Source organism: Oncorhynchus mykiss, chromosome 17 (genome assembly GCF_013265735.2).
Source record: "Oncorhynchus mykiss isolate Arlee chromosome 17, USDA_OmykA_1.1, whole genome shotgun sequence".
NCBI lineage: Eukaryota > Metazoa > Chordata > Actinopteri > Salmoniformes > Salmonidae > Oncorhynchus > Oncorhynchus mykiss.
The window spans coordinates 60,566,248-60,638,336 of NC_048581.1; the positions used below are offsets into that span (position 1 = coordinate 60,566,248).

At 41.6% G+C, this 72,089-nt stretch overlaps 4 protein-coding genes across 4 annotated transcripts; 1 reads left to right on the top strand and 3 right to left on the bottom strand.

Annotated features, from left to right (window-relative positions):
- Window positions 1–9,430: 9,430 nt before the first annotated feature.
- Window positions 9,431–33,367, top strand: LOC110494264 (isotocin receptor). Its single transcript, XM_021569203.2, has 3 exons — window positions 9,431–9,564; window positions 10,064–11,233; window positions 31,557–33,367. Exons 2-3 carry the CDS (start codon window positions 10,312–10,314, stop codon window positions 31,808–31,810), a joined length of 1,176 nt encoding a protein of 391 aa, XP_021424878.1. The 5' UTR covers window positions 9,431–9,564; window positions 10,064–10,311; the 3' UTR covers window positions 31,811–33,367.
- Window positions 33,368–33,840: 473 nt separating this feature from the next.
- Window positions 33,841–36,675, bottom strand: LOC110494265 (caveolin-3). The gene is made up of 2 exons (XM_021569204.2): window positions 36,326–36,675; window positions 33,841–34,860 (listed from the first exon to the last, which is right to left on the bottom strand). Exons 1-2 carry the CDS (start codon window positions 36,440–36,442, stop codon window positions 34,519–34,521), a joined length of 459 nt encoding a protein of 152 aa, XP_021424879.1. The 5' UTR covers window positions 36,443–36,675; the 3' UTR covers window positions 33,841–34,518.
- Window positions 36,676–50,000: 13,325 nt separating this feature from the next.
- Window positions 50,001–52,466, bottom strand: LOC110494266. Its single transcript, XM_021569206.2, has 6 exons — window positions 52,334–52,466; window positions 52,017–52,119; window positions 51,672–51,844; window positions 51,350–51,463; window positions 51,148–51,238; window positions 50,001–50,580 (listed from the first exon to the last, which is right to left on the bottom strand). The coding sequence occupies exons 2-6, from the start codon at window positions 52,081–52,083 to the stop codon at window positions 50,501–50,503; spliced, it is 525 nt and encodes a 174-aa protein (XP_021424881.2). The 5' UTR covers window positions 52,084–52,119; window positions 52,334–52,466; the 3' UTR covers window positions 50,001–50,500.
- Window positions 52,467–59,936: 7,470 nt separating this feature from the next.
- LOC110495180 (caveolin-2) lies at window positions 59,937–64,929 on the bottom strand. Its single transcript, XM_021570499.2, has 3 exons — window positions 64,586–64,929; window positions 61,747–61,934; window positions 59,937–61,370 (listed from the first exon to the last, which is right to left on the bottom strand). The coding sequence occupies exons 1-3, from the start codon at window positions 64,799–64,801 to the stop codon at window positions 61,220–61,222; spliced, it is 555 nt and encodes a 184-aa protein (XP_021426174.1). The 5' UTR covers window positions 64,802–64,929; the 3' UTR covers window positions 59,937–61,219.
- Window positions 64,930–72,089: the final 7,160 nt, after the last annotated feature.

Sequence of the window (72,089 nt, forward strand, 5' to 3'; positions counted from 1 at the left end):
TTTTTTTCAACTGTGGATTGCCCCTTTAAATATAATATAACAAAGTTAGTAAAATACCTATAAAGAAGCTGAAGCACTGCTGCAAGAAGAAAGGGACTGGCCTACATGTGCTGTTTCTGTGTATTCTCTGGTCACACTAATGGGGGGCAGAAAAAAACAATCGTTAGATTTGTGAATTCAGATTTTTTTTTTATTCCGGTCTGACATTGTCTCGACTTATAATGTAAAGTGGATGATAATAACACATCTTTAATCACTGTGTTTTAACTGCTTCCAATCTTTACTCTTCCTAAAAAAGGGAGAAGCATGCATGACTCATCCACCTATTATGATAATGGTTTGTTTTCATCAAGAAGACAGACAAAAGGTGAATTACCAGTTGTTCAGTTAACACTGGATCCAACTACAGTACAGCAGCACTCTTTCTTGTATTGTGTTCCGAACAGGACATATCCTCTTGAATGAGAGACGGATATTGTTGGACATACTTTGTTTCATTTTCCTCTGAGGACTTACCAGGGTTGACCACCCTTGCCCAAGCCGTGACCCTCAGACTGGGCTAGCCCAAATAAACACCTCTGCCAGAGGCACCGCACAGACACTGTGGGAGGCCCAATCCTGCTATTGTTTAGGAGAGAGAGGGCTGGGGTCCTGACTTTACAAACAGACTGAGTCATGAGGAAGCTCTGGGAAAGGAGCCTGGTCAGAGTGGGATACTCTCTGAAAGGACCAGCTAAACCTCTGCAGGATGGGAGGTCAGGCAGGTCAGTAGCCACTAAGCCTTAGTTCTGCTATCCAGGTGTCTGGATGTTACATGTCCCAACAACCCGCCCTAGACACTTGTAATTTATAGCTCTTTGAGGCCTGGGTGGGATATGTCCCGGACTGATGTGACTGTTACTTCACTTCGCTTGCTAACCCACTGCTAAATCAGTGGGCTGGCAGACCTCTGACACCCACAGCCTTCATCAGAGAATCAACTGATACCAGCCCTTACTTTGAGCTAAATGGGCTGGTTGGTTTGTGCCCAAGGCCAAATGCATGTACCTGCATAAATAATTGGGGAAACGGAAGGTGTCCCAGTGTGGTTCAAAAGGGTAGAATCACAGTACACTCCCTGTTAGAGTGTAACCTGTGTCTAATGGCCATGTGCCTCATATTACCCCAGCTGCCTCCACTAGAACAGAGTGGAGGAGGAGAAGAGAATAGTCTGAGCCTCAGGGTGTGCTTATGCAACCGGTGATCCTTTTGTCTGTGATTTGTCATATACTTCGTAAACAACAGGTGTAGACTAACAGTGAAATCATTACTTATGGTTCGTTTTCAACAATGCAGAATTAAAGATAAACAATTAAATAATAATTGAAATACTGAGATGAGGAATAAATACACAGTGAATAATGAATAACAATAACAAAAACGAGTAAAATATAACATAACTATATACAGGGAGTGCCAGCTCTAAGAAGAGTCTTGGTGGTTACAAACTTCTTACATTTAAGAATGATGGAGGCCACTGTGTTCTTGGGAACCTTCAATGCTGCCGAAATGTTTTGGTACCCTACCTCAGATCTGTGCCTCGACACAATTCTGTCTCGGAGCTCTACGGACAATTCCTTTTACCTCATGGCTTGGTTTTTGCTCAGACATGCACTGTCACCTGTGGGACCTTATATAGACAGGTATCTGCATTTCCAAATCATGTCCAATCAATTGATTTTACGCCAGGTGGACTCCAATCAAGTTGTAAAAACATTTCAAGGATGATCAATGGAAACAGAATGCATCTGAGCTAAATTTCGAGCCTCATAGCAAAGGGTCTGAATACTTATGTAAATAAGGTATTTCTCTTTTTTATGTTTAATAAATTCGCAAAACATTCTAAAAATCTGTTTTTGCTTTGTCATTATGAGGTGTTGTGTAGAGAATCATGAGGAAAAAATGAATTTAATCCATTTCAGAATAAGGCTGTAACATAACAAAATATGGAAAAAGTGAAGTGGTCTGAATACTTTCCGAATGCACTGTACATATAGCCTATAGATACATATATCACTATCCTCATCATCAGGGCCAGTGGGAATTCCACAGCCCCTGGAATCTGTGGGAGAATGGAGAAGTGACTGGAGTGAGGATCAGCTTTGGATGGGTTAGGGGGATGTGGGATGTAGATGTTGGGAGTGATTTACAGTGCCTTCAGAAAGTAGTCCACATTTTGATGTGTTGCAAATTGGAATTAAAATGGATTCAATTGTAATTTTTTTGTCAACGATTTACACAAAATACTCTGTAATGTCAAAGGAAAAGAAAAATGCTAATTTTTTTTTTATGGAAAAAAACAATAATCTTGATTAGTTAATACATGTTAGAGTATTTCAAGGTAAGTCTCTAAAAGCTTTGCACACCTGAATTGTACAATATTTGCACATTATTCTTTAAAAAAGTATTAAATTGGTTGTTAATCATTGTTAGTCTTGTCATAGATTTTGTCATAGATTTTCAAGCAGATTTAATTCAAAACTGTAACTAGGCAATCAGGAACATTCAATGTCTTCTTGGTAAGCAACTCCGGTGTAAATTTGGCCTTGTGTTTTAGGTAATTCTCCTGCTGAAAGGTGCATTTATCTCCCACTGTCTGTTGAAAAGCAGACTGAAACACGTTTCCTCTAGAATTTTGTCTGTGCTTAGCTCTATTCTGTTTCTTTTTATCCTAAAATCTCCCCAGTCCTTGCCGATGACAAGCATACCCATAACAAGTGCACCCATCAACGTTCTTTAAAATATGAAGAGTGGTACTCAGTGACGTGTTGTGCTGGATTTACTTCGCAAACCATGTTTTTTTTTTTTTTTACCCATCTACCAATAGCTGCCCATCTTTGTGAACCATTGGAAAACCTCCCTGGTCTTTGTGGTTGAATCTGTGCTTGAAATGTATTGCTCGACTGAGGGACCTTACAGATAATTGTATGTGTGGGGTACAGAGGTGTGGTAGTAATTTAAAAATAGTGTTAAACACTATTATTACACAGAGTGAGTCCATGCAACTTATTATGTGACTTGTTAAGCACATTTTTACTCCTGAACTTAATTAGGCTTGCCATTACAAAAGGGTTGAATACTTATCAACTCAAGACATTTCAGCTTTTCATTTTTTATGAATTCCACTTTGGCATTATAGGGTATTGTGTGTAAATCAGTGACACAAAATCTAAAATACATTTTAAATGCAGGTTGTAACACAACAAAATGAGGAAAAAGGGAAGGGGTGTGAATACTTTCTGAAGGCACTGTATGTCACAGTCAAGTGTTCTTGAAGTCTACCTTCTGACGCCTGGAGACTCAATGAGGATTCTACAGTGGGGTGTGAGGTCGGGAGATCCAAGTAGAGGGTTTATGTAAGGTCCACCATAATTCATTACCACTATACTATTATTACTATAATAAACATTTGAACATTTACATTTTAGTCATTTAGCAGATGCTCTTATCCAGAGCTACTTACAGGAGCAATTAGGGTTAAGTGCCTTGCTCAAGGACACATTGACAGATTTGTCACCGAGGTGGCTCTGTGATTCGAACGAGCAACCTTTTGGTTACTGGTCCAACGCTCTAAACCGGTAGGTTAAGAATCTTAAAAAATGTGAGCTATATGGAGTTAATGAAAAAATGTATGTTTGAGGGGTGGAAAACATGATTACTTTACAGAAAAATAATTGTTTTAAGAGTCAACTTAAATGTGCGAACTACAAAGGGGATCTCCTAATTTTGTTCTGTTCTACAATTTACACCATTAATTGTCTATTTAGGAAAACAAGCCCTTGAACCTTTGACATGTTTCAAACTGACGTGAGTGACATGAAATGCAAAACTTGTTGTCTTTCAGAATTCAGACGTCAGTCCTCCAGTCCGGGGGACTCGGATGCAGACGGGCCCATTCCGTTGAGTGGCTGACCCTTCATGTACACTAGTACGAGGTGCGGCGCAGTGAAACACCGCTTCCCATTCATTTTCAATGGAAGGAAAGCGATGAGAACTGGAGTGGGCGGGGAGAGCGTTGGGCGGTGCAAACTTGGCTTGGGAGGCGGTGAAAAAGTTTAGCGTTTTCCAACTTTATACAAATCACCAGCGGCGACCGCTGGGCGATGACCAATCATATCGAGTGGTTCCCATGACGAATTTGACACTATCCTACCCAACGCTGGAGACATTCTTCAGCAAAGATGGTTGACAAAAATACTAGGATGGAAGCAAATGTAAGAAATTATAAAATCAGAACGAATCATGCAAAAAAAATGTACAGTTGAGAGGAATATGTTAGTTAATGTAGAGGCAAGCGATTATGCATAGTTTTTGTCATCATGTACATTTACGAAAATTGCTATTTAGCAAGTTAGCTTTATGAGTGTTGTGACATGAGTATGACATTGTAATTTGTGTTGTTTAATGCCGTCGTGTGAAACAGTGGATGTACAGAATCTAGCTAGCTAAAGCATTTACTGCAAAATTCATGTACAATTTTATAAGCGTGCCTTGCTGATATTTGCCATGCAATGCAGCTGAAGTAATGTAGCTAGCTAACTATATTTTTGCTTATTGTGTAGTGGAGGATAAAAATACCTGTATGCCTATGGATGTAGCCAATATGTGTTTGGACCCTAAAACGTTTGACCCTAAAACGTTTGATATAAATATTGTTTTATTAAGTCATTTTTTTAAGGGGTGGATCAGCTTTAATATTGCAGAAAGATTATTTTTTTCAATCAATGTAATTGCATCATTTCCAATCCCCCATATATTAAATATATATGTACATACATACATGCGCGTACATACCCATTTATATATATATATATATATATATATATATATATATATATATATACATAAACATTCATACATATATACATGTACATACTTATTTTAGAATATACCTTTATTATTCCCCGCAAACCCTACCACAGTTCCCCCAATTGGAGTAAACTAATAAACAATAACACTTAGGCTTCTACCTTCAGTTTATACATATCATACACATTTTACAGACACAATCTATTTTACAATAGTTGTTTGTTTTTAGTCCTTCCTCTATCTCTGATGTCCATCCAGTTTGATTTCTATTTGTAACTGTGCTATTTCACAACATTTCTGAACCTATATACATTTTGCAGATCCCGTATGTTTTACATTGGTTATCTTGGTATTAGTCCCACCCTTCAGCTCCATTCAACCACTCCCATCTATCTCTTAAAACCACCCATTTTGGATTTCTATTTGCTATATATTTTTCAACTGTGCTGTGATGCTTCACAAAAGTACTGAACCTTTATATTCTCATAGCTTCTACAGATTGTAAATTAAAGATAAATATTTTTGCTCAAATAATTATATTATTGATTATGACTTTTCAAATCACCCAGTTTTGCTGTCTGCGGCGTTAGTTTGAGGCGAATGTTGCAATTCTTCAGCCATTCCTGGACCTGTGACCAAAAACATTCAGAAGCTAGCTATGATTTTTTTATTCATATATTCAGAAACAGAACTTAAAAACCAGTACACTACACTTCCTATGAATCACGTAAATACTCTAAAACCTGTTCATCTCAATATCTAACACTGATCTGAGGACCCAGGATGCGTATAGTATTTCATCAAGTGAGAGAATTTCAACCAGTAGAGAATGTGAAACACTTTATTGAAAAGGTTCATTATCCAAGTGTTCTAAATACATAATACAATACATGCATTATATTATAATTGTAATATTATATTATAAACACAAGTTCAATCTGTACTTCAATGCACATCTGGTGTGCATTATAAAACACAGTGAGGAAGAAAAAAGAGGTGTGAGAGTAAGGGAGAGAAACAGAAATAGGTAAGTGGAGCAGGGAAGACAGCATAAGATTAATCAATTACAGTGCTATTCTAATATTCTCTCAGTTCATCACAATTACATAATAGTGTATCTAGCGGTGTCTCCTAACCAGCCTTGGGCCACCAGTTGGCCCGAAGGTTATCTTAAGAGCGGGTGAGGTGGCAATGACGGGACTGGACGTTGGCTTCCTCTCTCATCAAAACATATCTGCAGACGAGACACAGATGGATAGAAAGATAGAATAAAAAAAACACAAGGCCTAATCATGCAAACACTGTCAGTCATCATAATCAGCATGTGAAATACAAAACTGACCTTGGATCATTAACTCTGGGACTACTACATCTCTATCTGTATTTCAATGTAAAGCATATCTTTAATAATACTTCCTGTTGATCCGACCAATTCTCACCTCTGATCATGCTGTGCCCTCTATGTAGACAGTTCAGATGCGGGAGGGGTTTACCGACACAGCTGATATAACCTAGAGGATTTAGGGAGAAGAAGTCTGAAGTGAAGGAGAGAGACTGATATTGAGAAAAGGTCATTAAAAAGACCGTGTTCAACAGGAATCTGTGTGTCCTGGTGTCCACACTATGTGGCAGCAGAGTTATGTATACTTAAAAACACAGACACATGAGGACAAACTATAACATAGAGTAGTTATATAAATAATGAAGTGTCTTACTATTCTCCATGGTTGGTCATCTTTCCTATTCTTTGAAGATGGAAGGAGCCACAGTTATACACCTGAGCCTGCTTGCTGCATAACACAATCCATCAATCAGATTGATACACAAGTGTGTAGGTGTGGGTTGTAGGGTGTCTAATTGTATTTTTATTTTTTTTATCAATGGGTGACTCTTAAAAGATCCTGTTTTGATTTTGTACAGACAAACAGAGCCCTTACCTGAGAAGTAGAAATCAAAGGGAGATAAACTGGGAATTGAATAACTGCAGTAGACATAGCTAAGTAAATGGAAGAATACTCTTATATCAATGTGGATGGCTCTTAAAAGAGCCTTTGGTTGTGCATAGTGTAGTCTATGGTGTTGCCAGGGAACAGCACCCTCTTCAAAGAAGTAGGAGATGAAGATCTCCCGCACATGGATTACCTCCCGTGATGCGTTGTTGGCCCCCATCCTTGAAACAATCTGCAGAGAGCAGACTTCTCCTCTGGCACACGGCGACGAGCTGCAGATCCCCTCCTGGTCCTCGTGTCCATCCTCATGAAGTTATGCAGGAAACAGGTAGCCCTCACATGCTAAATTCCCCTAGGAGGCAGTTCCAGATGGCCCTGGTCACCCAACCTTGCAGTGCCTTGCATGGCAACTGTAGGGTAGTTATATACATTTGTTTTGAAGGAATCTTCAATTGCAAGGTATCTGTAGGAATATGGAAGATGGTATTATTAGACACCAGGTAATTGTGGATTACTAAAGTATAATTAAGCAATAAGGCCTGAGGGGGTGTGGTATATGGCCAATATACCACGGCTAAGGGCTGTTCTTAGGCACAACGCAATGTATGGTGTCTGGATATAGGCCTTAGCTGTGGTATATTGGCCATATACCACAAACCCCCAAGATGCTTTATTGCTATTATAAACTGGTTACCAACGTAATTAGAGCAGTAAAAATAATTGTTGTCATTCCCGTGGTATACGGTCTGATATACTATGGCTGTCAGCCAATCAGCATTCAGGGCTCGATCCACACAGTTTATAATATCTCTAATAACAAATCATGATAACATAGATGCATATGCACAAACATGTGCACGTGTAGCATGTGACAACAGCAGGATCATAACATGGATAGCATCACAAATGAATACATAAATACCACTTGAAGCTTGAAGAAGAGTTGGTCATTTGAATCAGCTGTGTACAATACTGCCCTACCAAGCAAAAAGGCAGTAACTGCTAATTTGGTCTAAAATTTGTCGTTTTTACTACATTAAATACATGCTTAATCATGTGGACAAGTATCCTGCCTCTATTGTATTGTGTTTTGGTGAAAATGGGGGTCATGTTAGCAGTAACTGCATAAAATGACTGTGAAACCAAGGTAAATAAAAACAGTTTCTCAGTTCCACGCTATGAACAGTTACTGCCTTTTTGCTTGGTAGGGCAGAATAGTGCAAAGGAGAAAACAAAAACGTGCACCCCTTTGAGTCCCCAGGACCAGGACTGAGAACCACTGCTCTTCATTGGGACCTCTTCATCTGCAGACAGGCCTTAGCAGCTCTCTGTATCTGAGGACAGAAAACATCACAATAAACAGACTTCATTATACTCAAAATAGACAGCACTGAATATTATGTTACTATTATCTCTGTACTCACTTCTAGGGACTGGAATTACACAAAAGTATTTGCCCTATCCAGAATAGCCTACAGTTGGGACTGCTATCCTTTACCCTCCTGAATGGCTGTTAGCTAGCTACCTACATAAATGCATTTGGAGTTCGTTTTTTACAATGATAAATACATCAATATGGCTAGCTAATATGAAGTTAGGTACCTGGTGATATTTAATTAACTTAACTAGCTAGCTATACAGTATGTAAAGTTGGCTAGATAGCTACGTTGGCAGCTCATTTGAGGCAGCCTGCACTGTAGCTAGTTGGCTAATAACACATAGTTTTTATTACGTTTTCGAAATATATTTACTTCCTTGAATAAGTTATCCGAGCCATGTGGACGATTGGAAACAGGGAAGCAAAGTGTGTTTGTCACCAGAGCGGTTTAGAGAATATTAGTGTAACGACCCTGGGTTTATAAGCGCGGAAATCGACCCTGTTTCATTACATTACTATTTACCTGTGAATAAATTCATGAAATAGAGATTTACCAATGTAAGAACCAAACCTTCATACAAACTTGCTATCTTGAATTGACGCACAATCAAAAAGCTGCTATATGCTGCCAGCACACCCACAAGCGAGCCACTATGTGCGGCTAAGCAGCACGCCGCCATTTATCGCGTACTAGTATACACGTACTCTGGTGCAGTTCATCACAGGCATACAAAATAGGTTTCTCTATAAAACATGTCACTGCACAGTAGCAGTCAGTGAGGCAAATATGCCATTTTAAGGTTAAATATGGATCTAGTCGACATTTGTAACAACATAACTTGCCTAAATTCGGTTAATGATTCACATTGGCAACCTTGAGCAGCAGGCTGGCGAGGAAAGGTAACATTTTAGTGTTTCAGAGGCATTGATGGAATATAATTAAATGCTGCACTAGTCTAGCCTTGTTGTAGCCGAATCAACTAATGCTGTCAACTAGTGTCCATATATTTAGGAACCTATATAGTGCAATTACCCATTTACTTGTGAATATTTCATTATGATCCCTTTATTTGCATATCGTTGACTAGGGTAGCCTACATGATGATGACCACTTAATTTTTTTAAAAACAGATCATCTGTATATTGATGTAGTGAATGGTTAGACATTAGGCCTTCATCTATTAGAGTGCGCACATGGACACCTAGTGGAAATAATGTGGAAATCAATTTCTCATGCATAATCTTGGCCAGGGATATACAAGTGGTATAAACATCATGATGCTGGCCAATCCGATCCCTACTAGTGAGGGAGGCTGGATGCTTCACTCTCAGGTCTCACTGCGTTTAGTTCCAGTACTCAATTTACAAGACGGTAAAGCAGATGCACATGTAAGTAGGCCTAGATTTACATTCGGAAAACCCATCATGCTATTACTTGTAGGCAATGTTAAAATATTATTTAGATGGCTGGAGACTATCCATAGACCATGTGCTGCTGAATTTTTAGTTAGTTTCAATAGTTTTTTAAATTATATGTTGTGGTTCTGTTTATGTTTTTCATTCAAAGGGGCAATCTGCCGTTCAAACAATAAAAATGATCAGAAAAAATCTGGTTTTAACCGTTTTGAGACTATACAATGTTTGTTTACAATTACATTGTTTACAAACAATTGAGTAAAATAAGCTTATATTTTGGGTTCTGATGGGGTATGAGGCATTTACTGTATAATGTATATTCTTTTAAAATCAATGGTTAGGTCTATATATAATTAATTTAAAATTAAATACATTTAATCGCAGATTTCCCATTTAATGTAGTATTATATAATTGAATTGTTTTTAATTGAAACAAGACGTTAATGTGTTTTCTATATTTCCTGCTCACCAGTGTCTGGTCCTATTTGGCTATGAATAAGAAATAAAGCTTCAGCGCAAAATTGGGATTCCGTTTTCCCATCGTGTGTAAATGATAACGACCCAGCTCCACACACGGATGCTTTGTCTTGTCTTGACACCTGTTAGATGAAGAGCCAAAGAAGACGTTTAAAACAACTGTCCAATGTAGGGTGGCTGAACGTTGCTGTGATTGCATGATTTTTCGTCGCGGTTGGACTGAGAGAGAATACGGTCAACACAATGGAAAGTAGTACACTAAATGAGCAGAACTTTTGGCCATTTAACGAATCATTGGGGAACTCAACCCTTGGCAACGGGACCATCGGGGGAAATCAAACAAACCCCCTGAAACGGAATGAGGAGGTGGCTAAAGTGGAGGTGACTGTGCTCGCCCTGGTCCTGCTCCTGGCGCTGGCGGGGAATCTGTGCGTCCTGGTGGCCATTCACACCACCAAGCACACACAGTCCCGAATGTACTACTTCATGAAACACCTCAGCATCGCGGATCTCGTTGTGGCTATATTTCAGGTCTTGCCACAACTTATCTGGGACATTACTTTCCGTTTCTATGGACCCGATATCCTGTGCAGGTTGGTGAAATACTTCCAGATCGTCGGGATGTTCGCATCTACCTATATGCTTGTTTTGATGTCTATAGACAGGTGCTTGGCGATTTGTCAGCCGCTTCGGTCTCTGCACAAGCGAAAAGACCGTTTCTACGTGATTATCTCCTGGGTCCTCAGCCTAGTGTTCAGCAGCCCACAAATGTACATTTTTTCCCTGAAGGACGTTGGCTCTGGAGTGTATGATTGTTGGGGTGACTTCGTGGAGCCCTGGGGTGCCAAAGCGTATATAACTTGGATTAGCCTTACCATCTACATCATACCAGTGGCCATCCTGAGCCTATGCTATGGACTAATAAGCTTTAAAATATGGCAAAACTTTAGAATGAAAACCAAGAGGGACCAGTGCATGAGCCTCACCCCAAAGACTTCGAAAGGTCTTGCGCTCGCCCGGGTGAGCAGTGTAAAGCTCATCTCCAAAGCGAAGATAACTACAGTTAAAATGACATTTGTCATAGTTCTGGCGTATATCGTTTGCTGGACTCCTTTCTTCACCGTGCAGATGTGGACGGCTTGGGATCCAACGGCGCCTCGAGAAGGTGAGTTCGAACTCCATCTCGAAAATAACCATGCAAATTAGTTCTTCAGTTTGAGATTCCGTGCGTAATATGAAATACTTTAACCAGGTAGCTTCGCAATTCTAGACTGTCGCCATTAATATATCCATCTTGAAATGAAATGTCCATGTTTACTTTAAAACGCTCGGAAGGTATTCTGCCTCGGGACTTATAATGCGGTGTGCGTAATGTTAGGTGCATTTTCACCAAATAGCCATGATAATACAAATATATTTCAACAGCCTTTATCATTGACAGTCAATTGAAATTCGCAGAGGTTGGACATTGCACTTTTACGCATTACATTTTGGCCAACCTGAGGAACATCAAAGGATGTATGCCATTGTACCGGAAAATTAGACGCATCATATAAAGTAATATCCTACCCACATGCAGTGGATGAAATGACCAAATGAACTTAAATAAATCCGCAGCCCTTCATAGGCTATGGTGTGCTTCCAGCCAACAAAAATACTATGATGCAAATGAAGCTCTGACCACCTATATAGAATGTTATGGTGACTTGTGGAGATACGGGTGGAGCGATCCGAACAAATATGTATGAAAAATATTATCTCGTTATATTCGTTTCATATAGGTCTATATAGGGCATACGCCGTCAAAATGTTCCTTAATTTTAGAAGTGGCCTGAATATTACAATGGTTGTCCAGAATTGTTACAGACTTTTTATGAAAACTAAAAACACCACCTCCACCTCCATTTGACTCACTCGCCATAACGAACAGCAACAACATTGAGAGGGTCGTTTAATTGCAATACCCCTCCACTGAAGCGAAGCAAAGTAGGCATAGGCTACCGCCGCAAATGTCCATGCAACTAAAAATAACTTTAGTCACTGAAAGCAGTCTTTCCGGACTGTCACCTCCATGGTTTGTGCACACCTCTGCATGGATGTGTTTTTGAGGCCCAACCATCTGAGCCTTCCTGCAGTGAATCATTAATCAGATTATGCGTGTGGGCTGCATGCTGAGATCTTCTGTTGTTACCTGGGAGGCACGTCGGAGTGCAAGAGTGACAGGTAATATTGGGGCCACGCGTGTCATCTCCTCAGTCAAGCCCACGAGGGTACCACGTGCTTCAATGGAGCAGACAGCCCACCGGTGCAATTCATTTCTTAATGACCCGCCTTATGACCACACCCTATATAGTATGGCCAGGGTTCGATACCCGGTCAATCACACTTTACATACTTAGCCAGGCCTATTTACATTAGGCTATATACTGGCTTGGACTGGAGGGGGATTGAGCAATCTATGCTAAACCAAATACAGTAGATGGCCTTCTGGTTGGGGTTGGCATTTTGTTTATGTTCTATCCTTTGAAGAAGATTCATATATTACTGAAGCTGTAAACAGATTAAATGAGAGTGGTAAATCAAAGTGAGAGTATCCATACATTTGAAAGACACCAGAGTTACACCACAGCACTATGTATCCTGAGTGGCGCAGTGGTCTAAGGCACAGCATCTCAGTGCTAGAGGTAGCACTACAGACCCTGGTTTGATCCCAGGCTGTATCACAACCGGCTGTGATTGGGAGTCCCATAGGGGCACAATTGGCCCACCGTCGTCCAGGTTAGGGGAGGGTTTGGCCGGAGTAGGCCGTCATTGAATATAAGAATTTGTTCTTACCTAGTTAAACGCAACTGTTCTGTGCTGTCCCCTTCTGATCCCCATAGCAGCTCTATCACATATTAGTTATATTTCCCAACATCCCAAGACAAACACCAGGAAATTGAACAAGTTGGTAAACAGTCATTATATTCCCCAAACAATTTTGCATTACACGTGTATGGAAAAGTATGGAAAATAATATTCTCAGCCAAAGTTCCCATGAAGTTTGCAGGATGATCCAAGATGAGTAACTATACTTATTAAGCAATAAGGCACGAGGAGGTGTGGTATATGGCTAATATACCATGGCTAAGGGCTGTTCTTACCTACGATCCAACGCGGAGTGCCTGGATACAGCACTTAGCCGTGGTATATTGGCCATATACCATGAACCCCCAAGGTGCCTTATTGCTATTATAAACTGGTTACCAACTAAATTAGAGCAGTAAAAATACATATTTTGTCATACCTGTGGTATACGGTCTGATATACCATGGCTGTCAGCCAATCAGCATTCAGGGCTCGAACCACCCAGTTTATAATGTAGGCTTTGTCCCTGTAAGCCTGTTGGGGTGTGCCAGGTTCAAGCAGGCAGGCTGTTGTTCCCTGCTAGAAAATTGTGTTTATTTACAGTGCTTTTATTATCATCCTTGAACAGACATACACAGCCTGTGATCTCCCAAAGACAACCTCTTAGGGGTGCAGCATCCACTGGAGACTTTTTAACCCTTCTGAGGACAAAACACAATCAGTGGATTTGCCCAATTAAACAGCTTTTTTTACTACATAGGTGTTGCTTTTGTCCAGGTGGGAAAGGCGGCCCATCTATAAACTGTGTCCATACCTATGTCCATTCCTGAGTGCACAGCCTCCATTTTCCCTACGCTGACTCACCCTCTGCTCTGTGTGACGCTGACTGGCACTGACTATATTAATTGGCAGTCTGCCCAGTCCCCATGGAATCCTTTTGTCTATGGCCACTGTATGTTCTTCTCTGCATTTTACAGGATGTTTATTAAACAGACACCAAGCCTCATTGTTGTTACAGTCATGTTAAAGTACAGCATTATACATAATGATAGATGCATCTTTTATTAAAACAGGGAAGCCCTTTTCAGCTGTGCCGACTCAGAGAGAGCTAAAAGAGAGCTATTGTACCAGCTTCCATTGAAATAATAGTATGGAGCATCTGATAGCCAGGTCAGTGGTTGGCTGAGAGCCAAAATAAAATGTGAGAAAAGCAAGGCCCCTCTCTTGTACAGTCTCATTTAGGAATTCTACTACTCAGCTGCTTTGGCATAGTAAATCCTCTGAAATAGTGTTGATATTAAACTCAGATGATCGTGCCAGTCAGGCTGTGGTCATTAGTCAGTACAGAACCTGATAGTTGAGCAGATTTACCAATGAGGGGAAGCATTTTCTGCATTCAAATTTGTGAGTTTGTGTGATTTATCATCTCCTGTGAACGACACCATGAGCTAATTGTTATTTTGATCATAATTCCTTCCTTCAAATCACATATTGGCCCCATTCTCACCCACGCTCCTTCCTTTTACAAAGCCATAAGAATGTTTAATAGTCATGATATGTGATTTGGCTATGCTGTGTGAAGACATTTAGCATATGTATTGAATGCACCGTAGCCTACACAGAACAATAATTTACATTTTGACTTCCGTTTAGTGGAACCATTATTTGCTGGTAAATACAGTGCCTTGCGAAAGTATTCGGCCCCCTTGAACTTTGCGACCTTTTGCCACATTTCAGGCTTCAAACATAAAGATATAAAACTGTATTTTTTTGTGAAGAATCAACAACAAGTGGGACACAATCATGAAGTGGAACGACATTTATTGGATATTTTAAACTTTTTTAACAAATCAAAAACTGAAAAATTGGGCGTGCAAAATTATTCAGCCCCCTTAAGTTAATACTTTGTAGCGCCACCTTTTGCTGCGATTACAGCTGTAAGTCGCTTGGGGTATGTCTCTATCAGTTTTGCACATCGAGAGACTGACATTTTTTCCCATTCCTCCTTGCAAAACAGCTCGAGCTCAGTGAGGTTGGATGGAGAGCATTTGTGAACAGCAGTTTTCAGTTCTTTCCACAGATTCTCGATTGGATTCATGTCTGAACTTTGACTTGGCCATTCTAACACCTGGATATGTTTATTTTTGAACCATTCCATTGTAGATTTTGCTTTATGTTTTGGATCATAGTCTTGTTGGAAGACAAATCTCCGTCCCAGTCTCAGGTCTTTTGCAGACTCCATCAGGTTTTCTTCCAGAATGGTCCTGTATTTGGCTCCATCCATCTTCCCATAAATTTTAACCATCGTCCCTGTCCCTGCTGAAGAAAATCAGGCCCAAACCATGATGCTGCCACCACCATGTTTGACAGTGGGGATGGTGTGTTCAGCTGTGTTGCTTTTACACCAAACATAACGTTTTGCATTGTTGCCAAAAAGTTCAATTTTGGTTTCATCTGACCAGAGCACCTTCTTCCACATGTTTGGTGTGTCTCCCAGGTGGCTTGTGGCAAACATTAAACAACACTTTTTATGGATATCTTTTAGAAATGGCTTTCTTCTTGCCACTCTTCCATAAAGGCCAGATTTGTGCAATATACGACTGATTGTTGTCCTATGGCCAGAGTCTCCCACCTCAGCTGTAGATCTCTGCAGTTCATCCAGAGTGATCATGGGCCTCTTGGCTGCATCTCTGATCAGTCTTCTCCTTGTATGAGCTGAAAGTTTAGAGGGACGGCCAGGTCTTGGTAGATTTGCAGTGGTCTGATACTCCTTCCATTTCAATATTATCGCTTGCACAGTGCTCCTTGGGATGTTTAAAGCTTGAGAAATATTTTTGTATCCAAATCCGGCTTTAAACTTCTTCACAACAGTATCTCGGACCTGCCTGGTGTGTTCCTTGTTCTTCATGATGCTCTCTGCGCTTTTAACGGACCTCTGAGACTATCACAGTGCAGGTGCATTTATACGGAGACTTGATTACACACAGGTGGATTGTATTTATCATCATTAGTCATTTAGGTCAACATTGGATCATTCAGAGATCCTCACTGAACTTCTGGAGAGAGTTTGCTGCACTGAAAGTAAAGGGGCTGAATCATTTTGCACGCCCAATTTTTCAGTTTTTGATTTGTTAAAAAAGTTTGAAATATCCAATAAATGTCGTTCCACTTCATGTCCCACTTGTTGTTGATTCTTCACAAAAAAATACAGTTTTATATATTTATGTTTGAAGCCTGAAATGTGGCAAAAGGTCGCAAAGTTCAGGGGGGCCGAATACTTTCGCAAGGCACTGTAATATCCAAACAAGGAAGCTCTGCATGGCACTGCCTAACAGAGTTAGATCAAATACATTTTGTGTCAGTGTTAGTCTGTGTATGTCCGTTTGACTGCTGCTTAGTACCCCTTGTGGTTTGTTAAGATCTCACTAACCACCTTTCATGCCTCAGTGAAAAGATAAATGATCTAATGCCAAGCTGCATTAATTCAAATTCCTCCCTCCCTCACAAGAGCAAGGTTATACATTTTACAGCAAAATGTATTGAGTTATTCATTCATCTATCATACTGCCTTGTGTTCCTTTGAGATTGAAGTTGTGTAACTTTGTGGCTGAAAGTTATAAAGCAATGGTATTACAGTGTAACTACTTTATAGCTGCAGGACATCCATAATGACTTGTCATATGGTGGAGTTTACTCTTTTCTATATTACATTTTCATTTGAGTTATCTAGTAGATCAATTCCGCTTTACTTTTGCATCACTGCAAGCTCCCCCCCCACACACACACACACATTAATTAGAGTTAGGAATCTGCGTAGGCCCTAGGCCTATCCCCGGTCCAGACTAAGCATGTGTCCTCCCTGCTCTGACACTGTAAAAGCCAGACAATAGAATGATTTACATTGTTCACATCCGGACACTTGTGCACCTATAACTCACAGCCTTAATGACTGATGAATCAATTAGCTCCAAATTACTTGGCGAGGCTGCTGTAACATTCCGCAGATTGTTCCCAGTGATTTCAATTTGAGCAACCTTCATATCAGAGCTGGAGGGCCAGCCATTAAAGATGATGCAAGCGGAACACGGGGTGGAGAGAGACGAAGGGAGAGAGATTAGCAATCAGAATAGGTTAATTGAATACAGGACATGGGCCCATTCCATTAATCTCAAACTAATTTACCATATGTCAATTCGCCGGTGTACATACAGATGGAGGATCTTCATTTGATCACCCTGTTTCAGGAGAACTCTACTGCAATGCAGGAATTGAACTTACAGTGTGTTTGAGGCTTAAAAAGGCTTATGAAGTGTGTAATTTCCATTTTGAAATGTCAGATTTGATTTTCCCTGATGAAAAATGTATCAACCCCTACAAAAATGTCCATTAATTATAATCCACATAATAATCCACATTTCCTGTTGCTGCAGGATTATTTTCCTGCAGTAGCCAACTGGCTCAAATTAAGATCCTACATCTGTGGCATAAATGTCAACCTACGCATCACTGCTGTCTGTCTCCCCCGGTAGCTTTATTACCATTTCGGTTGTGAATGCTATCTGGGTGTGCCTATTGTGTTGGTGTGTATGTGTTTATGTGTGTGTCTATTTGTGTGTTTGTGTTTGTGTCAAGAACAATCCAATCAGGAATGTCATTCATGAGTAGTAGAGATAGAACAGGGGTCATTAATTAGGATGAAAGTGGTTTCCTCAAATAAGATGATTTAGTAAAATAAATAATAGAATGACAAAGCTGTAAAACAATATCCTAAATATACAGTGCTTTCAGAAAGTATTCAGACCCGTGGACTTTTTCCACATTTTGTTATGTAACAGCCTTATTCTAAAATTGATTAAATAAATAAAAATCCTCATCAATCTACACACAATACCCCGTAATGAAAAAGCGAAGTCAGGTTTTTAGAAATGTTTGCAAATGTATTTGAAATAAAAAAACAGAAATACCATATTTACATAAGTATTCAGAACCTTGGTGTGACGATCGTTGTTGGTGGAATTAGACCAAGATGCAGCGTGGGGTAGGTTAATCATATTCTTTAATGATAACCCGCAAAACAAGAAAGAGAGAACCAACGAAACGTACAGCCTTGTAGGGCTCAACAACAACAATACAAGGACAAGATCCCACAACATAGGTGGGAAAACAAAGAAATACAACACATAGAATGCCCACCCAAATCACACCCTGACCAAACCAAATAGAGACATAAAAAGGCTCTCTAAGCTCAGGATGTGAAACTTGGCTATGAGACTCGAGCTCAGGTGCATCCTGTTTCAGTTCATCATCCTTGAGATACTTCTACAACTTGATTGGAGTCCACCCGTGGTAAATTCAATTGACTGGACAGGATTTGGAAAGGAACACAACTGTCTATAAAAGGTCCCACAGGGGCACCAAAACATTTCTCCAGAATTGAAGTTCCCCAAGAACACATTGGCCTACATCATTCTTAAATGGAATAAGTTTGGAACAACAAAGACTCTTCCGCTCGCCACGATCGAACATACCTGGAGAGACCTTAAAATAGCTGTGCAGTGATGCTCCCCATCCAATTTGACAGAGCTTGAGAGGATCTACAGAGATGAATGGGAGAAACTCCCCAAATAGGTGTGCCAAGCTTATAGCGTCATACCCAAGCAGACTCAATGCTGTAATCGGTGCTTCAACAAAGTAATAAATGTGCAAAAAAACACATTTAAACCTGTTTTTGCTTTGTCATTATGGGGTATTGTATGTCGATTGATGAGGGAAAAACACACTTTTAACCATTTTAGTACAAGGCTGTATTGTAACAAAATGTGAAAAAATGAAACAGTTCTAAATACTTTCCAAATGCACTGTAACCCTGGATCCACAATATGGCAGAGGTTGAAAAGCACTGTAACCCTGGATCCACAATATGGCAGAGGTTGAAAAGCACTGTAACCCTGGATCCACAATATGGCAGAGGTTGAAAAGCACTGTAACCCTGGATCCACAATATGGCAGAGGTTGAAAAGCACTGTAACCCTGGATCCACAATATGGCAGAGGTTGAAAAGCACTGTAACCCTGGATCCACAATATGGCAGAGGTTGAAAAGCACTTGTAACCCTGGATCCACAATATGGCAGAGGTTGAAAAGCACTGTAACCCTGGATCCACAATATGGCAGAGGTTGAAAAGCACTGTAACCCTGGATCCACAATATGGCAGAGGTTGAAAAGCACTGTAACCCTGGATCCACAATATGGCAGAGGTTGAAAAGCCATAACACATACGTTTCCTTAACAGCAGGTTATGGTCAATAATGTCAACGGCTGCACTGAAATCCAGCGGTATAGCTCCCACAATCTTCTTATTATCAATTTCTCCAGACATTTGTGTCAGTGCAGTACATGTTGAGTGCCCTTCTGTATAAGCATGCGGAAAGTCTGTTGTTAATTTGTTGACAGAGAAATAGCATTGTATTTGGGCTTTTTCCCTACAGTTTGCTAAGAGCTGGTAGCAAGCTGATAGGTCTGCTGTTACAACCAGTAAAGGACACTTTACCACTCTTGGGTAGTGGAATTACTTTGTCTTCCCTCCAGGCCTGAGGACAAGGACTTTCCTCTTGGCTCAGATTAAATATACCATCCATCTTGTTATTGCCAGGAGGTTTGTTATTATTCATCGATAACAATAACTTTACAGAATTCAAACTTGCAATGCTTTTCTTTCGCTATTAGTTTATTTTATGCATGAGTACGACGCTTCACTATTTTAGGCCCAGTTTTCGGAAACTTTGGCTTTCCTGGATATAGCCACAATATTGTGATCACTGCATCCAATGGGTTCAGATACAGCTTCAGAACAAAGTTCTACAGTAATAGTACAAATGTGATCAATACATGTGGATGTTCTTGTTCCTGTAGTGTTTGTAAACACCCTGGTAGGTTGATTAATAACCTGAACAGATTACAGGCACTGGTTACAGTGAGAAGCTTCCTCTTGAGTCGACAGCTTAATGAAAACCAGTTGACAATCAGATCCCCAAGAAAGTAGAACTCTCTGTTAACATCACATACACTATCAAGCATTTCACACATATTAGTTAGGTACTAACCATTAGCACTTGGTGGCCTATAGCAATAACCCAAAAGAAAAGGCTTTAGATGTGCAAAGTGAACACACAACCACAACACTTCAATAACACTTCAATAACCTTCAATAACCCTCAATAACTTCAATAGTCATCAAAGTAGTTGTCAGTGAATCTCAGAAATGGCTAATATATTAATATTATCTAATGATAGCAAGTTATTGATTTCATGAACCTTATTTCTAAGGCTACATGTCACATTCTGACCTTAGTTCCTTTTTTATGTCTCTATTTTGGTTTGGTCAGGGGGTGGGCATTCTATGTTTTGTTCTGTGTGTTGTATTTCTGTTGGTTTGGCCTGGTATGGTTCCCAATCAGAGGCAGCTGTCAATCGTTGTCTTTGATTGAGAACCATACTTAGGTAGCCTGTTCCCACCTGGTGTTTCTGGGTAGTTATTTTCTGTTTAGTGTGTGTTGCACCTGACGGAGCTGTTTCGGTTGTCGCTTTGTTGTTTGCATTTTTAGTGTTCAGTTTCTGATAAACATGACGAACGCATACCACGCTGCGCTTTGGTCCTCACCTTCTTCCACCAACGGCCGTTACACTACATAGATTCATATGGGCTATTTTCAGCCCTTTCCTGGATAGACTATCAGAGATAGACATAATATGGAAAAAAAAGCTAAATAAAACAATATATAAAGTACGTTCCTCTCAAGCTCTTGGCTCTTTCCAGAACAGCTACCTTGTCCTTGAACCTCAGGAACTTGACCTCAATCTTCATGTGGTCCATCCTCAGTTTCTCCGAGATCATTTCCCTCAACATTGTATTCAGCCTCCGTCCAGGTCTCATGTGGAGATTCTGTAGTTCCGTCCACAACCATGTTGTTTCGCCTTGATTGTCCCTCGATAATCTGATTTCAAACCAAATGTTATTTGTCGCATACACATATTTACCAGATGCTTTTGCAGGTGTAGCAAAATGCCTGTGTTCCTAGCTCAAACAGTGCAGTAGCATCTGACAATTCAAATCAATACACCCAAATCTAAATGTAAAATAATGGAATTAAGACAAGCAATGTCAGAGTGGTATTGACTACAATTGTCACGCCTTGTCACGCCTTGACCTTAGAGCCTTATGTCTCTATTTGGTTTGGTCAGGGTGTGATTTGGGGGGGCATTCTATGTTCTGATTTCTATGTTTTGGCTGGGTATGGTTCTCAATCAGGGACAGCTGTCTATCGTTGTCTTTGATTGGGAATCATACTGAGGCAGCCTTTTTTCCTTTGTATTTTGTGGGAAGTTGTCTTTGTTAGTGGCACTGTAGCCCTCGTAAGCTTCACGGTCGTTTTGTTGTTTCTTGTTTTTGTTGGCGACATTATAAATAAAGAAATGTATGCTCACCACGCTGCGCTTTGGTCCACTTCTTCAGATGATCGTGACAACAATACAGTACAAAATAGTATATATATATATATATATATATGAAATGAGTAAAACAGTATGTACATATTTTTTAAGCGACCAGTGATCCATTATTAAAGTGACCAGTGATTCCATGTCTATGTACATAGGGCAGCAGCCTCTAAGGTCCAGTGTTGAGTAACCCGGGTGGTTGTTGGCTAGTGACAGTGACTAAGTTCAGGGACTGGGTGGAGGCCGGCTAGTGATCACTATTTAACAGTCTGATGGTCTTGAGATAGAAGTTGTTTTTCAGTCTCTCGGTCCCAGCTTTGATGCACCTGTACTGATCTCAACTTCTGGAATAGAGCGGGGTGAACAGGCCGTGGCTCAGGTGGTTGTTGTCCTTGATTATCTTTTTGGCCTTCCTGGGACATCGGGTGTTGTAGATGTCCTGGAGGGCAGGCAGTGTGCCCCCAGTGATGCGTTGGGCAGACCGCAACACCCTCTGGAGAACCCTGCTTTTGCGGGCGATGCAGTTGCTGTTCCAGGCAGTGATCCAGCCTGACAGGATGCTCTCAATGGTGCATCTGTAAAAGTTTGTGAGGCTCTTAGATGCCAAACTTAATTTCTTCAGTCTCCTAAAGGTTGAAGAGGCGCTGTTGCGCCTTCTTCACCACACTGTCTGTGTGGGTGGACCATTTCAGATTGTCAGTGATGTGTACGCCGAGGATCTTGAAGTTTTTCACCTTCTTCACTGCGGTCCCGTTGATGTGGATTGGGGCTTGCTCCCTCTGCTGTCTCCTGAAGTACACGATCAGCTCCAGTTGACGTTAAAGAAGAGGTTATTTTCCACCCCTCCATCAGGGCCCTCAACTCCCCCCTGTATGCTGTCTCGTAATTATTGGTATTCAGGCCAAACTTGATGATTGAGTTTATGATTGAGTTTAATGTAGGAAAACTTAAATCCGTTTTACCAAATGTATATTAGCATGTTAAATGTGCAACCAGAGGGAAAAGAACTCTGGACAGCCTTTACTCCACACACAGAGACGCACACAAAGCTCTCCCTCGCCCTCCATTTGGCAAATCTGACCATAATTCTGTCCTCCTGATTCCTGCTTACAAGCAAAAATGAAAGCAGGAAGCACCAGTGACTCGATCAATAAAACCTGGTCAGATGAAGCAGATGCTAAGCTCCAGGACTGTTTTACTAGCACAGACTGGAATATGTTCCGCGATTCTTCCGATGGCATTGAGAGTACACCACATCAGTCATTGGCTTCATCAATAAGTGCATTGATGACGTTGTCCCCACAGTGACCGTACATACATACCCCGACCAGAAGCCATGGATTACAGGCAACATCCGCACTGAGCTAAAGGCTAGAGCTGCTGCTTTCAAGGAGTGGGACTCTAACCCAGAAGCTTATAATAAATTCCGCTATCGCCTTTCGACGAACCATCAAACAGGCAAAGCGTCAATACAGGACTAAGATCGAATCGCACTACACCGACTCTGACGCTCGTCGGATGTGGCAGGGCTTGCAAACCATTACAGACTACAAAGGGAAGCACAGCCGAGAGCTGCCGAGGACACGAGACTACCAGATGAGCTAAACTACTTCTATGCCCGCTTCGAGGCAAATAACAGTGAAATATGCATGAGCACCAGCGGTTCCGGGAAGACTGTGTGATCACGCTCTCCACAGCCAATGTGGGAAAGACCTTTAAACAGGTCAACATTCACAAAGCCGCTGGACCAGACAGATTACCAGGACGTGTACTGCGAGCATGCACTGACCAACTGGCAAGAGTCTTCACTGACATTTTCATTACCTCTCCCTGTCCGAGTCTGAAATACCAACATGTTTTAAGCAGACCACCATAGTCCCTGTGCCCAAGAACACTAAGGTAACCTGTCTAAATTACTACCGACCCAAGGCACTAACGTATGTAGCCATGAAGTGCTTTGAAAGGCTGGTAATGGCTCACATCAACATCATTATCCCAGAAACCGCCCGAACAGATCCACAGATGATGCAATCTCTATTGCACTCCACAATGCCCTTTCCCACCTAGACAAAAGGAAAACCTATGTGAGAATGCTGTTCATTGACGACAGCTCAGTGTTCAACACTATAGTGCCCTCATAGCTCATCAATAAGCTGCTCTGCCTCGGACCGCATGGCACTACAGAGGGTAGTGCGAACGGCCCAGTACATCACTGGGCCCAAGCTTCCTGCCATCCAGGACCTCTATACCAGGCGGTGTCAGAGGAAGGCTCTAAAAATGGTCAAATACTCCAGCCACCCTAGTCATAGACTGTTCGCTCTGCTGCCACAGCGGTACCTGAGCAGTACCTGAGCGCCAAGTCTAGGTCCAAGAGGCTTCTAAACAGCTTCGACCCCCAAGCCATAAGTCTCCTGAACATCAAATCAAATGGCTTCCCAGACTATTTGCATTGACCCTCCCCCTTTTACATCACTGCTGCTCTCTGTTGTTGTCATCTATGCATAGTCACTATAATAACTCTCCCTACATGTACATATTACCTCAACTAACCGGTGCCACTGCACATTGACTCTGTACGGTCACCTCCCTGTATATAGTCTCGCTATTGTTATTTTACTGCTGCTCCTAAATGACTTGTTACTTTTATTTCTTATTGTTATCCATATCTTTTTAAACTGCATTGTTGGTTAGGGGCTTGTAAGTAAGCATTTCACTGTTCACCTGTTGTATTCGGCACATGTGACAAATAAAACTTGATTTGATTTGATTTAATTTTGAAAGGTGTGCGTGGCCATACAGTTATGGGTGAACAGGCAGTACATGAGGGGGCTGAGCACGCACACTTGTGGGGACTCTGTGTTGAGGATCAGCGTAGTTGAGGTGTTGTTTCTTACCTTCAGCATCTGGGGTGGCCTGTCAGGAAGTCCAGGACCCAGCTTCACAGGGCGGGGTTCAGACCCAGGGTCCCGAGCTTAATGATATTCTTGGAGGGTACTATCGTATTGAACGCTGAGCTGGACTCAATGAACAGCATTCTTACATAAGTATTCCTTTTGTCCAGATGGGATAGGGCAGTGTGCAGTGCGATGGCGATTGCATCGTCTGTGGATCTATTGGGATGGTATGCAAATTGAAGTGGGTCTTGGCTGTCAGGTAGGGTGGAGGTGGTATGATCCTTAATTAGCGTCTCAAAGCACTTCATGATGACAAAAGTGAGTGTTACGGGGCAATAGTAATTTAGTTCATTTACTTTTGCTTTCCTGGATAAAGGAAAAATGGTGGGGAGAGATTGAGTACAGTTGAAGTCGGTAGTTTACATACAGGTTGGAGTCATTAAAACATGTTTTTCAACCACTCCACAAATTTCTTGTTAACAAACTACAGTTTTGGCAAGTCGGTTAGGACATCTACTTTGTGCATGTTCATACTTTGGATTTTCCAGATCAGTCATCATTCAACTATTTTTTTGTTGAATAATTTGATTTTGTTTTGATTCTCCGTTTCTTTCAGGCAAGTGATGGAAAGGAACAGAGGCCAAAAGTCATTGAATGTTCTTTAGCTGTGTAACCCTCTGGTCAATAGCACAGGGTTCATGTTGTAATCCCAGCTCGGTGTCTTCATCTCTTCCCTTCATTCATAAAAGGCTAACGTGATCCTCTCTCTGTATCCTTACCGGTCATTGACTCGTCCACCTCTACTCATCCATGCACTGATGAAAGCACAAGTGATACTGCAGGTCAGCAGGTGTTGATGCATACAGTTGAAGTCGGGAGTTTACAGACACTTAGATTGGAGTCATTAAAACTAGTTTTTCAACCAATCCACAAATTTCTTGCTAACAAACTATAGTTTTGGCAAGTCGGTTAGGACATCGACTTTGTACATGAGACAAGTAATTTTCCAAACATTGTTTACAGTCAAGTTATTTCACTTATAATTCACTGTATCACAATTCCAGTAGGTCAGAAGTTTACATACACCATGTTGACTGTGCCTTTAAACAGCTTGGACAATTCCAGAAAATTATGTCATGGCTTTACAAGTTTCTGATAGGCTAATTGGCATCATTTGAGTCAATTGGAGGTGTACCTGTGGATGTATTTCAAGGCCTACCTTCAAACTCAGTGCCTCTTTCTTGTCATCATGGGACAATCTTAATAAATCAGCCGACCTCAGAAAAAAAAAAGTTATATCTCTACAAGTCTTTATTTAAAAAAAATGATTTCACCTTTATTTAACCAGGTAGGCTAGTTGAGAACAAGTTCTCATTTACAACTGAGACCTGGCCAAGATAAAGCATAGCAGTGTAAACAACACAGAGTTACACATGGAGTAAATAATAAACAAGTCAATAACACAGTAGGAAAAAAAAGTCTATATACATTGTGTGCAAAAGGCATGAGGAGATAAATAGGCCATAGGAGCGAATAATTACAATTTAGCAGATTAACACTGGAGTGATAAATGATGAGATGATCATGTGCAAGTAGAGATACTGGTGTGCAAAAGAGCAGAAAAGTAAATAAATACAACAGTATGGGGATGAGGTAGGTAAATTGGGTGGGCTATTTACAGATGGACTATGTACAGCTGCAGCGATCGGTTAAAAAAGTGCTCCATAATTCTCTAGTCCTTGTCTCGTTCTGACCATAGTTCTTTTGTGTTTTCTTTGTTTTAGTGTTGGTCAGGACATGAGCTGAGTGGGCATTCTATGTTGTGTGTCTAGTTTTCCCATTTCTATGTTTGGCCTGATATGGTTCTCAATCAGAGGCAGGTGTTAGTCATTGTCTCTGATTGGGAACCATATTTAGGTAGCCTGTTTTGTGTTGGGTTTTGTGGGTGGTTGTCTTCTGTCTTTGTGTCTATGCACCAGATAGGACTGTTTTGGTTTTTTCACATTTGTTGTTTTGGTATTTTGTAGTGTTCATGTTTATGGTCTTTATTAAACATGTTGAACTCTAACCACGCTGCGCTTTGGTCCGATCCTTCGTCCACAGAAAAAAACTGTTATGTCCTCTCACATTTAAAAAAATGTAGCCTTAGAGCAAGCAACACCAGCTGATTGTGATAAAAAATATATGCACCTATAATTAACCCTAAATTATTCTATAGAATCAAAAATAGATATAATTATTTGATGTTTAAAGTTGGTGAGGGAAATAAAAATCTCCAACTTCAGCGATTTTGGCAATTCGTTCCAGCAACCGGCAGCAGAGAACTGGAAGGAAAGGCGACCAAATGAGGTATTGGCTTTGGGGATGATCAGTGAGATACACCTGCTGGAGCGCGTGCTACGGGTGGGTGTTGCCATCGTGACCAGTGAACTGAGATAAGGCGGAGCTTTACCTAGCATGGACTTGTAGATGACCTGGAGCCAGTGGGTCTAGTGACGAATATGTAGCGAGGGCCAGCCGACTAGCGCATACAGGTCGCAGTGGTGGCTGGTATAAGGTGCTTTAGTAACAAAACGGATGGCACTGTGATAAACTGCATCTAGTTTGCTGAGTAGAGTATTGGAAGCTATTTTGTAGATGACATCGCCGAAGTCGAGGATCGGTAGGATAGTCAGTTTTACTAGGTTAAGTTTGGCGGAGTGAGTGAAGGAGGCTTTGTTGCGAAATAGAAAGCCGACTCTAGATTTGATTTTGGATTGGAGATGTTTGATATGAGTCTGGAAGGAGTGTTTACAGTCTAGCCAGACACCTAGGTACTTATAGATGTCCACATATTCTAGGTCGGAACCATCCAGGGTGGTGATGCTAGTCGGGTGTGCGGGTGCAGGTAGCGAACGGTTGAAAAGCATGCATTTGGTTTTACTAGCGTTTAAGAGCAGTTGGATGCCACGGAAGGAGTGTTGTATGGCATTGAAGCTCGTTTGGAGGTTAGATAGCACAGTGTCCAAGGAAGGGCCAGAAGTATACAGAATGGTGTCGTCTGCATAGAGGTGGATCATGGAATCACCCGCAGCAAGAGCAACATCATTGATATATACAGAGAAAAGAGTCGACCTGAGAATTGAACCCTGTTGTACCCCCATAGAGACTCCCAGAGGACCGGACAACATGCCCTCCGAGTCTGGTTCATCCTTGGGAGCAATTTCCAAACGCCTGAATGTACCGCGTTCATCTGTACAAACAATAGTACGCAAGTATAAACACCATGGGACCACGCAGCCGTCATACCGCTCAGGAAGGAGACGCGTTCTGTCTCCTAGAGATGAACATACTTTGGTGAGAAAAGTGCAAACCAATCCTAGAACAACAGCAAATGCCCTTGTGAAGATGCTGGAGGAAACAGGTACAAAAGTGTCTATATCCACAGTAAAACAAGTCCTATATTGACATAACTTGAAAGGCCGCCCAGCATGGAAGAAGCCACTGCTCCAAAACCGCCATAAAAAAAACAGACTACGTGGGGACAAAGATCGTACTTTTGGGAGAAATGTCCTCTGGTCTGATGAAACAAAAATAGAACTGTTTGACCATAATGACCATCGTTATGTTTGGAGGAAATAGAGGGAGGCTTGCAAGCCGAAGAACACCATCTCAACCGTGAGGCACAGGGGTGACAGCATCATGTTGTGCGGGTGCTGTGCTGCAGGAGGGACTGGTACACTTCACAAAATAGATGGCATCATGAGGGAGGACAATTATGTGAATGTATTGAAGCAACATTTCAAGACATCAGTCAGGAAGTTAAAACGTTTCTCAAATGGGTCTGGACAATGACCACAAGCATACTTCAAGGTATTGGAGTGGCCATCACAAAGCCCTGACCTCAATCCTATAGAACATTTGTGGGCAGAACTGAAAAGGTGTGTGCAAGCAAGGAGGCCTACAAACCTGACTCAGTTACACCAGCTCTGTCAGGAGGAATGGGCCAAAATTCACCCAATTTATTGTGGGAAGCTTGTGGATTGCTGCCCGAAACATTTGACCCAAGTTCAACAATTGAAAGGCAATGCTACCAAATACTAATTGAGTGTATATAAACTTCTGACCCACTGGGAATGTGATGAAAGAAATAAAAACTGAAATAAATCATTCTTTCTACTATTATTCTGACATTTCACAATCTTAAAATAAAGTGGGAATTCCTAACTTGCCTAAGACAGGGAATTTTTACTAGGATTGTAGAGAGATGTTTGTTTCTGTCGGCGCGATGTGTGAAGAAACCAGGTCACTGTACCGACTCCGATAGCGTGTCTCGAGTGAGACACGTTTTCGTGAAACAAAGAACTTTACAATCTCTGATATCTCTCTGGAAGGCAATCCTTGCTCGGATTTTGTCTAGCTTGTTGTCAAGAGCTTGGACGTTGATGAGTTGTGAACTCGGGAGCGGTGTGCGATGTGCCCGTCTACGGAGCCTGACCAGAAGACCGCTTCTTCTGCCCCCTCTGCGGCGCCGTTGTTTTGGGTCGCCGGCTGGGATCCGATCCATTGTCCTGTGTGGTAGACCAAATAGAGGATCCGCTTCTAAAAAGTTGTATTCCTGGTCGTAATGTTTGTAAGTTGATGTTGCTCTTATATCCAATAGTTCCTCCCGGCTGTATGTAAGAAAACTTAAGATTTCCTGGGGTAACAATGTAAGAAATAATACATAAAAAAACAAAATACTGCATAGTTTCCTGAGAACGCGAAGTGATGCGTCCATCTCTGTCGGCGCCGGAAGTTCAATGGGCCGATTCCTGCTGAGACTCAGCCGATGTCGTGTGCCCCGAATCTGTGCCGCCTTCGGCAGTATTACTAGGATGCGGGGATTGAGCTCGGGCCGATTCTGTTGTGAGTTATTTGGCCCAAATGTATTACTTGGGGCTTGGGCCAATTGTGGCTACTCTCTGGCAGATGATTACACAAGCTGCTTTATACAATTAAGGTTTCATTGTTATTTTTCTCCATATTTCTCATTGTTTCTCTGATCAAATAATGTAATTTACATTTAAATTAAATTCTTTAAGAGTCCTGTTTAAGTAGGATTTTAGTATTTTAATACTTTGTGGAGGGCAATTGATAAGCATTAAAAACTTTGTGGATGGGGCCTCCCGAGTGGCGCAGAGTTCTAAGGTACTGCATCGCTGCGCATACTGCATTGTTACAGATGCTGGTTCGATACCCGTGCCGGCTGCGACCGGGAGACCCATAAGGTGACGAAACAATTGGCCCAGCGTCGTCCTGGTTAGGGGAGGGTTTGGCCAGCCGGGATGTTCACTCCTGTGGCGGGCTAGGCGCATGCACGCTGACACGGTCACCCTGTGTATGGTGTTTCCTCCGACACATTGGTGCGGCTGGCTTCCCGGGTTAAGCATGCATTATGTCAAGAAGCAGTGCGGCTTAGCGGGGTTGTGTTTCGGGTGACGCACGGCTCTCGACCTTCCCCTCTCCCGAGTCCGTACGGGAGTTGCAGAGACAAGACAATTGGATATGACGAAAAGGGGGTAAAAAATAAAAAAAATACAATTATTCTTAAAAATGGTGGATTATTTAACTAGGCAAGTCAGTTAAGAACGAATTCTAATTTACAATGACGGCCTACACCGATCAAATCCGGACAACGCTGGGCCAATTGTGCACCTGGATTCGATCCAGGGTGTCTGTAGTGACGCCTCAAGCACTGAGATGCAGTGCCTTAGACCGCTGCGCCACTCAGGAGCCCATGTATGGGTATAATTTGTATGTATAAAATGTATAATAGTAAAATTTAAAATGACTAAAACAGGTAATTTTGTATACATTTATTTCAAATGTCATTGGGCCGCTTCTGGGGGGATTCTGGTAAGATGCTGGCAAAGTCGGCTGAATTCCAGTAGGGAATGATTTGGGCTGATTCTGGGCAGTCATTCATTTTGATTCCGGCCGAGTCCAACACCCAATTTCGGGCCAAGTCCAACACCCGATTTCGGGCCGATTCAATCAGTTCCGGACCCCCGGAAAAGAGGGACGCTTTTGGGCTGATTCCCCATTGCTAGCTGAGTACTAAGAAACTTTTCACTTTCCAAAACCTCAAACCGAGCTCTCCCTCATTGAACAGGATTTCTGTTTACCTCTAGTGCATTTTCTGATTAGATTAAATCCCCCCAGAGATTGTGTGTCAGCTGTTGGTAGCCAAGCTCTGACTGTGTTTAGGCTCTGTGGAACAGGAGAGAGATGGTCAGTAGTTGTTGGGTTAGTAGTTGTGAAGGGGAAGGGAATACCTAGTCAGTTGCACAACTGAATGCATTCAACTGAAATGTGTCTCCCGCATTTAAACCAACCCCTTTGCACCAGAGAGGTGTGGTGGTCTGCCTTAATCGACATCCACATCATCGGTGCAGTTGTTGTTGGGCGGTAACTGTCTTGCTCAAGGGCAGAACGACAGATTTTTTTCTACCTTGTCGGCTTGTGGATTTGGACCAGCGACCTTTCGTTACTGGCCCAACACTCTTAACTGCTAGGCTACCTGCCGCCCTGTGGTCAGCAGTTATATGGTTGTGGTCAGTAGTTGTGTGGTTCAGTATTTGTGTGGTCAGTAGTTGTGGTTGAGTGGTTCAGTATTTTTGTGGTCATTAGTTGTGGCCAGTCGTTTTGGTAAGTAGCTGTGTGGTTCAGTAGTTGTGGTCAGTGGTTGTGGTCAGTAGTTGAGAAGTAGACAAAGATTTCATAAGCTCTAACTTTTTGTCTACATTGTTGGCAAAGGGGTAGCTGATTTGTGTCAAAACTTCCATTGCTGCATTTACAGTGAATGGAATGTTGGAAGTGATGACGTCACAATGGGGCCTTTTATAATGTTGAGGAAATCCCATTAAAGTGGATGAAAATGGACAAAAAAATACTAAAAGATATCAAAAACTTGTATACAAGCACATCGATCTGCACGTTTTAAAGTTTGGATGACGTTTCTTGCTTAGAAGAAGAAGAAGTATGACGAAGATTTAAAATGGGACGTTTGCTTTGCAAGTCCCACTAATTACCAAAGTTACCATAGATTGCCATAAATTACCAGTTAATTAACAAAATGACTGAAGATTTGGGTAACTTTGGGAAATTAGCTTTGTAATCCTAACTACAAAACACTAGAACACACTTCTAGCACCAGTGGTCAATTTGCAATCATGTGTGATTGATGTATCAGTAAAAATGTAATGTGTGTGTTTGTCTTGTTTCCCCAGCCATGCCCTTCATCATCTCCATGCTGCTGGCCAGTCTGAACAGCTGCTGTAACCCATGGATCTACATGTGCTTCGCAGGCCACTTGTTCTCAGACCTGAGGCAGAACTTCCTGTGCTGCTCGGCCCGCTATCTCAAGTCCTCCCAATGCCACTGCGAACGTGACCATGACTCTAGCCGCAAGAGTAACTCCTCCACCTACGTCATCAAAAGCACCAGCAGCCAGAGGAGCATCACACAGACCTCCACCACATGAGACGCCCCGCAGGTCCCCCCCCCGCAGGTCAGAACTGTGAATCCCCCCTCCCAAACCTTCACCGCCACCCCAAACCCAGACTTGTCCTTCCCCTTCTCTTGTCCCGCTCCAGGGGAGACTCATCTAATACTATTGCACTGCTTTTTTTTGTGTATCAGACACAGTTGGTCAAGAATAGAATGAACAATTGATTGTTGTATAGATGAAGCAGATTTATTTGGGGACATTTTGTTGAATGTCTCCTCTCACAGTCAAATGTCCTGTCGCAGATCAGAGTGAGTCATCCATTGATTGTGTTTTCAGACTGATGGATTTACGTATTTGGTCTGCGGAGGAGGACAGTAGGTGGTGAATGGAAAATGAAGGACTGACTGTCTGTCACTCCAAACCAAGGAAAGGAGAGGAGTCCTCACCTTTAAGTCCTCACCATGGACTTAAAGGCGATTAACATGCCAAAGACTCTGTGTCAAAAAGTTCTGTAATAGTGGTTTGGGTTGTGAATACTGACCAATCCAGAGGGACATTTTAACTTTGTCAACCTGAAGGTTAAGCTACTCTCCTGTTGCTTATGTCTTGCTGCATCGCACCATGTGTTAGTTCACACACACACACAGGACGTTTCAACTATCCAGTTTGTGAAATGTCCTGGCTTTATGACAACGGCGATATCTGTCAACTTGTTAAAGCGGCAATCAGCAGTTGAAACAATGACAAAGAGTTCTGCCTGCCCCTGTTTCAGTAGAAAGCTGAAATGTAACCACTCTCAAATTCATAGACAGCTATGGAAACACGGACTGACCATCCATGATATCGAAAGTATAATTTGAGGCTATAAAGTGTTTGTTTACATTTACTTTGTTTACAAACATTGGAGTAAAACAAGCTTATATTTTGGGTTCTGATTGTGTACGACAGTTGATTTAAGCTTGAGTCATTTATAATTATATATATATATAAGAATCAATGTGTACATATCATTAATTTATAAGTCCAAAAATGGATGTAGCAACTGCAGATTGCCACTTTAAGTTTAACTTACTTAATCTTACAGAAAGCAACTCAACAAACTAGCCACCATTTCCCCCTAGGATGAACACACACGTCCAAATGTTCTTCTATGAAAATTGTGGTGTATTTTGGCACGCATTTGTTGTTCTACATAATTACTCTGTCTGTACTTTTTGAGTGTTAGGCTGGCGTCTTCTATGTTGCTAAATATGATTGAGAAATGGATTGCACACACTCAGAACACTCCGAATTGGGGGAGAAACCTCATTGTATTCAATGTATTTTTAGAAACTATTGCATAAAGAGGGTGACCTGCCTTAATATTGAATCTACCTGACACACCGTTCCTTGTACACATCAAAAATGTCAGTATCAAAAGGCAGAAGTTGGCTTCTCCTTTTACTGTAAATGTTTTGGTTTTCAACGTATGGCTACTGAACATTAAGGCTACTGAACATTTTGTAGAAAACATAATTGTCTTATTTGTATTTAGAGTGTTGTATTTTGTAAAAGTATCTCTTATTTATTTGAAATAAATTGTATGTGTTCTATCAAGTGAGTCTGAATGTATTTTTTTTAATATCAAATGGAGTTGAGGCTCATGTTGAGCCTCTGTAACTCTAGTTTAACCATTCAAATTTGTTAGAGGCTGATTCATGCACATACATTTCTTAGAAAGAAGGAGACAAAGCAATTCTACTTTTCTTGGTATGGTTTTCAGTATTGTCAATCACAACCTGCCATGTCAGGATCCAGACCGGTGGTTCGCAATTGGCTTTTCTATCCCTACCTTCCGATGAGCAGAACTGCGCTTGGTTCCACCTGCTGACAAAACGAAGGAATGACAGGGCAATGGAGACCTGAACAGGGGTACACACTTGGCTGAATTGTAGGACCTGCGACTAGAACATTCCACTTGTAATTTTAAAACCCAGGTCTCCTTTTTTCCTAATATTCTTACAGTTTGTACACCCACACAGTCAAGTTATTGGAAGCTTATGTGAAAGAAATGTGAAGCAAAATTGACAATTTAGGATGTGTTTAATCAAAATGATTCAGTAAAGAAACTGCATCTTATTCATTTTGTAAAACATGATATAATCTTGTTCAAGCACTACAATTATCTTTTCCATTGCACAACATCGACTAGTTTACCATTAGGAACAAAACATACACACACACACACACACACACACACACACACACACACACACACACACACTGACTGTTTAATATAGTATATCAATTCAGAATTGGTCAATATAGTAGAGATTGTATATTGTCCTACGGGTGCTGCAATGCCGTTAGTGTCACTGGGGTGTTTATGTCATGTGACCGAGGAGCCACTTTCCACAGCATCGCAAAATACATTCACTCTGGGACACAAGTCCTGCCCATGCCATGGCTGCCAGCCCTATATTCCCTCAATGAACAGACAGCTTTCTGCCTTCCAACAGAGCCAGAGCTGTCACCCAACCATGCTGCAGCTGTCACAGAGCCTCTTGTGGCACTGGTCTCTCTGTGCATGTCAGGACTCAAAGGGTTGAGACGGGCGAGGCCCTGGGCTTTGGGCTGGGTAAGGGTAGCGGGGGGGTGTCTTGGGAAATATGAGGACACCAGGACTGGTCATCTGGTCTGGTGGATAAAAAGGGTGTAGCGTTTCATCCAAACATGTGTAAACACTGCGGTGGTGTGAGTGTCTAGACCTCTTTGCGCAGGGCCACTTTCACACTGCTGAAGATCTTGCCCAGGGCTTCAAAGAAGGGGTCACAGAAGGTCTGGATGCAGAGGGAGTAGATGCGACTGATGCACTGGGACTCGATCAGGCAGCTCTTGATACAGGGTACCACAGCCCAGATGTGACAGAATGAGATGCAGGCGAAGAGGAAGCCCCAGAGCAGAGCCATAGGGATGCCGAAGATGGCTGAGAGGATGCGATAGCACCAGTACTTGGACACGGTGAAGGTGGTGTAGCTGAGCTTCCACACCCCATCAAGACTGTGTGTGCTGTCGGGCTCTGCGATCACATCCTCAAACTCCACCTGCAGGGAGGGAATACCATGGACAACGTTAGTGGAACCTCACTGAGGAAAGAGTTGAGGGTTGTCTGAGGACCCAACACCAGAGCCAGGATTCAATCAACGGCACGTTGTCATTCAAGCCCGTTGCACTGCTGACAATATGCCTTTTAAAGGTAACTTTCGCAATGTTCACGAAGCAGTCACGGTAAATGCTGCGGATGTCGGCTCAAGTGTAAATTCCCTTTTAAAGTCAAGAGCAATGTGCTTGGTGACAATGCACATAAATCCCTTCACAGTTTTTTCACTAATCAATGTGATCGATGTGATATGTAAACATACATGTGTTATTGTGACTCAGCACCATGACTGTTATCATCACTAATGCCTGGGGTACATAGTAATGAAATAAACACAGTTTACTTAAAACTATGTCCCTCAGTTTTGCACACTTGATGAATACTTATAGTCCGAACTTATCTCAGATCACGGTTTGGATCACGTTTCCGGAAACTAACAGTTCCTTCATGTAAAATGAAGGCTTACAATGGCCCAGTTTGTAATTGCTTGTTGTATTCAGTATCCAATACCTGGTCCTTACAAAATCCTGGCTCACTGTTGCATAGACATCTGCAACTCAACCCTGAATGGTAATGAACTTGTCAGTGATCGTGACAGGGGGATGTTACATGCAACAGATTCCTAACAAAGCTAAACCAATTTTCATCATTTTAAATATTATAAGAAGTTCTACTTCTGAATCCCAGTCTATTCATTTTAACACACCTTTAAAAGTGTAGACATGCTTTCCATACTTAGTATTTTAATATAACATTTCTTAGTACGATTTAGATGAGCAGTTGAAGTTGACAAAACAGAAAAAGCAAGCTAAGTTTTAAATGAATGATTTGACAACAGGAAAATGTCATTCTGTACAGTTTTTTAAAACTGCAAGCTCATACTGTAACTTAAACTACTACAATTGTGTAGATAATACTGGATTATAGAACGTGTTCCATTCGATATAAATCCTATCATCTACTTAACATGTACAAAACTTTTCACAATATAATCCAGAGAAGTAGTGCTCTTGGGCCTCACATGTAAGAAACATGCTTAACGTGGCTCACTCAAGTGAATGAAAGTTTTGCCATACACCCTGTTTTATCTCCTTCCATGCTCTCCTGAGCTCTGGGGAAATATAGAAACAGCCTCATAATTTCCCCTTCTGTCACACCCCTTCAGTCCCATTCCAGAAATAAACCCTGGGTGCCGTGTTGAGGCACAAGGCCTTGGGGCTATTTTGGGACCTTCCTGGCAGGAACACAGCAACATACTACAGTGTACTGTGTTGACTTTAAGTTTAGACTTTAGACTTACGTTTTAAACTAAGGTTTAAAACTTGTCTTTCCTTACTTTAGGCAAAAAGGAGTTAAACCTGTAAATTCAGTGTGTGTGTGAGTGGATGGCGTCATCATGGTTCACCTACCTTGATCACATCCTCATTTATCAATTTGGGGTCTCTGTTGATCAGATCGATCTCCTTGGTGTGGCTGTCCTTCACAATCTTCTCCTCGTTGGTGTTGTACTGGTACTGGTCGGCCATGGTGGGGCCGTGGGACTAGACTTGGGTATAGTCAGGGAGAGTAGTGAGGCGTGGAGGGCTGGGGCCAAGGACAGCGAGAGTGAACCCACAAAAGTAGACTGCAGGCAGCCCCCTCAGTCTCACTGATCCCCCCTCTCACTACTGTGATGACACGGCTGAAATACCAGTGGACAGCTGCTGCAGACGTCCTGCTGAAAATGGGGACCTAACGCCACACGACACACCACACACACACTATAGCTCACACAGAGCAAAAGTATGTCATAAAGGGGACCCCAGAGCCGTGTCAAATTTCACACTGGGCTGTGGGGTCAGCTGGGCAGGGTTCACATGGTGGCATGAATTTCCAACGCAGTGAGGACTCTCCTACTCCTGCTCCGACTAACACCAACAGTTCACTAATGTACGATCCACACTGACCCAAAACTTCCAGAAAGGAAGAATGTAGGTCTTTGTCATAAACAGTAATCCACTGAATATACTGTACGCGTAGTTAGCAAAGTACAAATGTAGGATCTTCATGTGATCACCCCGTTGTTGCAGGAAAGTTCCTGCACGGAAAAACATTCAAACTTGCAGTGTACTCTAGATTTAAAAAGGCTTCTAAAGTTTGTAATTTCCACTTTAACATTTCAGAATTGATTTACCCTAACAAAACATTTATCAACCCCTACAAAAATGTCTATTGACTATTATCCACTCAATAATTCACTTTTCCTGTTGCAGCAGGATTATTTTCCTTTAATTAATATCCTACATCTGTATAAGTAAATGTCTACATTTTTTTCTAAATGAGTGACAACTGATAAAGGGATTAAGTAAAGGATGAGAAGCATCATACATTGAATTTTCCAGATCAGTCATCATTCAACTATTTTTTTGTTGAATGATTTGATTTTGTTTTGATTCTCCGTTTCTTTCAGGCAAGTGATGGAAAGGAACAGAGGCCAAAAGTCATTGAATGTTGTTTAGCTGTGTAACCCTCAGGTCACTAGCACAGGGTTCATGTGGTAATCCCAGCTCGGTGTCTTCATCTCTTCCCTTCATTCATAAAAGGCTAACGTGATCCTCTCTCAGTATCCTTACCGGTCATTGACTCGTCCACCTCTACTCATCCATGCACTGATGAAAGCACAAGTGATACTGCAGGTCAGCAGGTGTTGATGCATACAGTTGAAGTCGGGAGTTTACATACACTTAGGTTGGAGTCATTAAAACTCGTTTTTCAACCACTCCAAAAAGGTCTTGCTAACAAACTATCGTTTTGGCAAGTCGGTTAGGACTTCTACTTTGTGCATGACACAAGTAATTTTCCAACAATTGTTTACAGACAGATTATTTCACTTAAAATTCACTGCATCACAATTCCAGTGGGTCAGAAGTTTACATACACTAAGCTGACTATGCCTTTAAACAGCTTGGAAAATTCGAGAAAATTATGACATGGCTTTAGAAGCTGCTGATAGGCTAATTGACATCATTTGAGTCGATTGGAGGTGTTCAAGGCCTACCCTCAAACTCCGTCTTTGCTTGACATCATGGGAAGATCAAAAGAAATCAGCCAAGACCTCAGAAAAATAATTGTAGACCTCCACAAGTCTGGTTCATCCTTGGGAGCAATTTCCAAATGCCTGAAGATACCACGTTCATCTGTACAAACAATAGTACACAAGTATAAACACCATGGGACCTCGCAGCCATCATACCGCTCAGGAAGGAGACACGTTCTGTCTCCTAGAGATGACTGTACTTTGTCGCGAAAAGTGCAAATCAATTCCAGAACAACAGCAAAGGACCTTGTGAAGAAGCTGGAGGAAACAGGTACAAAAGTATCTATATCCACAGTAAAATGAGTTCCATGTCGACATAACCTGAACGGCCGCTCAGCAAGGAAGAAGCCACTGCTCCAAAACTGCCATAAAAAAAACAGACTACGGAAATGACCTCCGGTCTGATGAAACAAAAATATAACTCTTTGGCCGTAATGACCATTGTTATGTTTGGAGGAAAAAGGGGAGGCTTGCAAGCCGAGGAACACCACCCCAACAGTGAAGCACGGGGGTGGCAGCATCATGTTGTGGCCCTGCTTTGCTGTAGGAGGGACTGGTGCACTTCACAAAATAGATAGCCTCATGAGGGGTGAAAATTATGTGGATATACTGAAGCAAAATCTCAAGACATCTGTCAGGAAGTTAAAGCTTGGTCGCAAATCGGTCTTCCAAACGGACAATGACCCCAAGCATACTTCCAAAGTTGTGGTAAAATGGTTTAAGGACAGAAAGTCAAGGTATTGGAGTGGCCATCACAAAACCCTGACCTCAATCCTAGAGAATATAGAACATTTGTGGACAGAACTGAAAAAGCGTGTGCAAGCAAGGAGGCCTACAAACCTGACTCAGTTATACCAGCTCTGTCAGGAGGAATGGGCCAAATGTACCCAACTTATTGTGGGAAGCTTGTGGAAGGCTACCTGAAACGTTTGACCCATGTTCAACAATTTAAAGGCAATGCTACCAACTACTAATTGAGTGTATGTACATTTCTGACCCACTGGAAATGTGATGAAAGAAATAAAAGCTGAAATAAATCATTCTCTCTACTATTGTTCTGACATTTCACAATCTTAAAATAAAGTGGTGATCCTAACTGACCTAAGACAGGTAATTTTTACTAGGATTAAATGTCAGGAATTGTGAAAAACTTAGTTTAAATGTACTTGGTTAAGGTGTATGGGAACAGACAACTGTACATACGTTAACAATTAGGAAAATGCATCTCACGTGCTTTTTTTGTCATGGAGTTTTGTCATGGAATTACTTGTAATAAGCAATGCACGATATGCATAAGGGACAGATCTCAATTTACTGGGGGGAGGTGTGGTCTACAATAGGGGGGGTTGTCAAGCTTTTTGGGGGGCTTTGGGCAGGATTGTGTGTTTTTTTGGGGGGCTTTGGGCAGGATAGTGTGTTTTTGGGGGGGGGGGGGGGGGGGGGGGGGGGGGGGCGCAGGGCAGGGCAGTGCATTTTGTCCCTAGTTTACATTTGCTCTACTGCTCGTATTTTCCCTGTAAAAAATGGTACGATTTCGTTTTTGATATTACCCTAATAAAGTTTAGAAACATTTGTGAAGGTTTGGAATAGTGTGGCTATTATTAAGCTTTAGCTACAGCAGGCCTATGATATGAAGGCAGTGCGCCCCGGCGACAGTTGAACTTGAGTTGAGAAAGACTGTTTCAGGCCTCCAACAATTACTCTTATAATCTAAAAACATAATGCTTATCTTTATACAAAATTTTCAGATTGAAAATTTACGAATTACCCTCTTTCTGTACGTGTCACGCCCCCCGGCACTCGAGGGCGCCAGGATCCCCAGCATTATGCACTCAAGCCACCATCAGTACACACACCCACCTTCCCCCCGTCACGTGCATCAGCGATCATTGGACTCACGTGGACTCAATTACTTGTGTCATTACCTTCCCTATATCTGTCTGTTCCCAAGCTCTGTTCCCGGCTTCGGGATTGTTAGTCATATGCCCTTGTTAACCCGTGTGCTGACGGTGTTCCTGTCGTGTTCTATGTCTATACCCTAATAAATGTCTGACTCCCCATACCTGCTTCTCCTGTCCAGCATCAGGTCCTTACAGTACGTCTCTATGTAGTGGGTAGTAATATTTGACATTTTATGTACAGTATATATGATATTATACCTCACATACGACTTCTATAATTAACATTTTTATCTGACTCTATGAAGATAATTAGCAATATGCAAGACACTACAGTTGAACCATGTGCAAGTATTATGTGTTTAGCTGGCTAACATCAAGGAATGGTCATGAGAAGTGAATATCAAAGTAAGTATTATTTAATACCTTTGTAAAATGAATTGATTCACATACAAAAGAAAACTTAGGTTAGAAGGCAATACAGAAATTAACAAAGCATTATTCTAGACAAATAGATTCCAAGGTTAACTTACAAGGCAAAGCATGGACAAAAAAATATGCTTACTAGGCCAGAGGCCTCGAAGCCTAGGAAATGAAGGCATGTAATTCCATTTGCAACATCTGAAGGTGTAACCTTTCAAGCCAAAACCAACCAACAAAATGATACCAAGTGTACAGTGTAAGCTGACCACCAAAGACCAATCTCCACAAGTAGTTGAAGCATCTAAGAACTTGTGTGGAGGATGAGACCAGTGTAAATGAGACAGAATTCCTGAAAGGACAATAAAACCTTATTGAGAGTAATTTAGAGTTCACCCTGTGAACCACAGAGAAAATACATCCATATAGATAGCACCAGACTTATTGTCAGCTACCAAACATGGATACTATATCATTATTCTACCATAGTCAGTCCTTTAGATGTTGTAGCAAATATATATTGTGTCCCCTCAGAGAGGGGAAGGGCTGATTAGTCCTTTGGCATTGTCCTTTGTCTTCCTTGTGAAGAATCAGTCCATCAGGCGCTGGAACGTGGGTGGGGCTCCATGGAGACCAAACGGGAGGACCCGGTATTGGTATAAGCCGTCCGGTGTCGAGAATGCCATCTTCTCCTGGAAGGAGGCTGCCAAGGGTACCTGCCAATATCCCTTGGTCAGGTCAAGGATGCTGATGTCTCGGGCCTTTCCCAAATGGTCAATGACCTTGTCCACCCTCAGCATGGGATAGGCAACGAACAAACTGATGATCACCTCCCGGAAGTCATTGCAGAAATGCAGACTACCGTCTGGGGCTGCACTGTTCTTTGTGGGACTCCTCAATGACTCCCATCCTCAGCATAGCCTCCACCTCCTGCTTCCCGGCCTTCCTTCGGGCCTTGGGATCCGGTCTGGCCTCTTTAGTATCTTTCACCGTGCCAGGTGCGGAAGTGGTGTTCATTTCTCGGGACCACCACTGGTCCCGTTGACATCCCGTGTTTTGACCACAACACAACCAAGACTGTCCTCACTTGCCATCTCTCCATGTGGTAAATCTGTTGGGGTTTCTCTCTCCCCGGCTGCTGTTCATTGTAATTTACGGGTTCCAGCTTCTCTGTCACCTCGTAAGGCCCGTGTCATGTTGCCAGGGACTTACGTTCTGCGGTGGGGATTTAAACTAGCACATTGTCACCCACATGGAACTCACGGGCTGGGTACCCGATTGTAGACCTTGGTTTGGGCATTCTGGACTTTCTCCACATGTTCCCTTACCACGGCCATATGGCTGTCATCCTCTCCCGCATCATCTATAGATGTTCCATCACACTGCATAAGGGGGTCTGCTGGGCTTCCCACACCTCCTTGGCGTGATCTAGTTGGCTGCGTGGTCTCCTCCCGTAGAGGAGATCAAAAGGGGAAAACCCAGTGGAGGCCTGGGGCACTTCTCGGATCGAGAACATTAGGTGGGGTAGTAGCTGGTCCCATTTCTTCCCGTCCCGCTCGATGACCTTCCTCATCATTTGTTTGAGCGTCTTATTGAACCGTTCGACGAGCCCATCCGTCTGTGGATGAGGGACAGAGGTCCGGACTGCTTTATCTGTAGGCGAGCACACAAATCTTTCATTAGACAGGACATGAACTTGGTATTCCCAGGTGCACCCCCAGAAAAAGGGTGTGGGCCAGCTGAAGAACGATTCTGATGTACCGGAAGGCAGCAACAGCACCTATCGAAGTACCCCTGTTTGTTCAATACTTGATACAACAGGTTATGTTTTATTTGGAAATGGGGTATCTCCAGTCACTCACCCCCGGAAGAAGCTAACCATCCACCGCTATCACTCAGGCTGCGGCGACTTTCAAGTTCAGATCCTCCCACTGGGCGGTCCCAAACTGTCCTCTCAGGGGGCTCAGGGCAGGTGTCTCAGCGGGTCCCTCGAAATCGAGGAGGTGGAGCATGGGCTCCTCCTCCGGTTTTTCACCAGTTGAAGTTGGTTCCTGAGTCCCCTCGAACCCCGACTCCGGGTCCGTAGACACGGGGTCGGCAATTGCTTGATACCTTGCCGCGCAGGCGACGGTCCTTCCCCGCTCTCATTTGTCGCCGGCTCATACACTTTTTCCCAGCTCCTGCCGCCACAGTGCCGCAAACAGCGGACAATCTCGTCCCACAATCTAGTCCCACGAGGAGAGCATCTCAGGTACGGCACCCACCACCATCTGACAGCTTCCTTGTGGGGTCACGATGACGTGCAGGTCTACCCCTACATGCGCGCCTGCTCTTACAAGTGCGCCTGCTGGCCCATCCGACCTCACCACGGTCGGTCGTATGGGCCAGCAGGCGGTCTTGTACGAGCATTAATACACTCCCAGAATCCAACAGAGTGTGGGTGTCGTGACCGTCGACCCCGGGTGCCACACTCAAAACACCTCCCTTGGTCTCCATCAACCTGGGGTCGTCAGCAGCAGGTCGACTCTCCCCGGCTGCAGTCCTTTAGCCCAGGTGACTGTCAGATAGGGGAGCATGGTGGTTGGGTTTTCCTTCCATCCCCTCCCACGGCTCTCGGACTTGGCATGCGTCCCCGTGAACAGTAGTATTCTGGTCCATCTCCACAGCTCCTCCAAGGTCTACCTCCAACCCTCCTGTGTGTTGCCCTGCTGGCTTGTGAGCAATCAGCCCCTTGAGTACTCACCAACCTCAATTAGCCCCAATTAGGAGGACCCGTCGAGACCTGGCACATCCAGCAGAGGTAGCCATCACCGTGTGATGTAGATTCTGTCTGTCACCAGGCCTTCACGAGTTTCTCCCAGGTGGCTTGTGCGCCACAATATAAATATATATATATATATATATATATATATATATATATATATATATATATATACAGTTGAAGTCAGAAGTTTACATACACCTTAACCAAAGATGTTTACATACACTCAATTAGTATTTGGTAGCATTGCCTTTAAATTGTTTAACTTGGGTCAAACGTTTCGGGTAGCCTTCCACAAGCTTCCAACAATAAGTTGGGTGAATTTTGGCCCATTCCTACTGACAGAGCTGGTATAACTGAGTCAGGTTTGTAGGCCTCCTTGCTTGCACACGCTTTTTCAGTCCTGCCCACAAATGTTCTATATTCTCTAGGATTGAGGTCAGGGTTTTGTGATGGCCACTCCAATACCTTGACTTTCTGTCCTTAAACCATTTTACCACAACTTTGGAAGTATGCTTGGGGTCATTGTCCGTTTGGAAGACCGATTTGCAACCAAGCTTTAACTTCCTGAATGATATCTTTAGATGTTGCTTCAATATATCCACATAATTTTCATGCTTCTTCACAAGGTCCTTTGCTGTTGTTCTGGGATTGATTTGCACTTTTCGCACCAAAGTACGTAAATCTCTAGGAGACAGAACGTGTCTCCTTCCTGAGCGGTATGACGTCTGCGTGGTCCCATGGTGTTTATACTTGCGTACTATTGTTTGTACAGATGAACATGGTACCTGCAGGTGTTTGGAAATTGCTCCTATGGATGAACCAAACTTGTGGAGGTCTACAATTGTTTTCTAAGGTCTTGGCTGATTTCTTTTGATCTTCCCATGATGTCAAGCAAAGACGGAGTTTGAGGGTAGGCCTTGAACACCTCCAATCGACTCAAATGATGTCAATTAGCCTATCAGCAGCTTCTAAAGCCATGACATAATTTTCTGGAATTTTCCAAGCTGTTTAAAGGCACAGTCAACTTAGTGTATGTAAACCTCTGGCCCACTGGAATTGTGATACAGTGAATTATAAGTGAAATAATCCGTCTGTAAACAATTGTTGGAAAAATTACTTGTGTCATGCACAAAGTAGATGTCCTAATCGACTAGCCAAAACTATAGTTTGTTAAACAAGAAATTTGTGGAGTGGTTGAAAAACGAGTTTTAATGACTCCAACTTAAGTGTATGTAAACTTTCAACATCAACTGTAAATGGTTGTTACTGAATCTTAACTTCCAGAATTCTGATGTAAGACCTTAATTTGAACCAGTTTGTTACAGCAGGAAAATTATCCTGGAGCAACAGGAAATTTTAATTATTATTATGTGGATTATAATTAATGGCCATTTTTTGTAGGGGTTGATACATATTTTTTTAGTGCTAATCAAGTCTGACATTTTAAAGTGGAACACAACAAGTTGCATATCCTCAGCAAGAAAATAATGATCAAATTCAGATCCCGCATCTGTACAATTCCATTGCAAAACCTGACAATCATTTTCAATAAAAAAAGACCACCCAAAATATAATTGAATCAAAGTATGATTATGTATTGAAAGGAAACACCTACATAACTTAACAGGGTGTTGGACCACCACGAGCCACCATGAGCTTCAATGCACCTTGGCATAGATTCTACAAGTGTCTGGAACTCTATTGGAGGGATGCGACATCATTCTTCCACGAGAATTTACATCAGTTTGTGTTTTGTTGATGGTGGTGGAAAAAGCTGTCTCAGGCACCGCTCCCAAATCTCCAATAAGTGTTCCGTTGCGTTGAGATCTGTTGACTCAGATGGCCGTGACCATTCGTGCCCTGTGGATTCTATGGGGGCATAACCATGGTAGCAAAAAATAATGGCCTGCCCAGCATTTTATACATGACCCTAACCATGATGGGATGTTAATTGCTTAATTAACTCAGGAACCACACCTGTGTGGAAGCACGTGCTTTCAAATATTCTTTGTATCCCTTGTTTACTCAAGTATTTACTCTGCTTTCAAAAATACAATTGAATCGATGTATCATTATGCATGTATCTGTAGCCATTGTGTCACCTTTCATTATATGGTCTCAAAGTACTCAACTTAAATCAAACTCAGAACAATTTTGTACAATACTAGAAAAATAAAATCAGAGAGTATTGGCAAAATCCCTTTTGCACTCTCTGTTTGGACTCCTAGGAAAAGTCAGTCCATTGAAGTATGAATCTTGCAGAGAGTTTTGGCAGAGGTGACGATACTGGAACAGCTCATGTCATCAAAGCCTGCTTCACCTGTAGAGGAGAATGTCCTTGTGAGTTGAAGGGCAAGACAGAACAAAGGTACATCTGTTTACCCTTCCCTGAAAGCGGCCAATGAAAATGACAGAATTGTCTATTTCTGTATTTAACCAGAGCTCCTCTACATCTATAAACCCCACGATGGAGTGGATTGACATTCAATTGTACTCCTGCTCACCCAACATCTACAGACCACACAGATCCTTATACTTGGGGTTCCAGAAAGGTTGTACAGTATATTTGTCCAGACGGTTTGTGTTACTGACCATTGATTTTCAGCAGTGCCAATCAGTCCTCACTCTCTCCATTCATGTTACGCTGAGAACCTCTCATCCAGTTCTTCTGGGGAAATCCAGACTGTCAGGGAGAAAAGGGAAAAGTCAATGTCAGCATCTACTTGGTGGTCAGTAGTAGCTAAGTGTAACGGATGTGAAACGGCTAGCTTAGTTAGCGGTGCGCGCTAAATAGCGTTTCAATCGGTGACGTCACTTGCTCTGAGACCTTGAAGTAGTAGTTCCCCTTGCTCTGCAAGGGCCGCGGCTTTTGTGGAGCGATGGGTAACGATGCTTCGTGGGTGACTGTTGTTGATGTGTGCAGAGGGTCCCTGGTTCACGCCCGGGTATGGGTGAGGGGATGGTCTAAAGTTATACTGTTACATTGGTGCCGTGACCCGGATCACTGGTTGCTGCGGAAAAGGAGGAAGGTCAAAAGGGGGGTGAGTGTAACGGATGTGAAAAGGCTAGCTTAGTTAGCGGTGCGCGCTAAATAGCGTTTCAATCGGTGACGTCACTTGCTCTGAGACCTTGAAGTAGTAGTTCCCCTTGCTCTGCAAGGGCCGCGGTAACGATGCTCCGTGGGTGACTGTTGTTGATGTGTGCAGAGGGTCCCTGGTTCGCGCGAGGGGACGGTCTAAAGTTATACTGTTACATAAGGTCCTTGACTAATAAAAATAAATATTAAATTAGAGTACTCCAGGAATAAGGAATAACTGTTGTCAAAAAGGTAGCAAGTTCACCAGTAACAGTTGGGTCGAGAAAACCCTGGAGGACATGGGTTCTGATTGGGCCATGGTGGGGGCCTTCTGGCAAATCTATCCACTAGTGCAGCTAATCCCAGATACCCTGGTGGAGACCTCCCTGAGAAGAAGACAGATATTTCACATCCCTGCAAGCTGTATGTTGCATGAATAATTACCACAATAACAAATTAAACCAAACAACAAAATCTTGAGAGTAAATTATGGAAAAATGCTCTATGTGTTTGGAAAGAAAATGTGATTGAGTTCAAGCATGGCTGTCACTCACCAGTCATCTCGGTCTCCAGGATGGTGAGGAGGACACAGAAAAGAACAGACACAGTCATGACTCCCATGATGACCTGGACAATGCTGGTGCTCTGGTGGTCTCACTGCAGTTATTTTCATGTACAGAGTTATACCAACAGTGTGTACTCAGAAACTAAATAACTATGTATAAAACAGTCCATACAAAAGATATGCATTATTATTTCACTTCTACATCATTGTTTTTTTTTATTTTTAATTTTACCCCTTTTTCTCCCCAATTTAGCTACTAAATAGTAGTAGCTACTATCTTGTCTCATTGCTACAACTCCCGTACGGGCTCGGGAGAGACGAAGTCTGAATGTCATGCGTCCTCCGATACACAACCCAACCAGCCGTACTGCTTCTTAACACAGCGCGCATCCAACCCGGAAGCCAGCCGCACCAATGTGTCGGAGGCTACACCGTGCACCTGGCAACCTTGGCTAGCGCGCACTGAGCCCGGCCCGCCACAGGAGTCGCTGGTGCGCGATGAGACAAGGAGATCCCTACCGACCAATCCCTCCCTAACCCGGACGATGCTAGGCCAATTGTGCGTCACCCCACGGACCTCCCGGTCGCGGCCGGTCTTCTACATCATTTTAATGAGTGACAAGTACAAATCAAGTTTATCTGGCATTCATAGTTTTGTTATGAGTAAAACACCAAAATCATAAATATCCTTACCAAAGTCAGCAGAGAGAAGATGACCTCTGCCTTCCTCAAAAAGTATTCAGAAAGTTCAGGTGTCTTCTCAGTCAAAATGTAGGGCCTTATAAACAGAGATGTTGAGAAGTTCTGCTTGAGATATCATCTGCAAGTCATGTCAGGTCATGTTTGTGTTCATTTCCATCAGATTCTGCAACACTGATCAGTCATTGGGATCTGTAATGTCGTTGTGTACAATGTGACTTTAATGTTTAGAATGCAATGTGTTACTTGACTGAACAAAGCATTTTGTATCTATACTGCCTGCACAAATAATCTCTGCTTCCTATGAAAATGATCGTGTTTAATGGGTATTATATAGTGGGTATTAAGGTCCAAGATGTTTGACAATATAACATATTTTGTTCTTGTTCTCGTTGTGAAAACTGAGCCCATAAACTCAATGGAATCAATAATCATTCAATAATTAGCTAGGTTCACAGATTTCAAATAGTAAGCACCCATCAGTTTTCTGTTCTTACATTGTTCCTCCCATTGCTTCGCATGTTCACCTGCATTTGTACTGTAGCACCTTTCCAGACTTGCATGGATAGTTATGTAATATTACACAGAATGAACAGTAGCCTAAGAGACCAAATATGACCACTAGTGTCCCCGAAAACTTCTTCAAAGTTAAAACCGTAGTTTTACCTGCCTTAATGAACAAATGTAGGACGATACATTGAATAATGTTCAAAGATGATAAAAAAAATAATACAGATACTGTATAGTAATGCTGTTCGAAACACAAGCAACTAAAGTCGTAGCAACCAATGTCCTTAACTGACCTGTGATCAGGTGCAGATAAGGTTCTGAAGTTAAGCAACCCTGTAATGTTGACATGCACACTGTGACTATTGGAAATGTACAGTAAAACCCCTGGCACAATTCTTACATTTTGTTGCCTTTTATGGAATTGAACCTTTTTCCACTGATCTACTACAAAACCTAGCCTCCACTGATCATACTTCCCAATTTCAAGGTGAAGAATAGAATATGAATATGTAGAAATACATTTTTACTAACTAGTTAAAAATGAAACATTTAAAAGTATTTAATTGACTAGCTACCACGAGTAAGCAGATTTGACACTGAACAAAAATATAAATGCAAAGTGATATAAAAAATCCCAGAAATGTTCCATACACACAAAAAACGTATTTATCTCAAATTGTATGCACAAATGTGTTCATATCCCTGTTAGTGAGCATTTTTCCTAAACCAAGATAATCCATCCACCTGACAGGTGTGGCATATCAAGAAGCTGATTAAACAGCATGATCATTACACAGTTGCACCTTGTGCTGGGGACAAATAAAGGCCACTAAAATGTGCAGCTCTGTCACACAACACAATACCACAGATATCTCAAGTATTAAGAGAGTGTGCAATTGCAATGCTGACTGCGGGAATGTCCATCAGAGCTGTTGACAGAGAACTGAATGTTAATTTCTCCACCAGAATCGGCCTCCAACGTCGTTTTAGAGAATTTGGCAGTACGTCCAACAGGGACGCTCAAAAAGTATTATATGTTATGTTTGGTATGTATGTATTAATTTGTGGATGTACATCATACATTTTGTATCATATGTGAAGAATTACAACTTGTATGATCTGTTATGAATTACAATTCATGTTATGTTACGAATTACAATTTGTACAATATGTAACGAATTTACAATACGTATGATATGTTACGAATTCCAATTTGTTGTGGCTAACTTTAGCTGGATGGCTAGGTGGCTAATGCTAACGTTAACTAGATGGCTGACATTAGCTGGGCTAGAGGTTAAGGTTAGGGTTTAGATTAAGGGTAGAGTTAGGAGTTAGGTTAAAGGGTTCAAGTTAAGGGGAGGGGAGGGTTAGCTAACTTTCTAAGTAGTTAAAAAGTAGTAAGTAGTTGCAAAATTGCTAATTCGCTAAAACGCTAAAGTTGTCCATGATGAGATTCAAACACGCAACAAATGAGTACCTAGGTGAATGCTATCATTAAAATGTAACTCTACAACATTACAACACATATATCATCAGCACTTACGTTGATGGCCTAATTTTACCCTACCGCAGTGGTTTTAGGAAACTCCTGCTTTACAGTCCACATCAGGCCTGCAAGAAACATTATACTGGCTTGCAAAGTGAAGTATAATTCCTATTGGAATCCGGCCAAGGTTAGGACATCCAATAGTTTGAATTTTTATTCACCTGCAACCTGCATTTGGAATGACTGTCAGGGTTAGGAAAGTTGATAAGGAGACTACCTAAACCATTTAAACTGGAACAACCATTTCAGTAACAGGTGCAATAAATCAAACTAACTGATTGGATTTGTTTAGAAAAATGTATGCTATTTATCTGTGTGTAGCATAAGATTAATCAATTAATCAATGTACATGCAAGAACACAGATATTAAAAACAATCATAACACTTTATAATAATGTTAACAAATATGATCAATAAAATATGAATAGATAGTGCACATACTCTTTATGTAAGTGCTGCTGGTTGAGATGACCCTACTGATTGATGTTGTTTATTTTACAGTGATATAAGTTGATCATGCTGAGACAGGGTGATGCTGAATGTTTTTATTCAAAAAGATATGCAAGGAAGCAAGGAGGGATGTACATGGCACAACAATTTCACAAATTCAATAGATATTCCAGATATAATGGATATAGACTATTTCCACTGTTAGAGTAAGTATTGAGAATAACTGTCTGTTTTCATAATTATATAATTCATCTTGAAATGGGATTGTAAGGGAATCAAACCTTTTTGTATGTACCCGCATGTTCGGTACAGTATCTTAAAGATAGCTTCCAGAATACTACAGTGACAATTCCATTGCAAAACCAGACTATTAATTTCAGTAGAAAAAAGGCCACGTGAAATACAATTGAATCAATGTATCATTATGTATGAATCTGTAGCCATTACATCACTTTTCATGATATTGTCTCTGAGTATTAGACTTAAAGTCAATTCAGAACAATTTGGTGCGATAGTAGAAAAAGAAAATCACAGAGTATTGGCAAAATCCACTCTCTGTCTGGCCTTCTTACACGAAGAATTAAGACGTTTCTATCTCGCAGAGAGCGAACGCGGTGTTGTCCACTCTGGAACAGCTGATATCATCAAAACCTGTTTTTTCTGTAAAGGAGAATGTCCTTGTGAGTTTCAGGGCAAGGCAGAACAGAAGAACAATGACCATGGACAGCAGGTACGTACGGCTGTTGACCCTTCACTGAATGGAAATGACAGAACTTTCTCATTCTGTATTTAACCAGAGGAGCTCCTCTACCACTATAAAAACCCACTATGGAGTGAATCGACATTGCACTCCTGCTCACCGTATCGTGGAAGTATCGTGGAACGTATGGCAGAACATCCGAGTTAAAATGTAAAGCTAATTTCTGATTGAGATGACATATGCAGCATTTACCATGAATGCATTCTCTGCGAACAAGGGAACATTGAGTTTAAATTTAAATGGAGTTTTAACGCAGATGTTCCTCTGCACGTTTGCGATACGGATTGAATCCAGCCCTTAGATCATTCTACTTGGGGTTCCACGAAGTGGGGTTCCAGAGCACATTTGTCTAGACAGTTGTGGCACAACTATATAAACACAGTTAATCTGTGGTCCCTATAAAAGTAATTTTACCAGACCCCTATTGTTTACTGTTACCAAAACAAGAATAAGTTTGCGATACTGACCACCAAATTTCACCAATGCCAAGCAGCCCTCATGCTTTCCATTCTGGTCACGCACAGAGCCTTTCAACCAGTTCTTCTGGGGAAATCCAGACTGCCAGGGAGAAAAGGGAAAAGTTAACATCAGTATTTAATTGGTAGTCAGTATTAACCAAAATAAATATTAAATTAGAGTGCTTTGGGAACTAGGAATAGGGTATTTTACCTCATGGCTCCCCTTAACCCAGATATATCCATCTTCTACCAGGGAAAGAGCATACTCGTACACCTTACTGTTAGTGATAGAAGCAAGGGATCCACCTCTTTGACGGCATGCATTCTGTACGAGGAAGCAAGAGCATGACATTGACTTCTCATATTCATTCATTGTCTTTATTTGTATCATCCATAAAGCTGAATTGATATAGGCGTTCCATCTCATTCATATTCATATATTGAGAATGAACAATACAACAAACTATCTTCCACCTCACGTATCATCACTCTAAATGGGATGCTTGTCAGTAAACATCAGTCATGAAACTTACATTTGCCGCCGACATTGACTTCAAACTGCTGTCGAAACGGTAGCAAGTGCTCCAGAAATGGTTGGGTCGAGAAAACCCAGATGGACACTGGTACAGATCTGCAATTGGTTCAGATCTTCTTGCAAATCTCTCCACTGGTTGGGGTAAATTGGGATACCCTGGTGGAGACCTCCCTGAGAAGACAAATATTTCACATCCCTGCAAGCTGTATGTTCCATGCAAAATTACCACAACAACAGATTGAACCAAACGAAAAAATCCTGAGAGTAAATTATGGAAAACGTTTCTATGTACACTGTATCTGGAGTAGAGATGGGATTGAGCTCAAGCATGGCTGTCACTCACCAGTCACCTTGGTCCCCAGGAAGGTGAGGAGGACACAGAAAAGAACAGACACAGTCATGACTCCCATGATGACCTGGACAATGGTGGTGCTCTGGTAGTCTCACTGCAGTTATTTTCATGTACAGAGTTATACCAACACAGTGTGTTACTCAGAATATACAGTATATCACAGATTTATGCACAATAAAATAAGTCCATACAAAATATATGCATTATTATTTCACTTCTACAATGTTTTGAGAGCGACGGGTACAAATCTATTTGATCTATTTGTGGCATACATAGCTTTGTTATGAGTAAATCATAAATATCCTTACCAAAGTCAGCAGAGAGAAGATGACCTCTGCCTTCCTCAAAAAGTATTCAGAAAGTTCAGGTGTCTTCTCAGTCAAAATGTAGGGCCTTATAAACAGAGATGTTGAGAAGTTCTGCTTGAGATATCATCTGCAAGTCATGTCAGGTCATGTTTGTGTTCATTTCCATCAGATTTTGCAACACTGATCAGTCATTGGGATCTGTAATGTCACTGTGTGCAATGTGAGATTACTGTTGAGAACGCAACGTGTTACTTGAGTGAACCCAGCATTTTGTATCTATACTGTACTATAATCCTGCACAAATTATCTCTGCTTTCCTAGGACAATTATGGGTGTTAATGGGTGCATATGAAAGATGCTACAGTACAGTTAATGTCATCATTATAATATGTAAACTGAATGAAAATACAAATGCAACCTACAATAATTTCAAAGATTTTACTGGTTACAGTTCATATAAAGAAATCTGTTAATTGAAATAAATAAATAAATAAATAAATGATGCCCTAATCAGGGATCTGTTGGTCACAGATCCCTGTATAAAATTGATCAGAAAACCCGTTAGTATCAGCTGTAACCACCATTTGCTACATGCAGCATGACACATCTCCTTCGCATAGTGTTGATCAGACTGTTGATTGTGGCCTGTGGATTGCAAAACTTGAAATATCTGTGGCATTGTGTTGTGTGACAAAACTGCACATGTCAGTGGCCTTTTATTGTCCCCAGCGTAAGGTGCACCTGTGTGATGATCATGCTCTTTAATCAGCTTGTTAATCGGCCACACCTGTCAGGTGGATGGATTATCTTGGCAAAGGAAAAATTATACCTAACAGGGATGTAATCAAATTTGTTCACAAAATGTCAGATAAATAAGCTTTTTGTGCATATGGAACATTTCTGGGATCTTTTATTTCAGCTCATGAAACATGGGACCATGAATTCACATGTTGCGTTTATATTTTTGTTTCGTGCATATTATATACAGTACCAGTCAAAGGTTTGGACACACCTACTCATTACAGGGTTTATTTGTAAAAATGTTCTACATTGTAGAATAGTGGTGAAGACATCAAAACTATGAAATAACACATATGGAATCATGTAGTAAACAAATCAAAATATATTTCATATTTGAGATTCTTCAAAGTAGCCACCCTTTGCCTTGATGACAGCTTTGTACACGCTTGGCATTCTCTCAAACAGCTTCATGTGGTAGTCATCTGGAATGCATTTCAATTAACAGGTGTGCCTTGTTAAAAGTACATTTATGAAATCTTTCCTTCTTAATGCATTTGAGACAATCAGTTGTGTTGTGACAAGGTATGTGTGGTATACAGAAGATAGCCGTACTTGGTAAAAGGCCAAGTCCATATTATGTCAAGAACAGCTCAAATTAGCAAAGAGAAATGACAGTCTATCATTACTTTAAGACATGAAGGTCAGTCAATACGGAAAATGTCAAGAACTTTGAACGTTTCTTCAAGTGCAGTCGCAAAAACCATCAAGCGCTATGAGGAAACTGGCTCTCATGAGGACCGTCACCGGAAAGGAAGACCCAGAGTTACCTCTGCAGCAGAGGATAAGTCAATTAGAGTTACCAGCCTCAGAAATTGCAGCCCAAATAAATGCTTCACAGAGTTCAAGTAACAGACACATCTCAACATCAACTGTTCAGGAGACTGCGTGAATCAGGCCTTCATGGTTGAATTGATGCAAAGAAACCACTACTAAAGGACACCAATAATAAGAAGAGACTTGCTTGGGCCAAGAAACACGAGCAATGGAGGAAATCTGTCCACATTGAGATTTTTGGTTCCAATCGCCTTGTCTTTGTGAGACGCTGAGTAGATGAACGGATGATCTCTGCATGTGTGGTTCCCACACATTTGCTCGTGACACTGTTGGTGATTTATTTACAGTTCAAGGGACACTTAACCAGCATGGCTACCACAGCTTTCTGCAGCGATTTGAGCTTAGTGGGACTATCACTTGTTTTTCAACAGGACAATGACCCAACACGCCTCCAGGCGATGTAAGGGCTATTTGACCAAAAAGAGAGTGTTGGAGTGCTGCATCAGATGACCTGGCCTCCACAATCACCTGACCTCAACCCAATTGAGATGGTTTGGGATGAGTTGGACGGCAGAGTGAATGAAAAGCATTCCAGGTGAAGCTGGTTGAGATAATGCCAAGAGTTTGCCAAGCTGTCATCAAGGCAAAGGGTGGCTACTTTGAAGAATATAAAATCTAAAATATATTTTCATTTGTTTTGCGCTTTTTTCATAGTTTTTTCATAGTTTTGATGTCTTCACTATTATTATACAATATAGCAAATAGTAAACATAAAGAAAAACCCTTGAATGAGAAGGTGTGTCCAGACTTTTCACTGGTGTTTATTATGGCCTCAAGATGTTTGACAATATGGCATATTTTGTTGTTGTAGTTGTGAAAAGTGGGCCCATAAACTTAACCGGACCAAGAATTTTGATGATCAATCAATGATTGGCAATGGTTACGAAATCAAATAGTAACCAATTGGATGTTAATCTGATGTCCGCCCGATGAGGTGTTACAATAACTAATTATTGACCCTTGTGTGGTGTTCGGGTCTGTGGGACCCATTTTCAATGTATATTAGAAGAAAATGATACAATTAATACTTCTTTCAACCTGAGACTCATTGGCCTTGGCTCATTTTCTGTGAAGAACATGTAAAATAACATATTTTCATTGAGTGCACAGTGTGCACCCCCCTACATATTTATATTACATAGGTGGTGTTCGAGTCCACTGAATCCGAGGGTAATAAAATTGTGTAAAAGTGTGTGTAGGTGTAAACAAGTTAAAATGTAACAAAAAGGTTTGCTGTGTGCCTTCACTCTGTCTTCCTCCTCCCTGGGCCTGCTGTTTCAACATAGCACCAAGAACCTGCCTGTCTCCTGCTTTTCTCACACTCTTTACCCTTTGTAGTGTGTGAAACTACGCAATGTCTTGCAGGAACCTGCACAATGTTATTACAATACATTATTTTGATACATTACAGTGCCTTGCGAAAGTATTCAGCCCCCTTGAACTTTGCGACCTTTTGCCACATTTCAGGCTTCAAACATAAAGATATAAAACTGTATTTTTTTGTGAAGAATCAACAACAAGTGGGACACAATCATGAAGTGGAACGACATTTATTGGATATTTCAAACTTTTTTAACAAATCAAAAACTGAAAAATTGGGCGTGCAAAATTATTCAGCCCCTTTACTTTCAGTGCAGCAAACTCTCTCCAGAAGTTCAGTGAGGATCTCTGAATGATCCAATGTTGACCTAAATGACTAATGATGATAAATACAATCCACCTGTGTGTAATCAAGTCTCCGTATAAATGCACCTGCACTGTGATAGTCTCAGAGGTCCGTTAAAAGCGCAGAGAGCATCATGAAGAACAAGGAACACACCAGGCAGGTCCGAGATACTGTTGTGAAGAAGTTTAAAGCCGGATTTGGATACAAAAGATTTCCCAAGCTTTAAACATCCCAAGGAGCACTGTGCAAGCGATAATATTGAAATGGAAGGAGTATCAGACCACTGCAAATCTACCAAGACCTGGCCGTCCCTCTAAACTTTCAGCTCATACAAGGAGAAGACTGATCAGAGATGCAGCCAAGAGGCCCATGATCACTCTGGATGAACTGCAGAGATCTACAGGTGAGGTGGGAGACTCTGTCCATAGGACACCAATCAGTCGTATATTGCACAAATCTGGCCTTTATGGAAGAGTGGCAAGAAGAAAGCCATTTCTTAAAGATATCCATAAAAAGTGTTGTTTAAAGTTTGCCACAAGCCACCTGGGAGACACACCAAACATGTATAAGAAGGTGCTCTGGTCAGATGAAACCAAAATGGAACTTTTTGGCAACAATGCAAAACGTTATGTTTGGCGTAAAAGCAACACAGCTGAACACACCATCCCCACTGTCAAACATGGTGGTGGCAGCATCATGGTTTGGGCCTGCTTTTCTTCAGCAGGGACAGGGAAGATGGTTAAAATTGATGGGAAGATGGATGGAGCCAAATACAGGACCATTCTGGAAGAAAACCTGATGGAGTCTGCAAAAGACCTGAGACTGGGACGGAGATTTGTCTTCCAACAAGACAATGATCCAAAATATAAAGCAAAATCTACAATGGAATGGTTCAAAAATAAACATATCCAGTTAGAATGGCCAAGTCAACGTCCAGACCTGAATCCAATCGAGAATCTGTGGAAAGAACTGAAAACTGCTGTTCACAAATGCTCTCCATCCAACCTCACTGAGCTTGAGCTGTTTTGCAAGGAGGATTGTGAAAAAATTCCAGTCTCTCGATGTGCAAAACTGATAGAGACATACCCCAAGCGACTTACAGCTGTAATCGCAGCAAAAGGTGGCGCTACAAAGTATTAACTTAAGGGGGCTGAATCATTTTGCACGCCCAATTTTTCAGTTTTTGATTTGTTAAAGAAGTTTGAAATATCCAATAAATGTCGTTCCACTTCATGACTGTGTCCCACTTGTTGTTGATTCTTCAAAAAAAATACAGTTTTATATCTTTATGTTTGAAGCCTGAAATGTGGCAAAAGGTCGCAAAGTTCAAGGGGGCCGAATACTTTCGCAAGGCACTGTATTTCAACACATTTTTAAAAATTCAGTATTCACCAGCCCAGCCAGGAACAAATTGAGGGAGGGACACAACAAATAACAGCTTTGCATGTGTGGCTCCTTACCAATAAATAAATTAGTATGGCAAAAAGAATCTCTGCTCAGAGAGCCTTAGAATTTTTTTTGCAGAGAGAGAAGCTAGTGTGGAAGGAATGTCTTCCACTTTGGAAAATGAAGAATTTTCCAAATATGAGGATCATGTCTGTCAATTCGGAGACTGACAGTGAGGTGGAAGAAGAGGATGAGATTGACCCTCAGCCAGCCCCAGGACCAGCCCGTCAGAACCAGCTAATCAGCAGCCTGCAGGAGAAATATGGATGTCGAAACATTGTGAAATTTAATGGTCTTCTTGCCCAAGGAATTAGCCACCCTGCATGGCTGCTAATATGATAAGGATGCAACCAGGGCCGAAGCGGATGGCTGTTACTCATGTTACTCATGTTACTCATGTGCAGGACATAAAGTCTTCTTTTGAACTGTTCATCCCAGACACCATCCAGAAAATCCTTCTGGACTGCACTAATCTAAAAGGGAAGGTGTGTTTTTGGAGAGAGATGGAAGGAGATGGACCAAACTCATTTACATGCATACTTTGGGGTCCTTATCCTTGCTGGTGTTTTTAGATCCAAAGGGGAATCCACATAATCCCTGTGGGATGCAGAAACTGGCAGATAACTTTTCCATGCAACAATGGAAAACTTTCACATTATTTCCAGGATTATCCGCTTCACCTGTTTTACAACCCTGGGCCCAACGTTACTGTTGATGAGCAGCTTGCCATTTAGGGGCCGCTGCCCCTTCAGACAGTGCATACCGTCTAAATCCACAAAATATGGAATATAGATCTGGACTGCCTGTGATGCTGCTTCATCATATGCGTGGAACTTGCAAGTGTATATGGGGAAGCCAGATTGCAGAGCCCCTAACAAGAATCAAGGGACGCGGGTTGTCCTGAACATGACACAGGGACCCAGTGGCCACAACATCACATGCGCTAACTTTTTTACTTCGCACAAGCTGGGACAGGAGCTCCTCAAGAGGAAGCTGACGATGGTGGGAACAGTACGAAAAAACAAGCCAGAGCTCCAACCTCAGCTGTTGTCTTCTTGCTTTCTTCCTCCCATTGCTTCTCTTATTCACCTGCATTTGTACTGCAGCACTTTACCAGACTTACATGGAAAGTTACGTAATATTATACAGAATGACCAGTAGGCTAAGAGACCAAATATGACAACTAGTGTCCCAGAAAACATGCTGGTTACTCTCCTCACTACAAACGTTTTGTATAGTCACTTCTTCAAAGTTAAAACCTCAGTTTTACCTGCCTTAATCAACAAATGTAGGACGATACATTGAATAACTTTCAAAGATGATAAATAACAATAAAGATACAGTAATGTTGTTCGAAAAACAAGCAACTAATGTCATAGCAACCACCGTCCTTAACTGACCCGTGATAAGGTTCTGAAGTGAAACAACCCTGTGATGTTGACATGCACACTGTGACTATTGGAAATGTACAGTACAACCCCTGGCACAAGTCTCACGTTTTGCTGCTTTATATGGAATTTAAATGCATGACTCACTGATCTACTATAAAACCTAGCCTACATCACAATTGTAACTACTTCCCAATTTCAAGGTGAAGAAAATAATATGTTGAAATAAATACAAATGTTTTGATTAACTAGTTCAAGATGACCATGAGTAAGCAGATTTGACCCCATAAAATTAACAATAAGCCTATTTATAAACTGGTTGGTTCAAGCCCTGAATGCTGATTGGCTGAAAGTATACCACCGGTATGACATTTACATTGGTAATCAGTTTATAATAGCAATAAGGTATCTCTGGGGTTTGTGGTATATGGACAATATATCACGGCTAAGAGCTGTATCCCTGCACTCCACATTGTATTGTGCATAAGAACAGCCCTTAGCCATGGTTTATTGGCCATATACCACACCCCCCGGGCCTTATGACCCACAGTGGACCCCAAAAAATAGTGGTCACTCTCACATGCCCATTATTTGAAATTATGACATCATTACACAAGAAAGAATTTCAAGTGGCATCTATCATCATTTACTGAGTCAGATGTGTCCAACTGTCTACATTCCCCTATAAAAGTCAATACTCTCTCAAAATAAATGGATTATCTGATTTACTGTAGGATTCCTTGTTACAGTTGTCCCAATCAGTCATTACATTCTATATTTGCTTGTTGCATAAACAAGACCATAGATACATTATGATGATATGGAAAATAGGGAGGAAGAGGAGGGGGAAAGAAGAGGAAGCTAAGCAAGTAACAGTAATAGCAGATTATCACTATTGTAAACCTGTTGCTATTTATCTACATAACAGACACTGTCCAGTAGTGTGCAAAAAAGACTGCATGGATGAAGTGTGACTTTACAGCAGAGCAGTGGCTTGATAATGTTCCCTGCCCCAGTTCCCTTTGGACAGAGAGAGGGAGAAAGGGAGAGAAGGAGCGAGAGTGGTGGAATGGGATCAGAGTGCGTGTGAGCAGGAGCCAACCCAATTAGAGGAGTATATTCTCAGCATAGTGTGAGAGGAGGAGTGGGGCTGGGGGCCGGGGTCTGGGGGTCGGGGCACATAGGAGTTGAAGGGATAGAAATAGATCCCTGAGTGTCACAGTGCACCCGTCTGTGTCTCCTGTGTGTCAGTACTGTAAACTGACTGCAGCAGGTCCTGCCCGACAGACAGATAGCACACAACACAGACCTACAGGCAGACAGACAAGCGACAGACAGACAGGCAGGCAGGCAGGCAGGCAGGCAGGCAGGCAGGCAGGCAGGCAGGCAGGCAGGCAGGCAGGCAGGCAGGCAGGTAGGCAGGTAGGCAGGCAGGCAGGTAGGCAGGTAGGCAGGTAGGTAGGTAGATATATATATATAAATAGACAGACAGACAGATGGCACACTACACAGACAGGCTACAAAGGAGAAAACACTAAGCAAAGCAGTACAATTGGTCATCTAAGATTCCTAGATGTTTTGACATTGCTGTTGACTTCTTTACAGAACAGTACGGTCCATCAGATAACAAAAGTTTTTTATTGCAATCCCAGTTGAAGTTGAAGAATGTATCCCCGGGGTATATATACGTGTCACTGCAATTTCCCTTGAAAATGAACCAAATGTATCACAAAAGGAGTTGCTTCACAAGTTTGGCCCTTTCGCCTACTATATCTCTGAACAGATCCATGTTCCAGAGAATTGCAGTGTTTGCGAAAGGCTAGAAATCCCAATGAGTGCATACGGTAGTGTGCATTTGCATAATTTGAACTGCTAGAGCAATTTGCAGGTATAATTGCCTAAGCCTATACTGTAGGTCCAGAAACAAATTAGTAGCTCAGTTTGAGCCAATTTTAGAACCTGCAACTATGCTCTTACTTCTGTTCTACTAAACATGGGCAGATAGATTTTAATCCCAAACTGAGTTTTGCATCTACCTGGATTCTAAATTCTAACAGGCACAACTAGATCACACAACCAGTAATTACGGCACCTCGGTTAAGAGGATGCATCAGATCAGCAGAATTTAAACAATCTCTTGACAACCACTCTGGAACAAAGAAATAGCATTCATTTTTAGAGCCTGAACCATTATTTTCCTGAGACAGAAAAATAATTGGCCAGTCAGTGGAGGAAATGTAATTCCATACCCCTATTTTACTGGGGAAAAACATGCATCACTGGCCACATAATCTGTTCTGTCAGAAGGAATTGTTCCTTTACACCAGCATGTGGAATTTGTGTGTGTGTGGGTGTGTGCATGTACGTGTGTGTGCGCGTGCACGTGTCTGTGCTGCATTATGTTTAATCTAAATTGCTAACAACTTTCTTTCAAGTTGTGGTTTAGAGATTAAATTGAGTACGATAGTACATTACCAATAACAGTTCTGAATGTACTAAGCAAAATAGAATTACATAATTTGTTAGATACTGTCTAATTCACGTAACTTCATTTCACATATTTACTAAAAAATGACAAGTTCTACTTTTTTCAATTTGTTCTTTGCAGAGTAGAAGGCAGCAACATTATTTTTCTTAGAGATTGAGACATGATTGCAAACAACCAGTTCATATGTAGTGTGCATCAACCCAACCCAGCCCACTCCATCCACACTCCCTCCACACTCCCATAGAAGGTGGCAGAGCCCAACATCAGTCCCTGGCCAGTCGGACATTGATGCTACTGCAGCACTTCCCCATACTCTTAAAGAAGGGAGCGATGGCGATGTCCAATACACTGCCCCACACAGTCTGAACCCAGTGCATGTTGATCAGGAAGAGCTGAATAAAGGGCATGATCAGCCTGGAAACAGACAAACAGACAAAGAGTGAGCATAAACAGGCAAGGTCAATGTCACTTTAAGATCATTTAGGGTTCTATTCAATCTGTAAAGCTGAATCGTTACAGATTCCATGATAGAAATGTAAAGGTAATTTCCGATTGAGCCGACATACTGTATGCAGCGTTTACCGTGAATGCAGTCTCTGCTAAAGTGGCAACATTGCCCTTTAAATTTAAATCTCGCTGTAAAGCTGAACATCCACAATACAGATTGAATAGAGCCCTTATACTATACACCATGCATTGAAACCCCAAGCACATCGTTCAACTCCATCAAGCACTAACTGAAAACATTGAGTAGATCACGTCGAAGGAGTTCAAAGGTGAGAGGACCCACCAGATATGTAGGCAGCTGAAGACAGCGAAGAGGATCCCTGCTACCAGAGAGACGGGCACGGCCAGGAGGAGGGAGATGAGCCGGTAGCACCAGAGACGGGAAACCTCAAACAGGGCGTGGCTCCACAGCCACACCTTATCGAAGCTCCGCACCGAGGGGGGCTCTGCTATCACGTCCTCAAAGGTCACCTCAGGAGAGACAGAGTCTACAGTCAGTCTGGGCACGGCCTGGTGGAAGCTCTCTTTAGCATGGGGCTTTAGTGAAGGTCTATGTATAGGTATGGTCAGAAAAAGGAGGTTCTCCATAAAAACTGTATTTTCTCACCAATAACATTCAGAACTTGGATGCAGGGGAACCATAGAACCATTGTAGCACTTACTTAAGTAACCACATTACAATGAGATTTAAGGCTCTATTCAATCTGTATCACTGAAGTTCAGCATTACTGTGTGATTCAAATTTAAAGTCAACGTTCCCATTTTAGCAGAGACGGCATTCACAGTAAACGCTGCATATGTCAGCTCAATCGGCAATTACCTTTACATTTCTATTGCCCAATCTGTAACACTTCAGCGATACAGATTAAATAGAGCCTTGAAGTGGGAAAGGAGTACTGATCTTTGAGATGACATACAAGGCACAGTTCTAACTGTGGCCACACGAGGTCAGCATCGCTCAACACTGCTTTCCAACATCAGATTCCACTTCGTTGGATGGCAGATCTTCCTTCCTATTGCCTCCAGATGTATGTCCAGTGTACCATTAAATATATGGGAATTAAGATAAACGAGTGCTCATCTCAATAAAATCCTAGGCAGTTAATCCATACCACTGAACAATGTATACATTATACAGACATTGCATAACAAGTCGACCATTCACGGCTCATGGTGTACACAGCACTATGTATGCGACCAAAATCTTTCCAAATTAGTTCCTATCTCAACTATAACATTTCCAGAGTATGTCAGAACATCATTATGTGATTGTTTCCATAGTGTCTCTCTTACTTCGTCCCTGTGTTTAAACCTCCCCTTCCGTTATCTGGAGTCAACAGACAGAGGATGTGTGGTACTGTATGTGGAGTATGTGCAAACACATGTAGTGCTTTTATCTCCCACAGAGTACATTCTGTCTAAACCTACACTTTACAGTGGCTTGCGAAAGTATTCACCCCTTTGCATTTTTCCTATTTTGTTGCCTTACAACCTGTAATGAAAATAGATTTTTTGAGGGGTTTGTATCGTTTGATTTACACAACATGTCTAACACTTTGAAGATGCAAAATGTTTTTAATTGTGAAACAAACAAGAAATCAGACAAAAAAACAGAAAACTTGAGCGTTCATAACTATTCACCCTCCCAAAGTCAATACTTTGTAGAGCCACCTTTTGCAGCAATTACAGCTGCAAGTCTCTTGGGGTATGTCTTTACAAGCTTGGCACATCTAGCCACTGGGATCTTTGCCCATTCTTCAAGGCAAAACTGCTCCAGCTCCTTCAATTTGGATGGGTTCCGCTGGTGTACAGCAATCTTTAAGTCATACCACAGATTCTCAATTGGATTGAGGTCTGAGCTTTGACTAGGCCATTCCAAGACATTTAAATGTTTCCCCTTAAACCACTCTAGTGTTGCTTTAGCAGTATGCTTAGGGTCATTGTACTGCTGGAAGGTGAACCTCCGTCCCAGTCTCTAATCTCTGGAAGACTGAAACAGGTTTCCCTCAAGAATTTCCCTGTATTCAGCGCCATCCATCAATCCTTCTATTCTGACCAGTTTTCCCAGTCCCTAACGGTGAAAAACATCCCCACAGCATGATTGGCTGCCACCACCATGCTTCACTGTGTGAATGGTATTCTCGGGGTGATGGGAGATGTTGGGTTTGCACCAGACATAGCGTTTTCCTTGATGGACAAAAAGCAAAATTTTAGTCTCATCTGACCAGAGTACCTTCTTCCATATGTTTGGGGAGTCTCCCACATGCCTTTTGGCAAATACCAAACGTGTTTGCTTATTTTCTTCTTTGAGCAATGGCTTTTTTTCTGGCCACTCTTTCATAAAGCCCAGCTCTGTGGAGTGTGTGGCTTAAAGTGGTCGTTTGGACAGATACTCTAATCTCTGCTGTGGAGCTTTTCAGCTCGTTCAGGGTTATCATTTGTCTCTTTGTTGCCTCTCTGATTAATGCCCTGCTTGCCTGGTCCATGAGTTTTGGTGGGCGGCCCTCTCTTGGCAGGTTTGTTGTGGTGCCATATTGTTTTTTTTTTTTTATAATGGAGTAAATGGTGCTCCGGGGGATGATCAAAGTTGTAGATATTTTTTTATAACCCAACCCTGATCTGTACTTCTCCACAACTTTGTCCCTGACCTGTTTAGCGCGCTCCTTGGCCTTCATGGTGCCGCTAGCTTGGTGGTACCCCTTGCTTAGCGGTGTTGCAGACTCTGGGGCCTTTCAGAACAGCTGTATATGTACTGAGATCATGTGACACTTAGATTGCACACAGGTGGACTGTATTTAACTAATTATGTGACTTCTGAAGGTAATTGGTTGCACCAGATCTTATTTAGGGGCTTCATAGCAAAGGGGGTGAATACATATGCACGTCCCACTTTTCCATTTATTTACTTTTTTACTTTTTTGAACCAAGTAATTTTTTTTCATTTCACTTCACCAATTTGGACTATTTTGTGTATGTCCATTACATGAAATGCAGATAAAAATCTATTTAAATGACAGGTTTTAATGCAACAAAATAGGAAAAAATGCCAAAGGGGATGAATACTTTTGCAAGGCACTGTACCTCACTGTTTACCGGGCTGTGCTGCTGTGTGTGTCAGTTACCTTTAGATACTTGTTGACTCCCCTTGGGTCCCTGTTCTTGACCAGAGACCTGATGTCACTGTGGGTGGAGTCCTCCTCCTGAGCTGGTTCCTCTGCCTCTACCTCCACTACTTCCTCCAGTAGTCCCTCTGCAGTGTGTCTGCCTGGAGGGATCCCCTGCTCCTCTATGTCCTCCAGGTCTAGCCTGGTCTCAGCTGGTGTACGCCCCGTGGTCATGGTGTGTGTGCCTCAGTGGCATGCACCCTCACTGGGCTGGGAGAGCGGATGAAAGGGGGTCGACCACCATAGACCAATCCCACTCCTCTCGCCTCAGCAGCCCAGTCACTGGCACCTCGGTGGGACATAGTGGATGGGTGACTGCATCAGTGCATACTCCCTCAGTGTGGAATGCCCAAATTGGCTTTCACAGGCCCATAACTTATGACATTCTACAGCTAATTTGACCTGTGTGATAACTTTCCTAAACAAGGAGCTGTTCACCACATTGTAAAATTTGCGAATGATATACCAAAAATATCTGAGGCATACGTGTTGATATGAGTGAGTCCATTGACAGCACTGCGCTAATCACAATGCTGCTTTGACCTGTAAATCATTACAAAATACAAAATACATAGTGAGACAATGATGTCTTAAGGGCATAAACAAATGTCAGTCAATGAATTGGTTCAATAGATCCACACCTAGCAGGTTTCATATGGATGTGCTGTTATTGTGTTGTCAGTGGCAGATGTCATGCCGGGGATGTAATCTGCATCACCTGGTTGAACAGCACAGGAGACAGAGCTGACACAGTTTGTTCATCAGTCTGCAGCTAGACATGGAGCGCCAGCAAGCTACCTGTTCAGAGCCTTGTGATAGAGCTGTTGTATGGCCCCATAGCGCTCTCTGTTGGCCAAGACTTTATACTCAGTTTTTTCTATTTAGAGGCCTTTGAAACATGATTGCCAAAAATGCAAGCTGACAGGGTGAATTATAATTTATGCACATCAATATTTGTTTAACTGTATGACTACCAATTGCTAGTTACTGTAAAGACTGCTCAAAGAGCAGCTAAATATACAGACAACAATAATCATCAAACAAGCTATGACTTGATGATTTAGTGTACTGAATGGAGTTTCTCCCCTGGTATTGATGGGTGGATCGGTTTTACAGCAGCCATTCTGGAGGAGGGTATTGAGACTGGATGTGATGATTGATGTCTGGTGAAACCATGGTGATGGAGTGCACCAGGCAGCTTGGTGGGTGAGTAGCACAGGCAGAGGCTTTGCTTTCAATGCCTGCTATTTCTCTCTGCGGCAGAGAAAAATGATGTAGCCTAACTCAATCCGTGTGGCTTGGTTTATCTGTCATATTATATAATCAAATCATGTGTTTAGCATGATAGAAACATTGAATTACTATTAACCAAGCAGGCAGCCCTTTGTGGCCCACACCTTTGCCAGACACTACTCCATATTATCTATGTACTGTAGATCGTCAAAGAGAGGGGCTGTGGGTAAGTACCACCAGGTGGCTACAGGGCTAAATAGACAACTGTCTGAATTCTCTCTGAGCACATTTTCCCCTACCAGCTCTGGATTCCCAGGGAGCTTTAAGGGGAAAATCTGTTTTCTCCGACCTTTGGACCCATTAGCAGATCGTCTGTGTGTGTGTGTGTGTGTGTGTGTGTGTGTGTGTGTGTGTGTGTGTGTGTGTGTGTGTGTGTGTGTGTGTGTGTGTGTGTGTGTGTGTGTGTGTGTGTGTGTGTGTGTGTGTGTGTGTGTGTGTGTGTGTGTGTGTGTATGTGTGTGTGTGTGTGTGTGTGTGTGTGTGTGTGTGTGTGTGTGTGTGTGTGTGAAATAGAGGCCAGAGAAGGTTAGCGCTGACTGCTGGCCTTTCGCCCATACGTCTGTGCCTCAGACCACGCGTGTGCGCGCGTGTGAGTGTGTGTGTCCTTGCGTGTCTGTGTGATTTCCCCCTTGTCCCTGATCCCCTCAGTGATTGCACCCAATAGATGAAGCAAACCAGACAGAGCAAATCATTTCCACGCTCTGATTCGTTCATGGACACTATATTCCCCTCCTTCCACCCACTGTTTGGCCATAATTATATCAACAGACACATAGAAGTGTGCATCAAAAGAAAGAGGTGTGTGTGTGTGTTTGTGTGTGTTTGTGTGCGGGTGCGTGCATGCGTGAGGGTGTGTTTGCACATCCGTCTGTCCATGCATCAGTCTGTGATTCTACATCTAATGACCTGTTGACAGTTGTTTTCTACATGCCGCCTCCCGACTCAGGCCTGATTGGCTAGCGATCAACTCTAACAGAACCACTCTGAGATCAAACCCCCTCCTCCCTGTGACCCCTCCATGGGGTTATGGATTAATACCCTTGGACCTTATAGAGACCCACATGAAAAAATATTATAGTATACTATGGTATAAATACTATAGCATTCACTGTAGTGTTTTTTCCATAGACTTTACCGTAGTATACTGTTGTATTTACAGTTAACTATAGTATAAATACTGTAGTAAAAGAAAACTAATATATACTATAGTAATTAATGTAGTGTTTTTGCAGACTGTAATGTTTTTGCAGACATTACTGTAGTATTTACTATTGTGTTTTTATTGTATTATCTTTGACCTAGAAGTGGAGGCTTTCTCCTTGGAGAAATAATGAAAGAGCACATTTTCCATAACTAGTTAGTTCAGCACTTCTGCTCTTTTCTATAACTTGTATGGAAAACAATATGGTCTTTACATGGCATGTAGGTTTCTCACAAATGTGGATATGGGGGAGGGGAATGGGCAGGATATATGCAAATTAAATACTGTCGTATTTATTATAGTAAAAAAAGTGTTGTGTTTTGGATATTTACTATAGTATTCTACACTATACGACAATATTCTATAGTATGCACTACACTTGATCGAGGGATACTACAGTGTGTAGTATAGTATTATACAGTATACTACAGTTTACTACATATAGTAAGTACTGTAGCATTTTATAGTGAACTTTAATTTGGGGACATTAATTTGTCCCCAAATTAATGTAATTGGTTCAGAGTTTGTTTTGATATTTTAACCTGCGTGTCGTGATCGCGTTTGGTGTGCATAAATGTATGCACGATGGCGCATGCGCGCAGACGGTTTGGTTTCCGTGCTAGCCGAATACATTTAAACTCAGATATTCACAATTCCTGATATTTAATCCTAGTAAAAATCCCCTGTCTTAGGTCAGTTAGGATCACCACTTTATTTTAATTAAGATTGTGAAATGTCAGAATAATAGTAGAGAGAATGATTTATTTCTGCTTTTACTTCTTTCATCACATTCCCAGTGGGTCAGAAGTTTACAAACACTCAATTAGTATTTGGTAGCATTGCCATTAAATTGTTTAACTTGGGTCAAACGTTTCGGGTAGCCTTCTACAAGCTTCCCGCAATAAGTTGGGTGAATTTTGGCCCATTCCTCCTGACAGAGCTGGTGTAACTGAGTCAGGTTTGTAGGCCTCCTTGCTCGCACACGCTTTTTCAGTTCTGCCCACAAATTGTCTATAGGATTGAGGTCAGGGCTTAGTGATTTCCACTTCAATACCTTGACTTTGTTGTCCTTAAGCCTTAAGCCATATTGCATATTTGTCCCCATGTGCAGTTGCAAACCGTAGTCTGGCTTTTTTTTATGGCGGTTTTGGAGCTGTGGCTTCTTCCTTGCTGAGCAACCTTTTAGGTTATCTCGATATAGGACTTGTTTTTCTGTGGATATAGATACTTTTGTACCTGTTTCCTCCAGCATCTTCACAAGGTCCTTTGCTTTTGTTCTGGGATTGATTTGTACTTTTCGCACCAAAGTACATTTATCTCTAGGAGACAATAGGCATCTCCTTCCTGAGCGGTATGACAGCTGCGTGGTCCCATGGTGTTTATACTTGCGTACTATTATTGTTTGTGCAGATGAACATGGTACCTTCAGGCGCTTGGAAATTGCTCCCAAGGATGAACCAAACTTGTGGAGATCTGTCTGATTTCTTTTAATTTTCCAAGGATGTCAAGCAAAGAGGCACTGAGTTTGAAGGTAGGCCTTGAAATACATCCACAGGTACACCTCCAATTGACTCGTATTGTCAATTAGCCTGTCAGAAGCTTCTAAAGCCATGACATTGTTTTCTGGAATTTTTCAGGCTGTTTAGAGGCACAGTCAACTTCGTGTTTGTAAACTTCTGACCCACTGGAATTGTGATACAGTGAATTATAAGTGAAATAATCTGTCTGCAAACAATTGTTGAAACAATTACTTGTGTCATGCACAAAGTAGATGTCCTAAATTACTTGCCAAAGCTATAGATTGTTAAGAAGAAATTTGTGGAGTAGTTGAAAATTAGTTTTAATGACTCCAACCTAAGTGTATGTGAATTTCCAACTTCAACTGTACATACGTTAGCCTAGTGAAAATACTTGTGTGGGTGTGTTTGATGATCTACCGCCCTGTTCTTCCTAATACATCGACTGGTCATTCATACAACCCATGTTACATGATAATAAGCAAATTCTCCTGTTCCACGGCGATGCCAGACAACATGCTGTTTTTCATTATTTGGGAACAAACTGCCCTGAGTCTTCCCTTGTTTGTGATAGCCCCAATCCAGATAGGGAGAAGGCCATAAAATGACACAGTGTCATCACTCCCAGACCGTTAACATCACTCAGTAATGATTTTCCATTGGACATTCACTATTTCTCTCTCACTGGAACTGTCACTATAGTGGTCCACATCTTCATGTATAGGTTAAATCGCCTTCTGAGTCTTATTCTGGCCTGTTTTTCCACTCTATTTGGATGGTAATAAGGCTCTGTCTGTCTGTCTGTCTTTAGCTAAAGCCTGTTCACACTTAGGAACAGGCTTTGCAGGTGTGGTTCCATTGCGCGCACTGAATACATTTAATTCAACTGCTGAAAACCCTCTTACTTGCTGGGCAACAGATTATCTCGTGGAGTTTTCATTCAACAGGGTTTTCAGTACATTTATTTTAAACCATCCCTTTAAATACGTGTACCTTTAATTCAAATTTTCTCGACAGACTCATTAGATTAAATCGAGAGAACGGGTTTATAATATTAGGGATCAATTAAATAAAGCCATCTAAATAAATGCATATTCGTCTCTTTTTCAACACCAATTGGTAGATTTAAAAATACTCTGATCTTGTAGATTATTTAGGGTTAAAAAACAGGTAAGAAAACTTTACACACAAAATAAATTGATGAATCGAAATACAGTTATAAATTGCTATATTTAATTGTTTAATCCATTAAATATTGGAAGGTGAGAAAAATGTAAAGCAGGGGTTGAACAATTGTCAAATCTACCCTAATAGTCTCACTAATCATTGAACTGTGATGACAACGCCCAGTCCTCTTGACAACAACAGTCACCGCGTTCCATGATGATTCAAAAATGTCTCAAATTATTGCACAACTTGTAATATGTTAGCCTAATATGATCCCCTATTGATAGTGATCCTCGGGAGACCAACCACGTAAACGTGACAGAGGAAAGAAAGGTACACTAATAATGTAATGGAATTATGCAAAATTGAAGGAAATTAAAAACTAAATTGACAGTTATGAATGTATGTGGGCATTACTGACGTTGGCTTCCGAAAGTGGCAAAAATGTAAAACAATTCAAATTGTACTTTTTTTAACAGAAGCCTATAGTTTGAGGACATAGTTATAAGGACATACAATTTAAATTCTGCATAAAGGCACAGGATTTCATACTTCACTATGGCAAAAGGGCATACATTTCTGTTATGTTGATATGCTTTCAGTTTGATGAAATATGACTGGTTTAACATTTGTCTCCAATGATCATGATGTAAAATAGATCTAAAACTATTTTCATTTATATTTACAATTGCAAAAAAAATTAAGCAGATGTTTTTCCACTTGGAACCGACCGGCTGTTCGACCTTATTGATGGTTTCCTCGTCCTTAAAAGTGGTTGAATTATTGGGAATGAAGTCAAAGTCAGAATATGCATATCCGTAAACACACCTCTGCCACACTTCCATTTCTGTGATCTCCAACCAAAACAAATAGCTGGCTGGCACAACCTTTTCCCCATGCTTAAGATCAAGGTCAGAATACTGTATGTGTAAAGAGAAAAGTGCATAAAAAGGGAATTAAGTTCCATTTACTCACACCTAACTCGGTTCTGAATTCCTCCCTATATGAAGAGCATGCTCCTCGCTCTCTCCCTCTGCTCTCCCAATCTGGATCTGAAGCCAAGCATCAGCACTGCAGCAGAGGACCTTCTTGCTATGTGTCCCTGCCTCACTGCATTTCCATGGTGACAAGATATGGCTGGGGGGCAGTATTGAGTAGCTTGGATGAATAAGGTGCCCAGAGTAAACTGCCTGCTACTCAGGCTCAGAAGCTAAGATATGCATATTATTAGTAGATTTGGATAGAAACCAATTTGAAGTTTCCAAAACTGTTTGAATGATGTCTGTAAGTATAACATAACTCATATGGCAGGCAAAAACCTGAGAATAAATCCAACCAGGAAGTGGGAAACCTGAGGTTTGTAGTTTTTCAACTCATTGCCTATTGAATATACAGTGTCTATGGGGTCATATTGCACTTCCTAAGGCTTCCACTAGATTTCAACAATTTTTAGAACCTTGTTTCATGCATCTACTGTGAAGGAGGGAATGAGAGCTCTTTCAATCATGTGTCTGGCATGAGCTGATCACACAAGCTCCCGTGAGAGGTAGCTGTGTTCCTTTTCCTTTCTAAAGACAAAGGAATTCTCCGGTTGAAACATTATTGAAGATTTATGTTAAAAACATCCTAAAGATTGATTCTATACACCGTTTGACATGTTTATGCGAACTGTAATGGAATATTTGGACTTTTTGTTTGACCTGCACGTAAGGAATTTGAATTTGAAGGCGCGAACAAAAAGGAGGTATTTGGACATAAATTATGGACTTTATCGAACAAAACAAACATTTATTGTGGATCTGGGATTCCTGGGAGTGCATTCTGATGAAGATCATCAAAGGTAAGTGAATATTTATAACGCTATTTCTGACTTTTACTGACTCCACAATATGGCGGATATCTGTATGGCTTGTTTTGTGTCGTACTCAGATAGTGTCGTACTCAGATAATTGCATGGTGTGCTTTTTCGGTAAAGTTTAAAAAAAATCTGATACAGCGATTGCATTAAGGAGAAGTTTATCTAAAGTTCCATACATAACACTTGTATTTTCATCAACATTTATGATGAGTATTTCTGTAAATTGATGTGGCTCTCTGCAAAATCACTGCATGTTTTGGAAGCAAAACATTACTGAACGTAAACGCGCCAATGTAAACTGAGATTTTTGGATATAAATATGAACTTTATTGAAGAAAACATACATATGTTGTGTAACATGAAGTCCTATGAGTGTCATCTGATGAAGATCATCAAAGGTTAGTGATTAATTTTATCTCTATTTCT

What these genes read in the sequence shown, in the direction of transcription:
- LOC110494264 (XM_021569203.2), top strand. Translation starts at nt 10,312, where the DNA reads ATGGAAAGTAGTACACTAAATGAGCAGAACTTTTGGCCATTTAACGAA. An exon ending in TCCAACGGCGCCTCGAGAAG is followed by an intron (nt 11,234 to 31,556) that starts GTGAGTTCGAAC and finishes TTGTTTCCCCAG; the next exon opens with CCATGCCCTTCATCATCTCC.
- LOC110494265 (XM_021569204.2), bottom strand. Translation starts at nt 36,442, where the DNA reads ATGGCCGACCAGTACCAGTACAACACCAACGAGGAGAAGATTGTGAAG. An exon ending in TAAATGAGGATGTGATCAAG is followed by an intron (nt 34,861 to 36,325) that starts GTAGGTGAACCA and finishes CCCTCCCTGCAG; the next exon opens with GTGGAGTTTGAGGATGTGAT.
- LOC110494266 (XM_021569206.2), bottom strand. Translation starts at nt 52,083, where the DNA reads ATGGGAGTCATGACTGTGTCTGTTCTTTTCTGTGTCCTCCTCACCTTC. An exon ending in AGTCAATGTCGGCGGCAAAT is followed by an intron (nt 51,464 to 51,671) that starts GTAAGTTTCATG and finishes TTCCTCGTACAG; the next exon opens with AATGCATGCCGTCAAAGAGG. An exon ending in GGGTTAAGGGGAGCCATGAG is followed by an intron (nt 51,239 to 51,349) that starts GTAAAATACCCT and finishes TCTCCCTGGCAG; the next exon opens with TCTGGATTTCCCCAGAAGAA.
- LOC110495180 (XM_021570499.2), bottom strand. Translation starts at nt 64,801, where the DNA reads ATGACCACGGGGCGTACACCAGCTGAGACCAGGCTAGACCTGGAGGAC. An exon ending in GAGTCAACAAGTATCTAAAG is followed by an intron (nt 61,935 to 64,585) that starts GTAACTGACACA and finishes GTCTCTCCTGAG; the next exon opens with GTGACCTTTGAGGACGTGAT. An exon ending in TTCAGCTGCCTACATATCTG is followed by an intron (nt 61,371 to 61,746) that starts GTGGGTCCTCTC and finishes GTCTGTTTCCAG; the next exon opens with GCTGATCATGCCCTTTATTC.